Genomic DNA, 72,089 nt, shown 5'->3' on the forward strand with positions numbered 1-72,089 from the left:
AGATATTTGAATTGCAGTGAATTGTATAGTGCAGGGCTCTGATTGTCTCCCACATGTTGCTCTGTAAGCCCCGCGTTTGATCTGCTGCAGCGGTTGTCTGTCAGCGTCATCAGATCACTGATTGGTCGATGCGTCTGTCAGTCAGCAAGCTGAGTTCCCGGATTGGTTCAGAGGGCGGTCCGTTCGTTGCTGGTGTCCCGATTGGCTGAAACGGGTTTCTGTCAGAAAATCCAACCTGATTGGGTGGTTTGCTGTTAGTTAAAGTTCGGAGGTCATTGATTTGTGGACAATGCTGTCAGTCAGCGGGCGGCGTTACTGATTGGCAGAGATGGTCATAGAATCAAACAGTGCAGGAGAGGCCCTTCGGCCGATCGAGTCCGCACTGACACATTAGAAACGTGATGTGGAGATGCCGGTGTTGGACTGGGGTAAACACAGTAAGAAGTTTAACAACACCAGGTTAAAGTCCAACAGGTTTATTTGGTAGCAAAAGCCAGACAAGCTTTCGGAGCTGCAAGCCCCTTCTTCAGGTGAGTGGGAATTTTGTTCACAAACAAAGCATATAAAGACACAAACTCAATTTACATGAATAATGGTTGGAATGCGAATACTTACAACTAATCAAGTCTTTAAGAAACAAAACAACGTGAGTGGAGAGAGCACCAAGAAAGGCTAAAAAGGTGTGCATTGTCTCCAGACAAGACAGCCAGTGAAACTCTGCGGGGGTTACAAATAGTGTGACATGAACCCAATATCCCGGTTGAGGCCGTCCTCGTGCGTGCGGAACTTGGCTATCAGTTTCTGCTCAGCGACTCTGCGCCATCGTGTGTCGCGAAGGCCGCCTTGGAGTACGCTTACCTGAATATCAGAGGCCGAATGCCCGTGACCGCTGAAGTGCTCCCCAACAGGAAGAGAACAGTCTTGCCTGGTGATTGTCGAGCGGTGTTCATTCATCCGTTGTCGCAGAGTCGGCATAGTTTCCCCAATGTACCATGCCTCGGGACATCCTTTCTTGCAGCGTATCAGGTAGACAATGTTGGCTGAGTTAGAAACATTATAAACATCAGAAACACCCCAACTCCCACTTAATCCCATCTGCAGCACTTGGCACACTGCTATGAATGTTTCTCATCCAGATACTTATTAAATGGTGTGAAGCAACCCGTCTCTACCACTAACCCAGGCAGTGGATTCCAAACTATCACCACCCTCGGGGTAAAGAAGTTTTTCCGCACATCCCCACTAAACCTCCTGCCTCTCACCTTGAACCTGTGTCCCTAGGTGACTGACCTTCGACTAAGGGGCACAGTTTCTCCTTATCCACTCTGTCCATGGCCCCCATAATCATGCACACCTCGATCAGGTCGCCCTGCAGTCTTCTTTGCTCCAACAAAAACAATCTAAATCCAACCAACCTCTCTTCATAACTGAAATGTTCCATCAGGCAGCATCCTGGTGAATCTCCTCTGCACACCCTCTCGTACAATCACATCCTTCCAATAATGTGACAAACAAAACTGCACACAGTACTCTCGCTGTGGCTTCACCAAAGTTCTATTCACTCCAACTTGACTTCCCTGCTTTTATAATCCAAGCCTTGATTGATAAATGTAAGTTTCTCATATGACTTTTCACCGCCGTACTAACATTCCCTTCCACTTTCAAAGATCTGTGGACAAACACATAAAGGTCCCTATGTTCCACAGAACTTCCTAGTGATTGCCTCCTTGTCAAATTACTCCTTCCAAAGCGTATCACCTCATACTTTTCAAGGTGAAGTTCCATCTGCCACTCATCTGCCCATTTGACCATTCCATCTATATTTTCGAGCGCAAGAAATTCCGCCTCACTGTTAACCACCCGTCCAATCTTTGTGCCATTTCATAAACTTACCAATCCTACCCCCTGTGTAGTGTTCAATGTCATTTATAAATAATGAATAATAGTTTGGCCAACACAAATCCCTGTGTTACGCCACTGGACATTTGCCTCCAGTCACTAAATCTGCCTTCTGTCCTCGCATTCTGTCTCCTACAGCTGAGCAAATATTGAATCCACTTTAACAAATTGCCCTCCATCCCATGTGAATTGATCTTCTTTCGAAGTATCCCATGTAGGATCTTGTCAAAGACTTTGCTGAAATCCATTTCAACTCGCTGATCTATCTGCAGGCAGCCCCTTCCTCTCTCTGCCCAGATTTCTTCCGGTGTCTCCACTTGTCTCTCCAATTCTGTCTCATTTGATTCTTCTTCATCTCACACAGGTCATCCAATTAGTGTCGGTGACCAAACCAGTCTATGATTGCCGAAGGTGGTCAGTTAGCAATCAAGTCTCTGATTGGCTGAGGTGGTCAAGGAGTGATCCAGTCTCTGATCTGCTGATGCAGTCACTTAGCAGTCCAGTCTGATTGGCTGCGGCAGTCAGTTAGCAATCCAGTCTCTGATTGGCTGAGGCAGTGAGTTAGCAATCCAGTCACTGATTGGCTGAGGCAGCCAATTAGCAATCCAGGCCCTGATTGGCTGAGGTGGTGAGTTAGCAATTTGTCTCTGATTGGCTGAGGCAGCCTGTTAGTGATCCGGGTCTCTGTTTGGCTGAGGTGGCAATTTAGTGATCCCTGTCTCTGATTGGCTATCAGTCAATTTTGTTTCCTCATTAACTGAATAATTGATGTAACTGGGTATTTCACCGCGATTCTGATTTGCTCCCTGAATTTGGATTGAGTCACCATGTAAATAAATGTGTTTGTGCAGCAATTTATATCCTGCAGCAGAAATCCGACCTGTTGAAACGTAAATTCAGGAGCAGTGACAGATGTTATTCCTTTCCCTTTTGTATAGAGAAAAAATAAGACAGACACTGACCAGAGGAGAATGAAAGCTCCGGATATGCTGAAGAGTAAAATCATTGACTTCCTTCTGCTCTCCATCTCGGGGTCTCTGCTATTCCCCCCCTTACTCTGAGCCCTCAGTCCCTTCCGGACTCGGCTGGTTACTAAAATGTGTCTGACTGTCAGAGCGTTAATCAACAGGATTAAACCAAATGGGAGGAATGGGGTTAAAACCTGATCAAACGAGGCAAATGCAACCCATCCAAGATCAGTCCAATAAGTTGGCATTGTAACACAGATCCACTGGCCATTCCTTATTATCACCATAGGTTCGTATGTGAAGTACAAGGGAATGTTTTTCACAGATAGCAGGATGGTGGTTGTGGCCAGAACAACAGCCGCAGTTTTCCCTGTGCAATATTTAACTTTCAGTTTCTGGCAGCAAATGGCCACAAATCGATCAATGGAGAAAGTGACGGTGAACCAGACTGAACAGTCTCTGGCTGCATACGATAGGGCAGATATAACACTACACACAGGGGTGAGATTCAGAAAATTAAAGAGGGGAAAATAATATTCATTGATGTTGCGGAGAATGGGTTGAGTGATGATGAACAGTCGATCCGCCACTGCCATGGCCACCAGATAGCGAGTGGTGCAATTGGAAAGGCCACACGTTCCTCGACTCAGGATCACAATCCCCAGTAAATTAACTGTCAGATAAAAAGGGATAAGAGCCGGAAAGTTAGTGAGTAATGATTCTCTATATCTGAACCAATAGTAAGTAGAGGATTTCAGCATCAATCCAATAGACAGGAGTTCCTGGGGTGGCGGTGCTGTTGGAAGAGTTATTTTGAGGTAAACATTGCATACTGGAAAGTAGCGAACATAACAACGCAGGTTAAGCAGGGGCTGGGGGAACTGGAAGCTATGAATTACACATCTCTCACTTTGATAGAGGCAGTCTGCAAATTATAATCATTCAAATGTTTCTGAGGGAATGGATTTCTGGTCTGATCTGCTTCAAAGGATTAACTCAGACTGGACGTGTTTCCCAATTAGATCCAATCTCGACAAAATATACCGGAGATTGACAATAGAGTCTGCCATCCTTCCCTGCACCCAATTATCAGAGCCACCCCGGACTAGACACGTCCCTGGACTGGACAGCTGATGGAGTTGGATGTCAATTCAGGATTATTCTATTTATCTTCCCTTTTCCAAATTTCGTTCCCATCCCGCATCTCCCCCTTGCTTTTCTGTTTCTATTTTCCAGATTCCTTCCTCAGTCTGTCTCCGTTTCCATGTTTCTATCCCTCTCTCGATATCTCCACTTTTCTTCCCTTATTGATCTCTCGCCACCCTCTTCCAATCGCTTTGCAATTTATTTCCCCGACCTCTCGGTATTTCTTCCATTCTGTCTATTTCCATTCCACACTCACATTCCAGCTTTCTCCCCTTATTTGTAGAAATCTCTCCAACATGCCGCGCTCTCTGCTGCTTTCTCCCCACATCGATTTCCGGCCTCTCGCTCCCTCTTTCCCTCTCTTTCACCTCATATTGGTCCAGCATCTCCCTCACTCTCGCTGTCTTCCCCTATATCTCGCTATCACTCTCCAACATTTCTCTCTATCTCTCGTTTTCTCCCCAAATCTGTCTTTCTTACTTGCTTTCCCCAAATTTCTGTTTTTTCTCCCAGCAGCATCTCTCCCTCTCTCTCTCTCCTACTTTCTATGTGCGGGTGTTAACTACAGCAGGATACAATGGACAACAATGAGAGCATTTCGGAGAGGATGGAGCGGGGGCAATTCATTCTGCGAGCCTCACAACTGGTGCAATATTCCCCCCAGCCCCTGAGCACCATATGTCTTCTGAATTTGGATACGTATTCCTCCAGTGACAGTAAGAGATAAACACTCCTCTTTAACGTGACAACAACTGTGTCAAATAATTTGGTAGGCTTCTTAAAAATGAATCTCCCAGTATTTATTCATTTCTATACGCATTTATACATTGATTGATTTCTATAAATCAGGAATCCCAAAGGGCTGTGACTGCAACTTTTCTCCAGAGACTGGGAGCTGGGCACTGACCCCAAACTAAACATCGCCAGATACCGTGTCTCTTCCCAGCCCCTCATAGCAATGTGATTTGTGAACAAAGAACAAAGAACAAAGAACAATACAGCACAGGAACAGGCCCTTCGGCCCTCCAAGCCCGCGCCGCTCCCCGGTCCAGGATTGAATCCTGAATCCAGGATCCCCGCCCAATTTTCCAGCCTATCTACATACCAATATCCTATCCACCGAGCTGTCCCTCACAGCTACGATGCTTTGTTCATCACAACCTATTAACTCACCCCCACCCCCCCCATTCCAGACCATGTGATCTCCAGGGAGAGGCGAAAACCCAGAGTGAAAACCCCAGGGCCAATATGGGGGAAAAAAATCTGGGAAATTCCTCTCCGAACCCCTGAGGTGATCGAAACGAGTCCAGGAGATCACACTGGCCCTGATCAGAAAATGCTTCCCAACCCTATTCATTTCCACTTCTGCTTTACGAACAGCATCTGAATTCCCTGCCCCCGAGACAAGTTCCCAACTATCCGCTGTCTCGCTCTGTACTGGCACCAGCAAGATGATCATAGAATGAAGCCTTGAAACGAGAAACAAGGAACAATTAGCCCGCGCCGCTCCCTGGTCCAAACTAGACCACTCTTTTGTATCCCTCCATTCCCACTCCGTTCATATAGCTGTCTAGATAAGCCTTAAACGTTCCCAGTGTGTCCGCCTCCACCACCTTGCCCGGCAACACATTCCAGGCCCCCACGACCCTCTGTGTAAAATATGTCCTTCTGATATCTGTGTTAAACCTCCCCCCCTTTAAGCAATGATTCCGGGGGGAAGTTATTGATGTGTGGCAGATTTACTTCAGCACCGTCAGGGGAGGGCCACATGGTATATTTTAGGTAGATGAATCTGTTTATTTTTGCCTAGTGCATTGGGAAATGTTTAATTTGAAATTTTCTGATTGAATTGCTGGTTTACCTTTGCTGAATTTAGTGTTGCTCCCTTGGTCAGCACCTTCCCTATAGCTCACTGTAACAGTTTTCTCTGTCTGGTGAGTTTAATTTTCCTGGGCATTTGCTCAGTTTCCAATTCCTGGATACTTTATGTTGATTAGGTTATGGGAAAATCACTTGGATCGTTCCTGCCTCATGTGAAAGAGACATTCATTGGACATTTAATGATTCTGAATAAGACCCAGCAATGGAGTCAAGGTCGGGCAATGATTCACTTGTTGTTGTGCAGTTCAGTTAATTGTTTCAGGAGCTCTTTCTGGATAATACTTCCATTCAAAGAACAAAGAACAAAGAACAATACAGCACAGGAACAGCCCTAACATCTGTTCCTGAAAAGACTCCCACATGCCAGATGTGGATTTACCCTCAAACAGCCTCTCCCAATTAACAGCTGCCAAATTCTGCCTAATCCCACTAAAGTTAGTCTTCCCCCAATCCAACACCTTACCCTTGGGACACCACTCATCCTTTTCCATCACTATCCTAAAGCTAACAGAATTGTGGTCACTATTTGCTACATGCTCCCCTACCAAAACTTTGAAGACCTGACCGGGCTCATTCCCCAGTACCAGGTCCAGTATAGCCCCCTCTCTAGTCGGGCTATCTACATACTGTTCCAAAGAACCTTCCTGTACGCATTTTACAAATGCCTCCCCATTCAGACTCCCAGCCCTACGCGATTTCCAGTCTATACCAGGGAAATTGAAGTCTCCCACTACAACAACCCTAGTTTTCCTGCACCTATCCATTATCTCCTGACATATCCGTTCTTCCACTTCCCTTGGGCTGTTGGGGGGCCTGTAGTATACCCCCAACATAGTGACTGCGCCCTTCCTGTTTCTGAGCTCCACCCACAGTGACTCGTCACACGACCCCTCTGAATTGTCCTCCCTCTGCACCGCTGTAATATGCTCTCTAACTAATACTGCTACTCCCCCACCTCTTTTGGCCCCTCCTCTGTCTCGCCTAAAACACTTGTACCCCGGAATATTCAGCTGCCAGTCCTGTCCCTCTTTCAACCAAGTCTCTGTCACCGCAACCACATTGTTTGTTGAAAGGTTGCAAAATGAAAGATATTTTGCCGTGTTTGTGAGACTTGGCAACATTGTCCGGTGCAGCATTTTTAGTGTCTATCCATTATTGCCTTTGAAAAGGTGATGTTACGCTCTCATACTGAACCGCAGCTCTACATGCCTTTTTTCATTCATTTGTGGGTCATGGGTGTCACTGGCCAGCCAGCATTTATTGCCCGTTCCTAGTTGCCTTGTTCTGAGGGCAGTTGAGAGTCAACCACATTGCTGTGGCTCCGGAGTCAAGTAGGCCTGACCAGGTAAGGACGGCAGATTTTCTGCCCTAAAGGACATTGTTGAACCAGATATGTTTTACTGACAATCAACAATGGCTTCATGGTCATTAGTAGATTCTTAATTCCAGCTGTTTTTCCTCTATTGAATTCAAATTCCACCAGCACATTCCCAGAACATTGGCTGAGTTTCTGGATTAACAGCCTGACGCTAATACCACTAGGCTATTGTCTTCCCATGTGATGCAGATATAGCTACAGTGCTGTTTGAGACTGAGTTACAGGATTGTGACTCAGCGACAAGAACGAGAAGGCACTCAAGATCCCATTGAGGATGTTGCCTCATTCAGAGTGAAAATGCAGATGCTGGGATATTCCCAGACATCTGTTTACTTTCCTTGGTGATACCCGCCTCTTCTATTACCTCTGGCAGCACGTTCCAGACACTCAAGACCCTCAGTGCAAAAACTACCCCCCTGGATCACTTTGTATCTTTTCTCTCTCAGCATAAACCTACACCCTCCAATTTTAGACTCCCCTAACTTTGGGAAACGATGTTCACTATCGCGCTGATATATGTCCCTCATTATTTTAATGACCTCTCTAAGTTCACAGAAGTGTCCTGCGCTCGAGGCAAAAAAGTCAAGCCTATCCAGCCTCTCCTTATAAGTGAAACTATCAAGTCCCGGCAGCCTCCTAGTGAATCGTTTTCATCATTCTTTCTACTTTAACACCATAACAGGGTGACCGGAACTGAACATTGTATTCGAAGTATATCCTTACCAAAGTCTAGATGTCCCAATTCCTATATTCAATGTTCTGACCAATGAAACCAAGCATGCCAAATGCCTGCTTTACCACCCTGTGCATCAGTGACTCCACTTTCAAGGAGCTATGAACCTGTACCCAAGATTCCTTTGTCCGATAACTTTCTCCATCGCCTTACAATTAACTGAGTATCTCATGCCCCTTTTCAATCTATCAAAATGCCTTCACCTTCGCATTTATCTCAGTAAAACTCCTGTTACCATTCATCAGCCCACTGGCCCCATTGATCAAGATCCTGTTGCAATCCCAGAAAACCTAATTCATTGTCCACTCTGCCGCCAATCTTGGTGTCATTTGCATACTTTCTAACCATGCGTCCTAAATTTTGATCCAAAACATTGATATAAATAATGAATAACAGTGGACCCAGTACTGGTCCCCACGACACACCACTGGTTACAGGCCGACAGTTCGATAAACAACCATCTACACGCACCCTCCGTCTTCTGTCATCAAGCCAATTTTGTATCCAAATTGCCAGCTCAACCGGGATCCAGTGAGATTTAATCTTATGCAACAGCCTATCATACGGTGCCTTGTCAAAGTTTTTTTTTAAAGGACCCCATTTGGCCCATCAACCCTGTACCGACAACAATCCCTTCCATGTCCTATCCCCGTAACCCCATGTATTTAACACGCTAATCCCCGGACACAAATGTCAAGTTACCATCACGTTTCAACGTAACCCGCACATCTTTGGAGTTTGGGAGGAAATAGCAGCATCGGGAGGAAACCCACGCAGACAAGGAGAGAAGGTACAAACTCCACACGGAGAGTGAACCAAGGGCAGAATTGAATCCAGGTCCGTGGCGCTGCGAGGGAGCAGGGCTAACCATTGTGCCACCGTGCTACCCCATATATAGGTAACATATAAATCGTGCCCGAAGGATTTTTTCAGCATTTGCTGTGATCCTTGGGAAGAGTATCAGTAATTACTGTGACACTTAGGGCGAGTGTCAGTACTTCCGGTGAGCTTTGGGGAGAGTGTCAGTCCTTATGGTAACCATTGGGGAGAGTGTCAGAACTTACTGTGACCCGTGGGGAAAGTGACAGTGCTTACTGTGAGCCTTCGGGTGTGTGTCAGTATTTACACTGATCACTGGGGAATGTTTCAATATTCACAGTGACCATTGGGGAGTGTGTCGGTATTTACAGTGATCAGTGGGGTGCGTGTCAGTATTTACAGTGATCATTGGGGAGTGTGTCAGTATTTACAGAGAACATTGGGGAGTGTGTCAGTATTTACACTGATCATTGGGGAGTGTGTCTGTATTTACAGTGATCATTGGGGAGTGTGTCTGTATTTACTGTGACCATTGAGGAGTGTGTCAGTATTTATAGTGCTCATTGGGGAGTGTGTCAGTATTTACAGAGAACATTGTGGGGTGTGTCGGTATTTACAGTGATCATTGGGGAGTGTGTCAGTATTTACAGTGATCATTGGGGAGTGTGTCTGTATTTACAGTGATCATTGGGGAGTGTGTCTGTATTTACTGTGACCATTGGGGAGTGTGTCAGTATTTACAGTGATCATTGGGGAGTGTGTCAGTATTTACAGTGATCATTGGGGAGTGTGTCAGTATTTACATTGATCATTGGGGAGTGTGTCTGTATTTACTGTGACCTTTGGGGAGTGTGTCAGTATTTGCAGTGATCACTGGGGAGTGTGTCTGTATTTACAGTGATCATTGAGGAGTGTGTCAGTATTTAGAGTGATCATTGGGGAGTGTGTCGGTATTTGCAGTGATAACTGGGGAGTGTGTCTGTATTTACAGTGATCATTGAGGAGTGTGTCAGTATTTAGAGTGATCATTGGGGAGTGTGTCGGTATTTATAGTGATCATGGGGGAGTGTGTTGGTATTTATAGTGATCATGGGGGAGTGTGTCTGTATTTACAGTGATTATTGGGGAGTGTGTCTGTATTTACAGTGGTCATTGGAGAGTGTGTCAGTATTTACAGTGATCATTGGGGAGTGTGTCTGTATTTACTGTGACCATTGGGGAGTGTGTCAGTATTTACACTGATCATTGGGGTGTGTGCCAGTATTTACAGTGATCACTGGGGAGTGGTTGATTATTTACAGTAATCATTGGGGAGTGCTTCAGAATTTACACTGATCATTGGGGAGTGTATATATATTAAAGTGATTATTGGAGAGTGTGTCTATATTTACTGTGACCATTGGGGAGTGGGTCAGTATTTACACTGATCATTGGGGTGTGTGCCAGTATTTACAGTGATCACTGGGGAGTGGTTGATTATTTACAGTAATCATTGGGGAGTGCTTCAGTATTTACAGTGATCATTGGGGAGTGTGTCTGTATTTACAGTGATTATTGGAGAGTGTGTCTGTATTTACAGTGATCATTGGGGAGTGTGTCAGTATTTACAGTGTTCATTGGGGAGTGTGTCTGTATTTACAGTGTTCATTGGGGAGTGTGTCTGTATATACAGTGATCATTAGCGAGTGTGTCTGTATTTACAGTGATCATTGGGGAGTGTGTCAGTATTTACAGTGGTCATTGGGGAGTGTGTCAGTATTTACAGTGTTCATTGGGGAGTGTGTCAGTATTTACAGTGATCATTGGGGAGTGTGTCTGTATTTACAGTGATTATTGGAGAGTGTGTCTGTATTTACAGTGATCATTGGGGAGTGTATCTGTATTTACAGCGATCATTGGGGAGTGTGTCTGTATTTCCAGTGATCATTGACGAGTGTATCTATATTTACAGTGATCATTGGGGAGTGTGCCTGTGTTTACAGTGATCATTGGGGAGTGTACCTGTATTTACAGTGATCATTGGGGAGTGTGTCCGTATTAACAGTGGTCATTGGGGACGATGACAGTATTTACAGTGATCATTGGGGAGTGTGTCAGTATTTACAGTGAACATTGGGGAGTGTGAATGTATTTACAGTGATCCTTGGGAGTGTGACTGTATTTACACTGACCCTTGGCGAGTGTGTCTGGTATTTACAGTGGTCATTTGGGAGTGTGTCTGTATTTACAGTGATCATTGGGGAGTGTGTCTGTAATTACAGTGATCATTGCAGTGTGTGTCTGTATTTACAGTGATCATTGGGGAGTGTGTCAGTATTTAAAGTGAACATTCGGGAGTGTGTCAGGATTTACAGTGAACATTGGGGAGTGTGAATGTATTTACAGTGATCCTTGGGAGTGTGCCTGTATTTACACTGACCCTTGGCGAGTGTGTCTGGTATTTACAGTGGTCATTTGGGAGTGTGTCTGTATTTACAGTGATCATTGGGGAGTGTGTCTGTAATTACAGTGATCATTGCAGTGTGTGTCTGTATTTACAGTGGTCATTTGGGAGTGTGTCTGTATTTACAGTGATCATTGAGGAATGTGTCTGTATTTACAGTGATCATTGGGGAGTGTGTCTGTATTTACAGTGATCATTGGGGAGTGTGTCTGTATTTACAGTGATCATTGGGGAGTGTGTGAATATTTACAGTGATCATTGGGGCGTGTGTCTGTATTTACAGTGGTCATTGAGGAATGTGTCTGTATTTACATTGATCAATGGGGAGTGTGTCAGTATGTACAGTGATCATTGGGGAGTGTGTCAGTATTTACAGTGATCCTTGGGGAGTGTGTCAGTATTTACAATGATCATTGGGGAGTGTGTCTGTGTTTACAATGATCATTGGGGAGTGTGTCAGTATTTGCAGTGATCATTGGGGAGAGTGTCATTATTTGCAGAGATCATTGGCGATTCTGTCTATATTTACAGTGATAATTGGGGAGTGTGTCAGTATTTACAGTGATCATTGAGGAGTGTGTCAGTATTTACAGTGGTCATTGAGGAATGTGTCTGTATTTACATTGATCAATGGGGAGTGTCTCAGTATTTACAGTGATCATTGGGGAGTGTGTCAGTATTTACAGTGATCCTTGGGGAGTGTGTCAGTATTTACAGTGATCATTGGGGAGTATGTCTGTGTTTACAATGATCATTGGGGAGTGTGTCAGTATTTGCAGTGATCATTGGGGAGAGTGTCATTATTTGCAGAGATCATTGGCGATTCTGTCTATATTTACAGTGATAATTGGGGAGTGTGTCAGTATTTACAGTGATCATTGAGGAGTGTGTCAGTATTTACAGTGATCATTGTGGAGTGTGTCTGTATTTACACTGATGATTGTTGATTGTGTACGTACTTGCAGTTATCATCGGTGAGCCCCTCTCTCTCTCTCTCTGTCTCTCTCTTGTTGGTCTTTCCCTCAATATTTCGCATTGGCTCCCCATCATGCAATGTCTCTCTGAATATCTGTCCCTCACCCAATCACACATCATGATAAACTATATGCTTCACATCAAGACATTGGTCCCAGACACCTCCATTTCCACACATCGTGCTGGACAGCAAAAGAAAGTATAACTCTACCTGTCCGGCTATCGCCAAAAACACGTGCAGGGCAGGAAATGCTCTGGTTAGAAATATAGTAATGCTAAGTCTGCACTATCCACTTCAAACGCTCCCAGTCAGGTACAGCACGAGTTTAGATACAGTTTGAAACTCCGTCTACACTCTCCCCATCAAGCACTCCAAGGATAGGTACAACACGGGGTTATATACAGAGTAAAACTTCCACCACGTGTTCCCATCAAATACTCTCATAAGACCATAAGACCATAAGACATAGGAGCGGAAGTAAGGCCATTCGGCCCATCGAGTCCACTCCACCATTCAATCATGGTTGATTTCAACTCCATTTACCCGCTCTCTCCCCATAGCCCTTAATTCCTCGAGAAATCAAGAATTTATCAATTTCTGTCTTGAAGACGCTCAACGTCTCGGCCTCCACAGCCCTCTGTGGCAATGAATTCCACAGACCCACCACTCTCTGGCTGAAGAAATTTCTCCTCATCTCTGTTCTAAAGTGACTCCCTTTTATTCTAAGGCTGTGCCCCCGCGTCCTAGTCTCCCCTGTTAATGGAAACAACTTCCCTACGTCCATCCTATCTAAGCCGTTCATTATCTTGTAAGTTTCTATCAGATCTCCCCTCAACCTCCTAAACTCCAATGAATATAATCCCACGATCCTCAGACGTTCATCGTATGTCAGGCCTACCATTCCTGGGATCATCCGTGTGAATCTCCGCTGGACCCGCTCCAGTGCCAGTATGTCCTTCCTGAGGTGTGGGGCCCAAAATTGCTCACAGTACTCCAAATGGGGCCTAACCAGTTCAGGTACAGCACAGGGTTAGGTACACAGTAAAGCTCCCTCTATACTGCCCCCATCAAGCACTCCAAGGACAGGTACAACATAGGATTAGATACAGAGTAAAGCTCCCACTACGTGTCCCCATGAAATACTCTCAGTTCAGGTACAGCACAGGGTTAGATACAGAGTAAAGCTCCCTCTACACTGTCCCCATCAACATTCCAAGGACAGCTACAGCATGGGGTTAGATATAGAGTAAAGGTCCCTCTACAATGTCTCCATCAGGCATGCACAGGACAGGAATAGCACGGGTTCAGACACAGAGCAAAGCTCTCCTTACATTCTCCCCATCAAACACTCCCAGGCCAAGCACTACACAGGGTTAGATACGGGGTAATGCTCCCTCCTCACTGTCCCTATCGAACACTCCAAGGACAGGTACAGCATGGGGTTAGATACAGAGTAAATCTCTCTCTCCACTGTCCCCATCAAACACACCCAGGACAGTTACAGCTCGGGGTTAGATAAAGAGTAAAGCTCCCTCTACACTTTACCCAATCAAATTCTTACACTTGTGATCTTTTTTGGCAATTTTCCTTCATAGTCATTGCCTACAGCACAGTCTGAGAGTTAATAATACGTGTGTGTGAGTGTGATTTTGTGCATCGTTTTGTCTGTGCGTGGGAGGTCACAGAATGTAACAGAAGCTTCCATTCCTTGCCTCGTGCTGTCCTGTATTCTCCTTGACATCCAAAGCGTGCCTCCTTTTAAAAGCTTTAATGATTAATACCGACTGTATCCACATGTTTGTCGGTGAGGAAATAGCAAAACCACAGACCATTGGTAGGTTTTTTCAGACTTTACAAATCCGAATGTAGTTTATTTTGTCATGCCTCACTATTGTTTCACTCAGTACACTGTGTGCCTTAATGCTGCAAATGATTTTACAATATCTATTCTGATCAAATTGGCAACATTTCACTGGGTCAATATTCCCAACAATTTCTAAATATTTCCACAAAGCAATCTCTCAGTTTCAACATGAGTTTCCTTGTTTGCTTCGCTCTGGTCTGTGTGGATTCTCTGATAGGTTCCTCGTCCTTACCTTACACATGAGCAGCTGTCCACGTCTCTTGTCCCTGTCCTGCTCCCAAACACGGCTTCCCGTTGAAATAAGGCAAGTGATACAGGAGCGGTTCAGTGGCTGCAGAAGATGAATCCTGACCCTGATCCAGCTGTGTCAGTTTGCTGGGTAAACCCTACTCTCCAGTGACAGTTTAAACAGGGATTTTGTTGTTAGAAGTCAAAGTGTTAATCAGTCACTCTCTGTTCTCTGCCACCATGTTTGCCTGTGTCTGTGTGTTTTTTGTGTTCATGTTTTGACAAGTGCCAATTTACCGTAATGCTGCAGCATAAATACTTGTTTATGAATCTCAAACTGCCTGTGTCCATTGCAAATCCACAATCATTTTAAATTGGTGAATCTTTCCCCATCTCTCTGTGCCTCTCGCTTTGTTACATATTTGCTCAATATTTCCATCTCCGTCCCAGGGTTGTACATTAATTTGATGCCCCAGAGAAAATATAATGGTCAGTGATTTCCTGGGCTTTTACAAACATTCTGAGTGAGGGAGGGAGAGACAGGCACAGCAAGGAAAGTTTATTTATTATTCACATGTAAGCTTACATTCACACTGTAAAAGTTCCCTAGTCGCCACACTCCAGCGCCTGTTCGGGTACCGTGAGGGAGAACTTAACGTGGCCAATGCACCTCACAACGAGGTTGAGCAAGAGTAACAAATAGGGACAGACACACCAAAAGTATGACAGAGAGAGACAGAAGGATATTTATCGAGATATGCAGGGAAGAGAAGGATGCCATTTTTTCAATCCAGTTACACCATTCAGTGACCTGAAGGCTGACCTGTGAGATAATTCCACATAACAACCTTTGGCCCAATATCTCTTGATACCTTTGGAGAACAAAAATCTCCCATTGAAATTGGAGCAACTAATCAAGTATTAATTCGCAAATGTGAGAGGGTTTACAGACTCGCATGTTCAAATCCACTGTTTATGTCTTGTCCAAACTGTCAGACTCAGAGAAACATTGCGCTTGTTTGAGGACAATTATTTGATTAGATATGATAAACACTGCAACATGAAGGATCCAAGCTGATTGAGTGTTAATTTTGAAAACGTCCCTCATGACAACCTGTTCAAGAAGGTGAAGACGCACAGGATCAGAAGTAAGCTGGCAAGATGGACACAGAACTGGCTCGGTCACAGAAGACAGAGGGTAGTAGTGGAAGGATGCATTTCTGAATAGAGGCCTGTGAGAGGTGGCGTTCCACAGGGATCAGTGCTGGGACCTTTGCTATGTGTAATCTATATGTAATGATTTGGAGGAACATGTAACTGGTTTGATTAGTAATTTTGCAGACGACACAAAGGTTGGTGGAATTGCGATGAGGACATTCAGAGGATCAGCAGGTTATAGATCACTTGCAAACTTGGGCGGAGAAATGGCAGATGGAGTTTAATCCGGAAAAATGTATGGTAACGCATTTTGGAGAGTCTAATGCAGATGCGAAGTGTACAGTAAATGGCAGAATCCTTAAGAGTATTGAGAGGCAGGGGGATCTGTGTGTAAAGATCCACAGGTCACTGAAAGTGGTAACACAGGTGGAGAAGGCAGTCAAGAAGGCATACGGCATGCTTGTCTTCATTGGCGGGCATTGAGTTTAAAAATTGGCAAGCCATGTTGCAGCTTTATAGAACCTTAGTTAGGCCACACTTGGAATATAGTGTTCAATTCTGGTCGCCAAACTACCAGAAGGATGTGGAGGCTTTGGAGAGGGCACAGAAAATATGACTAAGGATGTTGCCTGATATGGAAGAAGGCATTAGCTATGAGGAGAAATTAGAGAAAATTGATGTGTTCTCAGTGGAACAACGGAGGTTGAGGTGCGATCTGAAAGAAGTCTACAAGATTGTGAGGGGCATGGAGGGAATAGATAGTCAGAAGCGTTTTCCTAGGGTGGAAGATTCAATTACTTGGGGGCAGAGGTTTAAGGTCCGAGTGGCAATTATAAATGAGATGTACGAGGCAAGCTTTTTTTTACACAGAGGGTGGTGGGTGCCTGGAACTCGCTGCTGGAGGAGGTTGTGGAAGCAGATACGATAGTGACACTTAAGGGGCATCTTGACAAATAAATGAATAGGATGGGAATCGAGGGATTTGGCCCGAGAAGAGTAGGGGGCTTTAGTTCAGTCGGACAGAATGGTCAATGCAGGCTTGGAGGGCCGAAGGGCCTGTTCCCGTGCTGTAAATTTCTCTGTTCTTTTTTCTTTGTTTTCTGATGACAACCGCATGATAGGAAAGAGGATGGAGATTTGTCGACTTCAGGAGGATATCGTCAGTCTGGTGAAATAGTGCAGCACTCTCACCCATTCTCTGAGTCTCTCTCAGTCTCTCTCTCTCTCTATCTAAATATCTCATTCTCTCTCTCTCTCTCTCATGCACAGATTGTGGGTGTGTTCCTCAATTTCATAAATTCTGAACGCCATGCAACCCCGTAAAAAACTTGCAGCGAGTCTCCACAACGTGGGGAGCGGAGCGAGAAAGGAATTGTGTTACTGATCTCACTGTGGACTAAACATTGATTCTGTCTGTCTTCAAAACTGTTCCCATGCCTGTTGACACATAATTGCTTTAGATTAAATTAAAACTGACCTGCACATTTACCCAGTTGCTTTCTGTTAACTCCCCTGGATTCCACAAACACCAGCCTTCAAAATTACCAGCTCTCCCTTCCTCGCCACCGCTCTCCCTCCCTCGCCCTGTCTCTCCCTCCATCGCCCCTGCTGTCCATCCCTCACCGCATCTCTCCCTCCCTCGCACCGCCTCCCCCTCCCACACTCTTTCAATCCATTTGTTGACCCGTCGCTCGCTCCCTCTACCCATCTCTCCCTCAGTCGCGCTGTCTCTCTGTCTCCTGCCCCGTCTCTCCCTCCCTCGCCCTGTGTCTCCCTCCAGCGCCCCTTCTCTCCCTCCCTCTCCCTCTCTCGCTCCCTCTCTCCCTCCTTCGCCCCCTCCCTCCCTCGTCTTCCCTCACCCTCCGGCGCCCCCTCTCTCCCTCCCTTGCCCCCTCTCTCCCTCCCTCACCCCTCTCTCCCTCCCATGCCTCTCCGTCTCTCGCCCCCTCTCTCCTTCACCCCCGTCCCTCATCTCCTCTAAGCCTCCCTCGCCCCTTCTCTCCCTCCCTCACCCCTTCTCTCCCCTTGCCCCTTCTCTCCCTCCCTTGCCCCTTCTCTCATTCTCTCGCCCCTTCTCTCCCACCCTCATTCCTCCCCTGCTTCTCTCGCTCCGCCTGTCTCCCTCGCTCCATCCCTCCCTCCATCACCCCGTCTCTCCCCACCTCACCCTGTTTCTCCCTCGCCCCATCTCTCTCTCTCTTCACCCTGTCTCTCCACCTCTCTGACGCTTATCCATTCATTATCCTAGCCTCCCACCCTGTCTAGTTTCATCCCATTTCATAGATCGCCTTCCTCCCTCCCTCTCTCCCTCCTTATCTCCCTCTATTTCTCTCACACAAACACTCCACATCTCAACACGTTCTTTTCCCATTATAAGGTTTCAGATTTGGGGCCAGTATTAGTTGGAGACTTGTCACAATTAAATCTTTTTTATTAGTGCGCTAAGAGATGATGTGTTTGTATGTGCTGCAGTGTCTGAATTGCCTGAGATGCCCCATTGTTTCAAAATGTTTTGTCAGTTTGAGGAGCTGCATTGGATTGAGGGATGGAAATTTTTTTTGGAAATGAAGTAGTTCCAGATATTTGATTCGTTGAATTTTGCAATTTATGCTCAGCCATAACACACTCATATCACAAAATTGAATGCCTACAGTTACAGACCGCACAGAGAGAGAAACACGGTAATAATTGAAACTCAATTACTGAAATGTCACCGTCGAGTGACAGATATCACTGGAACAACCTGAGACCTCGAGATGACACTGATGGTGTTTGAGTGGACAGCGTCTTTCCTCTTATTATTAGTTGATAAATGTGATCAACAGAATCCAGTGTTTGGAAAGAGGTAACTCAATCTAAAAAAAATCCGTCACTGAATGCAATGTCGTAACCTGTTTGTTCATGTTTTTAAAAAAAAATCACACCATGTTCCTATCTCAATGCCCCTGAGGTGATTCTGCAGTGTATCAATTAAAAGCTTTGAGAATATGTAACCTCAGAGTGTAAAGACACAGAGACCGCCAGCAGCACGAAGGGGCTCATCGCCTCACCCTGATCATGTTGGATCCAACTGACGTGGCCGAGAAAGTATTCTACCCAATCATTGCCATTGTTGGTCTTCCTGGTAAGTGACTGGAACCATTGAAGTTGTGTAAATGTGTGTCTGAGCCGCTCTCTGATTGTAAACGCTGACTGAAATTGGTCCATGCTGATCTTGTGTTCACTGTTACACAGACACCAGGTGAATGATTAAATTCATTTCAATCAAATGTCTTATATATCTCTATATTTGTAAACCTTTTCATGAATAGAAATATGTCTGTTACAAACTGATGGGCAGACTGATGCATTTAGTGTAATCGTGCAAATTGTTAGATTAGACTTCCGCGAAGGCAATCTCGCTGAAATAACATTTAGTAAAAGTAGGAATAAAATCAGACTTTGTGTGTGGATCACGAACTGCAGTGGAATATCTGACAACCGTGAACAAGTATTGCAGGATGTTTCTGCCAGTGTAGAATTATACTGATTGTGGTTCTTTCAGCAGCGTCAGGTATCTGATCTAAGTATCCATCTATTTCAGGAAATATCTGTCCATGTAAAATTGTGTCCATGTAAACCCCATGTGTGGGACAAGAACTGGAATGAAATTCATAGCTCTGTCTTCTATTGAAAAGGGAACAAGTGTCAGCTAATTCCTGACATTTAAACAACCCAACCACAACCGGGCAGAATTTTCCGCTTTTTCCAAAAACAATTGTGATTTGTCCACATTTCTATAATCTAGACATGAACTCCAATATTTTTTTCCTGATTATTATTGTTCTTTTTAAACTGTGTTGCTGCTTCAAACTAGTTGTGAATCTGATCCCTGAATGCTTAAATTCCTCGAAATAATTCAGACACTCTTGACTTCTATGGAGTGGTTGGAAAACATCATGTTCTGATGAGTGTGTTTCGTGGAATTAATTTCAATCCCAATTTACATGTTTATAATTCATTATTATTGAGTTATTGTATTTAGTTTCTTCCATTATGATAATTCTCATTCTCAGTTTGGATTATTTCATAAATTTTGAAATTATAATTTTGCTTCCGGAGTCAATATTGTTGATGTAAATGGTGATCCACAGTAAACCCAGTGCTGATCATTGTGGAAACCCCTTCCCACCTTCGAGTGTTGTCCAAACCTATGTGTTTTAACTTCTGTCACGATTAAGGAGAGTGATCCTTCCAAAAGTGCTGTATTTGTGGGAAAACTGTTCTTGATCATGACTGTTTTTTCAGTGCAGTTTCAGACTCGAATCTCCCTACTCTGTGCAATGCAGAGGTCCCAATCGTGAATCTCATTGAAAACCCAGGGGGCGGGTTCCATTCACACTGGAGTCTGACAGTTCTGGAACTCTGCGCATCTGCAGTGGTCTCGATCTGTCAGTCTCCCCATTTGCTGGCCAGCTCGATCACTGGCCAGCCCAGGACCCCCGCAGTGATCCCCTCCAGCCCCCCCCCCCCCCCGCGGCCCGATCTCGGCCCCCACAACAATTCCTGGGCCAGCCCTGACCCCCTTCCCCCCATCCCATAGCCCCCCATTGTTCAACCCATCCCACCCCCCAGTCGTGGCGATCCCTCTACGTCCTCACGCCGGGAGACCCCCCCCCCCACCCCCCAGGGTCCGGAGGCAGACGTCCCCGCCGGCAAACCACCATGCCCCCCATCCCCCTCCTCCCCCCCGCAGCCTGCCCCGATCGCTGGACTCCCTCCAGCCAGAACAATCGCAATGCACAGTGGCAGTGGGACCCCCCCCCCCATCTCCACCGATCACCCCTAGGCCCTACGCACAATATGCCTCGTCCCCTTGCCACTGCCCGAAGGTTCTCCCATGGTCACTTTGCCCCTTGGGCAGTGCCAGGGGACACAGACTGCCACTGCCAACGTGCCCATGCCCAGGGGGCACCACCCACTGCCGCCTAATCCCTTGCGGGGCCCCGATTACCCTCCCTTCCTCCTGGCGGGGTCTCCCGCTAGTTCCCCGAATGTGGGGAGCTACTCTAAACTGCGCTGGAATAAAGTACTCCTGGCAAGGTTGGGAGATTCTATTGAGCCCGGAAAGTACCCGATAATCACATGCAAAACACATTTAAACCACATTTTAAAAAGATTCAAATAGACTTATCGTTCTTCCCGTCGGTTTTCAGCGTGATTTGGACTGTGATTGTTCCCCGCTCTGGGAGAGGTGCATGTGTTCCCGGTGGATGCGCAAATCCCGGAAAAAGGCCGACGATGCGATTCACCCGACCGGATCAACCAGAAAAGTTGTGGGTCATGATGGGAGAATCGGGCCCAAAGACAACAAGTCGGCCTTAAATACATAAACACAATTCATTTCATTCTGTAGCTACCTCAGCAACAGTAAATACTTGCAATGCCTCAACCAAATACTCACTATATTTTCGTTGACTTCAGTTTGACTACCACTTGCAATTAAAACCTGGCCCGGATTTTGTTGTCACATGGATTGAGTTCTTTGTTCTCATTTACTTCGAGATATTGTCTCTTCTTGTGAGCTTGATTTCCGGGTTCTTCACACTGCCTTTCTCAACAAGCACTTTGTGTTAGCAGAGTTAAAATTGCAAATGTTACTTGGTAACCAGCCAATAAATTGATCAGAACCCCAACTGCATTGTTCGATTAGGTCAATCAAATCCAAGCAGAATAGTATAATTGGTCAATTCAGGCCTCATCATCTCTGGACACCTTAAGCACATATTGTTTACATTCCAGTGCCCAGCTAAGGAACATTGGCTCCCAAAAGTCTATACAGACCTCATCCCTGCCAAGGACACCCTTTTGAATCTGACACCTCTGTCCTTTGACAAATTCCAGGCCACTGGCCACAAGAAAATCCCAGCATAGTGAAAATAAACGCAACTTAAACCAAAAAAATCAGGTTTGTTTGATTGAAGATCTTTCAGCATATTAGAAGGTAAAACTCGATTCAGCCACAGGAGCAATTAGAGTGAGTCCCATTAATTCCTATTCCCTGTGTTCTGTTTTCGGAGCAACTTGTTGTCCATTCTATTGCTTGTCTTCTAACTCCATTTGCTCTGTCATTACTCATGATTCTGTGAAGTGTTAACTTACTGAAGACATTTAGAAACTCAAGGTGTCTGACATGAATCGTACTAATCTCATCTATTATTCCTTATAATTGCCCAAATAGTTCAAAAAAATCTGTAGAGAATGATCTTAATTTTCGATAATCTGCTGAATACTCATTATCATAGTCTGTGTTACTTGATTTGTTTTTTACTCTTTTGAAGTTGGTTCAATTATTTATGTTCACACTGTTGAGGTTGTGACTGGACCATTGTTCCTAAGAATCTTGTTTATTTTCTGTTTAAGACACAACAATAACGTACACCGTCTATTACTTTCCAATCCTGTGGTTCACATCTGATGATCAGGTGGTTAAGAAGGCATACATGATCGTTGTCTTGATTAGCAGAGGTACACAAGACAGGAGCAGGCATGTTACGATGGAACCAGATCAAACGTTCATTTGGCCTCAGCTAGAGTATTGTGTGGATTTTTGCTGGCCACACCAGAAGGATCACATGATTGCCCTGTAAGGGACCCAAATGAGATTCACCAGGCTGTTGCCTGGGCTGGAGTGATTCTGCAGTGAAAAGAGGCTGGGTCGGTTCGGGTTGCTTCCCTCAGAATAGGGAATGCTGAATGTGAATGTCACTGTGGTGTACAAAATAATGAGGGACAAAGATAGGATAGTTTGGAAGAAACTTTTCCCCTTAGGAGAGGGATCGATATCCAGGATTTAAGGAACAGTGGATTTAGAAGGGATTTGAGGGGAAAATAAATGTTCCATTGTCGTGCCAGAAATCCTGCTGGCCTTCCTGTCCGTATCCTGCATAATCTTGTACACCTCGATCAGGTCGCCCCTCAATCTTCGCTGCTCCAACAAAATCGATCCAAGTCGACACAATCTCTCTTCATAACTGAAATTTCCCATCGTAGGCAGCATCTTGGTAAATCTCCTCTGCACCCCGTAGAAACTAGAAGCAGGTGTAGGAGCGTACTCCACCATTGATTTGGACCATGACTGATAATCAAATTCAATACCTTGATCTCCCCTCCCGCCCTCCCCCATATGCCTTGATCCCTTTGGGCCCTCGAGAAATATCTAATTTCTTCCTGAAATCAGACAACGTTTTGGCCTCAACTGCATTTGGAGGTAGTGACTTACACTCATTCACCAAACCTCAACTCAGTTCTAAAAGGATTACCCCTCATCCTCAAAATATGACCCCTAGTTTAGGACTCCTCCACAGTAGGGAATATTCTTTATGCATCTACTCTAATTAACCCTGTCATAATTTTGTAATATTCTGTGAGATCCCCTCTCATTCTTTTAATCTCCTGTTAATACAATCTGAATCAATTTGGTGGTCACTTTTTTCTAATGTGTTGGTGTGGACTCCATGAGCAGAAGCTCTCCGTCTATGCTGTATAATTCTATGATTCTATACCTCTCCCTCATGGTTCTCCTCATTTTCTCTCACTCTCTCCTTTCCTCCATGTCATCCAATCAGGCAGAAAAAACGAAAGGAGGAAAGAGAGTGATCTTCAAAGGGATTCTTCTAAAACTGTATTAAAATGCCAGCCCTCCTCCATCCTGCTCATTCCCTGCCTCAATCCCCCTCAATGTCCAGATGCTGTTTAACTCTCTCTTTCAGTTAGGGAAGGGGCTGCTGATTCCTTCCTGACATTATTTAAATCCTCCCAGGATGTTTCTCCACACGTCAGACTATCAGACAGGGTTTGAGTGGAGCTGCAGCCAGTGATTACACGCTGCGGATCCTCACATCTTGCCTCTCTTTCTCAAATCATCTCCCTCATCACCACCTCTGTTTTAAACTTCTACTCCCCTGTGTCTGTTTCACCCCCTCCTTCCTTTCACTTCATCTGCCAGTATTTCTCTCAATCATTGTAACGTTGTATGTTATTATTAAGGTCTTAATCCCTGCACCCACCCCCACCACCTCTTACTCCATCCATCACTTCTCTCTGTCGATATTTCTGTTTACTTCCCTCTTGATCATGTGATGTATGTTGAAAGGATTGATGCAATATTTCTGAACCACATTGCCAAAAACCACAAATCATATTACTGTGAGGGGTGGGAAGAGACACAGCATCTGAGGGTCTCCAGAGTGGGGTAAGCGCCCATCTTCCGGTCTCTGGAGAATAGCCTCAGTCAGAGCCCTCTGGAATTCCTTACTTACGCAAATACATCGATAAATGAACAAATGAAATTAAATTAAATAATAAATAAATAAATAGATCAATAATGATTGGGAGACTCATTTACAGAAAAGTTCTACCAAAGGAATGGACACAGTTGTTCCCAGTTTAAAGAAGGGAGTTTACTCTTTCTGTTACTGAGGCGAAATGTATCCAAACTCAGTATACACGTGGTGTTGATTGGCTGGTGGGGAGGATTACACCAGGTGGGAGGCTGAGGGAATGAAATGTGTCTCCTTGTCCTCTGCAGAGATAACCACTTTACTGCACATGGGATCTGGCTCTGATTACAAGTCACGCAAGAAAACTGGAGAGAGAAAGAGGGAGAGATGTTGGAGGGAGATCAACAGAATTCGGGAGAAGGAGAGGGAGAAACCGAGAAATGCTGTAAGAGTGGAAGAGAGATAACGGTAGAAACAGTAAAAGAGAATTGTTGGAGAGAGAAAGGCAAATGAAGGGAGAAAGCTGGAATAAAAGTGAAGAATGGAAAAAGATTGGAGGGACAGAAATCTGGAGATGGGGAAGAAAAGTGAGGAGAGAGAGAAAGAGATTGGCAAGAGACAGAAGGAAGAAAAGGGGAAAACGTAGATAGAGGCAGAGAGGACAGATAGAGGAAAGAGAGACAGATAGAAAAAGGAATCTGGGAACGAGAATCAGAAAACATGGGTCGGGGAGGAACCTAATGGGGATGAAATTTGGAAAAGGAAAAATAAATAGAATAATCCTGAGGTGAAATCCAACTCCATCAGCTGTTCAGTCGAGGGAAGTGTTCAATCCGGGATGGGCTTTGACAAATGGTGGCAGGAAGGAATGGCGGATTCTATTGCCAACTCTGGTATAATTCTGTCCAGTTTGGGTATAATTTGGAAACCTGCCCTGTCTGCGTTAATTCTTTAAAACAGATCACCTGGGAAATCCAAACGCTCATGAATACTTGAATGATCAGAACTTGCAGTTTTCCTCCATCAAACTGAGAGATGTGTAATTCGCACCAATCTACCCCTGCTTAACCACCGGTGTTACATTGGTTACTTTCCAATCTGCAATGTTAATCTCTAACACAACTCCTCCAACAACACCCCGTCACCCCGGGAACCCCTCCCCATTGGATTGATGCTGAAATCCTCTCCTTACTGTCTGTTCCGACATGGAGAATGTTTACTCACTAAATTCCCGACTCTTATCCCTTTTTCTCTGTTAGTTAATTTACTGGGAATTGTGATCCTGAGTCGGGGAAAGTGTGGCCTCTCCAACTGCACCACTCGCTACCTGGTGGCCATGGCAGTGGCGGATCTACTATTCATCATCATTAGCCCCATTCTCAACTACATCAATAATTATTATTTCCCACAGAATTTTCTGGACCTCACCTCTGTGTGTCGTGTTAAACATGTCCTGTTGACAGCAGTCAGAGACTGTTCTGTCTGGTTCACCGTCACTTTCTCCTTTGATCGATTTGTGGCCATTCGCTGCCAGAAACTGAAAACTAAATATTGCACCGGGAAAACTGCGGCAGTGGTTCTGGCAACAATCGGCATCCTGCTCGCCGCAAAAAACATCCCCATCTACTTTATAAATGAACCTGACTGGATAATCGACAATGTCCAGTGGTTCTGTCTGACAAAGGCAAGCTATTGGACTGATCCCTGGTGGGTTGGATATTCCTGGTTTGATCAGGTTTTAACCCCATTGCTCCCATTCGGTTTAACCCTGTTGATTAACGGTCTGACAGTCAGACACATTTTAGTGACAAGTCGTGTCCGGAAGGGACTAAGGGCTCAGAATAAGGGAGAAAATCGCAGAGACCCCGAGATGGAGAGCAGAAGGAAGTCAATGATTTTACTCTTCAGCATATCCGGAGCTTTCATTCTCCTCTGGTCTGTGACTGTTATATTTTTTATCTATGCGACAGTGAAAGGATTAATTTCCATCACTGTTCATGAAGTTACATTTCAAAATGCCGGATTAATGCTGCAGGATTTAAATTGCTGCACAAACACATTTATTTACGTAGTGACTCAATCCAAATTCAGGGAGCAGATCAGAATCGCGGTGAAATATCCGGTTACATCAATTATTCAATTAATGAAGAAACCCAACTGACTGTCAGCCAATCAGATACCCGGATCACTAACTGGCCGCCTGAGCCAATCAGAGACTGGGATCACGAACTGACCGCCTCAGCGAATCAGAAAGTGAATTGCAAACTGACCATCTCAGCCAATCAGAAAGGAAATTACCAACAGATCGCTTCAGCCAATCAGAAAGGAGTTTGCCTACTTGTCGCCTCAGCCAATCAAAGTCTGGATTGCTCACTCACCACCTCAACCAATCAGAGACAGGGTGGCAAAAATGACAGCCACAGCCAATCAGAAACTGGATTGCTAAACAGCCACGTCAGCTAATTAGAGGCCAACCGACTGCCCGTATCGGCCAATCAGCAACGCCGCAAACTGAATGACAGCCAGGTGCGCTAATGACTGTTCTCCGCACGTTGACTGACAGCGAGCCCACCAATCAGAGACTGATGTTGCTGACTGACGGCCATGTCAGCCAATCAGAACACAAGCAGCTAACGGTCCACCCCAGAACAAATCCAGGAGCTCAGCTCGCTGAGAGACAGACATTTCGACCAATCAGGGAGCTGGCGTGTGTGTGTGTCGATCAGTGTGTATGACTGTGTGTGTATCAATGTATATCTATTACTGTGTGTGTCAGTATGTGTGCCAGTGTGCATCTGGGTGTGTGTATATCACTGTGTATCTGTGTGTGTGTATGTTTGTGTTTCTGTGTGAATCGGTGTGTGCTTCTCTGAGTGTGTATCTGTGTATGTGTATCTGCGTGTATATCGTGTGTGTGTATCAGTGTGAATCTATGTGTGCGTATACATCAGTCTGTATATGTGTGTGCGTATATCACTGTGTATATCTGTGTGTGTATGTGTTCATGTGCGTATCTGTACATCAGTGTGCGTGTGTATATCAGTGTGTGTGTTTATGTGTGTATCTGTATATCAGTGTGCGTGTGCATATCAGTGTGTGTCAGTGTGTGTGCATTATTGTGTGTTTAGCTCTGTGCATATCAGTGTGTGTACATCTGTGTGTATCTCAGTGTGTGTGTGTATCAGTATGTATCAGTGTGGACCTGTGTGTGTGTCTCTATGCGTATATCAGTGTGTATCTATATGTGTGCATCTGTGTGCATGTGGATAACTTTGAGTATCTGTGTGTGTATGTAGCAGTGTCTATCTGAGTGTGTGTATGTCAAATGTGGCTGTGTGTGTACATGTGTGTCTATCTGTGTGTATATCAGTGTGTATATGTGTGAGTGTACATGTGTCAGTGTGTATATGTCTGTGTGTGTATATCAGTAGAAATCTGTGTGCATATCAGTGTGTTTGTGTGTGTTGGTGTCTGTCAGGAACTGTCGATCCTTTCTGAAACTTTTCATCCTCTCTCTGAAACTTTCCACCTTTGCTTTGAAACTTTCCATCCTCTTTCTGAAACTTCCCATCCTCTCTTTGAAGCTTTCCATCCTCTCTCCAAAACATTCTATCCTCTCTCCAAAACATTCCATCCTCTCTCGGAAACTTTCCATCCTCTCTCGGAAACTTTCCATCCTCTCTCCAAAACATTCCACCCTCTCTCGGAAACTTTCCATCCTCTCTCGGAAACTTTCCATCCTCTCTCAGAAACTTTCCATCCTCTCTCGGAAACTTTCCATCCTCTCTCGGAAACTTTCCATCCTCTCTCAGAAACTTTCTATCCTCTCTCGGAAACTTTCCATCCTCTCTCGGAAACTTTCCATCCTCTCTCGGAAACTTTCCATCCTCTCTCGGAAACTTTCCATCCTCTCTGGGAAACTTTCCATCCTCTCTCGGAAACGTTCCATCCTCTCTCAGAAACTTTCCATCCTCTCTCTCTGACTTTCTATCCTCTCTCACTAACTTGATCAAAATTTTCAACGAAGTGACAAAGATGATTTATGATGGTAGAGCAGTGGATGTTGAGTACATGGACTTCATTCAGGCCTTTGAGAAGGTCCCTCATTGCAGACTGGTGCAGATGGTGAAGTTGCGTGGGATCAGAGGTGAACTGGCAAGATGGACACAGAACTGGCTGGGTCATAGAAGATGGAGGGTAGCAGTGGAAGGGTGTGTCTCTGAATGGAGGGCTGTGACAAGTGGCATTCCTCAGGGATCAGTGCTGGGACCTTTGCTGTTTGTAATATATATAAATGATTTGGAGGAAAATGTAACTGGTTTGATTAGTAAGTTTGCAGACAACAGGTGTATTAGCAGATAGCGATGAGGACCATCAGAGGATACAGTACGATATAGATCGGTTGGAGACTTGAGGAGAGAGATGGCAGATGGAGTTTAATCTGGACAAATGTGAGGTAATGCATTTTGGAAGGTCTAATACAGAGAGAAAATATGCAGTAAATGGCAGAATCCTTCAGAGTATTGATAGGCCAATGGATCTGTGTGTAAAGGTACACAGGTCACTGAAAGTGGAAATGCCAGTGGAGTAGATAGTCATGAAGGCATATGGCATGCTTGCCTTCATCAGCCGGGGCATTGAGTTTAAAAATTGGCAAGTAATGTTGCAGCTTTATAGCAACTTAGTTCAGCCGCACTTGGAATATAGTGTTCAATTCTGGTCGCCACACTACCAGAAGGATGTGGGGGCTTTGGAGAGGGTACAGAAAAGATTTATCAGGATTTTTCCTGGCATGGAGAGCATTAGCTATGAGGAGAGGTTGGAGAAACCTGGTTTGTTCTCACTTGAATGACAGAGGTTGAGGGGCGACCTGATAGAAGTCCACAAGATTATGAGGGGCATGACAGAGTGGATCGTCATAAGCTTTTTTCCCAGGGTGGAAAGAGTCAATTACGAGGGGGCATAGGTTTAGGGTGTGAGGGGTAAGGTTTAAAGATGTTTGAGGCAGGTTTTTCACACAGAGCGTGTTGGGTGCCTGGAACTCGCTGCCGGGGGAGGCAGTGGAAACAGATTCGATAGTGACTCTTAAGGGACGTCTTGACAAATACATGAATAGGATGGGAATATGGTTGCACGGAAGGATAGGGTTCTTTAGTTCAGTCAGGCACCATGGTTGGTGCAGGCTTGGAGGGCCGAAGGGGCAGTTCCTGTGCTGTGATTTTTTTGTTCTTTGATCTCTCTGAAACTTTCCATCCTCTCTCTGAAGCTTTCCATCCTCTCTCTGAAACGTTCTCGCTGCCTTTATTTTCCTCCATCTCCTTATATTTTTTCTCTCTTTTTCTGCCTTTTTTTCCCACTTTTTTATTTTCTCTCCTCTTTTTGACTTTAATTCCATTTCATCATCTATATTTAAATGTACCTCGACTTTCTCTCGCACAATTGAGTTATCCTTCTTTTCCTCTATTTTTTCTTTCTCTCACTGAATATCTGCCATCCTCTATGTATTTTCAGATCCCTCTTTATCCCCAAATGTCTTTTTCTTTCTCAATCTCACTTTCCCTCTCTCCCTCTTTCTCTATCATTCGCTCTTTCCCTATCTCTCTCTTTCCGTATCTCCCTTTCTCTTTCCATATGTGCCTCTCTTTCCCTCTCTCTCCCTCTTTCCCGATCTCCCTCTCTCGTTCTTGATTTCCCTCTCGCTTTCCCTATTTCCCTCTCTATTTCCCTCTCACTTTTTCTATCTCCCTCTACCTTTCCCAATCACTCTCTCTCTTTCACTATCGCTCTCTCTTTTTCCTGTATCTATTAACCTTATCGTTCTCCAACATTCATTCACCCTTTACCTATTCATCACGTTCCCCCCAACTTCCCCTCTCCAACCCCCCGCTGACTCAAACGCCTTTTTACTCAAATTCTGTTTTCCTGAAACTTTTTTTTCCCAAAACTATCTTCTTTTTTCTCCCCTCTGTTCCCCTCTAATTTGCTCCACACCCCCACACCAGCTGAATCACCCTAAATCCATCACTGTTCCCTTCAATGTGTCTCTATTTCATACAGCGCCCCCCCCCCCCCCCCCCCGCAAATCGAACCCCTCTCTAATTCTCAACAACCCACTCCCTGATTCCCTTTGAGACTCTCCAAATCGACCTGTCCCCTAAATCCCTTGAGGTTCCCCTCCAATCCATCTAACTCCCCCCAAATCCCTCTCTAAGCCCCCAAAATCGCTTTTAAATCAGTCACCCTGAATCCCAAATCCCCCGTAATCCATCTAAATTCTCTTCCTAAATTGCTCCAAATCCACCACCTTAAATCCCTCTCTAATTCACACCCTGAATTCATTTAATTCCCACTCGCAGTCCCTGTGCGCCGCCCCCCCACCCCCGCCCCCACCACCCCTCCAGCCAAATTCCTCTCTCAGGCTTCCTAAAACCAAGTATTTCCCGTGCTGAATCCTCCAATCCGTCCTGCTCCGTTCACTCTCCTCTCCTATATTGCACCCGAGCCTGCCCCACAGTGTCTCTGTCTGCCACCCTCCTTGACACCCTCTGAGCGCCCCCCCCCCCCCCCCCCCACTCCCCACTGTGTCCCCCACCGAAGCCCGCCGCCGCATCTGGCCAAAGCCCGGCCAAATCCAGCCCTAAAGCCCCCAATTCCCTTTCTAAGTCTACCGACATAAATCCTTTACCTTCCAACCATAACTTCCATCCTCCACCCTCAATTCCCACCTCCCTGTTGAATCGATCTCGAAGACACCCCAAATCCTTTTCCACTCTCCCACCTTAAATGCCTCCTAAGACCCCCATTGCAATATTGCTCTAAGCCCCACCTGCCGAATCCCTCAACTTCTCACCACCCCCTCCAAATTCATCTGTATCCCCGCCCCACACTATCCCATCATATCCCTCCAATCCCAAGTTGCCCGCTCCCCCTTAAATCCTCGAAATTCCCATGGTTCACCTCCCTAAGCCGTCCTCTAAATCCCTCTCTCAACCCCTCCCTATCATCCCATGCCCTCAATCCCAAATCGCTCTAAACCCGCAAAATCCCTCCCAACCCTGCCCCACGCTGTATCCCTCATAACCCCCCTTACCCAAATGCTCTGTAAATGCCACCTGCCAAGCCCTAGCCCCACCCCTAAAACCCTCTGAGTTCTGCATAGAGCTGGGAACCAATTCCCCCAGGAACCTCTCTAAGCCCCTTCTGGTTGACTCTCTACGATGCTTGAAATTCTCCCCAATCCTTCCCAAGAACACCTAAATCCCTCTCTAAATCCCCTCCCTCTAAGCGCCCCCCCCCACACATCGCTCTCTCAGCCCGCCACCCTAAAGCTAAGCCCCATTTACCCAATCCCTCTAATTCACCTCCTGAATTCCACACCTTCACTTTACAAACGTCTGAGCACCCCCCATAACTCCCTTTAGGCCTCCCGCTTCCCCAAATCTCAGTAAGCTCCCCACCCCCCGCCATCATCCCGCCCTCTAAACATGCTGAAATCCCACTAAGAACCCAAAATCCCTCCCAAAGCTCCCTATGCCCCACTGAATGCCTGAGAACCCTCCAACCTCTTTCTCTCTACGTCATCCCAAGCCCTCCAAATCCACCTAAGTCCCTCTAAGTCCTCCCCAATTTCTCTCCAAGTCACCACCCCAGCCCCCTAAATCCCTCAAATCCCTCAACTCCCACCTGCCTGTCGAATCGATCTCTAAAACCCCAGAATCCTTTTCTATCCCCCAACATAAATGACTCCTAAGAAACCCCCATTCCAATATCTCTCTAAGTCCACCTGCCAAGTCGCTCTCGTTCTGACCACCTGCTCCAAGTCCATTCATATCCCCGCCCCGCCTCATCCCATCATATCCCTCCAGTCTCAAGTTTCCCCCTCCCCCTCAAATACTCTAACTTCTGCTAGTTCACTCGCTAAGCCACTCTCTAAATCCCTCTCTCAACCCCTCCCGATCATCCCATGCCCTCAATCCCAACCAGCTCCAAACCTCCAAAATCCCTCCCCAAGCCTGCCCCATGCTGCATCGCTCATATGCCCCTCACCCAAATGCTCCATAAGTGCCACCTGCCAGACCCTAGCTCTCCCCCAAATCCCTCTAAGTTCCCCACAGAGTTGGGACACCAATTCTCCCAGGAACCTCTCTAAGCCCCTCCTGATTGCCTCTCTACGATGCTTGAAATTCTCCGCCAATCTTTCTCAAGGCTACCTAAATCCCTCTATAAATCACCTCCCTCTAAGCAATCCCTCATCCCTCTCTCAGCCCCCACCTTAAATCTAAAGCCCATCTACCGAATCCCTCTAATTCTCCTCCTGAATTCCACTCCCCCACCTTACAAACAGCTAAGCACCTCCACCCCCATAACTCCCTCTTGTCCTCCACCTCCCCCGAATCTCAGTTAACCCCCCAATCATCCTGCCCCCTGAATCCTAAGCACGCCAAAATCCCACGAAAACCCTAAAAACCCTATTCCCCCGCTGAATCCCTGATAACCCTCCGAACCTTTCTCTCCCGACGTCACCCCAAACCCTCCAAAACACCTAGCTCCCTCTAAGACCTCCCAAATCTCTCTCCAAGTCACCTACTGCTGCCCATATATCCCTTAAAGTCTCGTCCAAATCCCTAAGTGCCCCTCAAATGGCTTCTAAGACCTCTGTCGAATCCCTCTACACATCCCCCCCTCCCCCCCGCCCCGCCATTCTGGTCACGTATGTGACCGCTCTAAGTCTCTCCAATCCCCCCAACCGCTGAATCCACCTGCAAGCCACCTTAAATATTCAATCTGAATCACTCTTAAAGTCCTGCGCCAAATCCCTCTCAGAGCCCCCCTCTGAATCCCGCTAAACGTCCACTGAATCCAACCTCCCTCGAAGTCCCACCGCTAGATTACGATTCAAGTGTTCCCACCTCATTCCTTTAAGTCCCCCTTGCATCCTAAGACACCTAAATCCCACAACTCCCTAAGCCCCCCCTATATTCCTCTTAAATTCACCAAACCCTTTATGTCCCGCCACTGCTCAGTCCCTCTCTAAAATCCCCCATAAATACCCAGCCCCCAAGTTCCCTCCAAGTCCCCCTCCAAATCTCTACGATCCCTTTCAATCTCTCTCTAACCCTCCCAAGTCCTTCCTAAGGACCCATTAAATCCATCTCTAAATCCCCCGAAATCCCACTAAATTACTCCTAATCCATCATGAACCCCCATCAATCCCACAAAATATCCACTGCTGAAGCCCCCTAACCCCCCCACAAATCTCAAATTTCCCTTAAATTCTGCTCTAAGTCACAGCCCAATCCCTTTAAGCGCTCCCTTTCCGAATCCAAGTCCATCCACCCGAAATCTCTCTCAGGCTCACCTCCTGAATCTCTGTAATTTCCCTGAATTCCTCTTCCCCACTTTAAATCCCTCTAATGCTCCCACATCCTCTATGTCCCCACCACCGAAGCCCTCACTAAATGCCAAGACCCACATGCCTGATCCCTCTAAATCTCTCCACCGAATCCCTCTGTAAGAACGCCGAATCCCTGTAAATTCACCCAAGTCCCGCATTCCCCACAATCCCACTAAATCTCATTCTCCCCTGAGGTCCCTCTAAGGCTTGTCCACTTAGGGGTGAAAACTCTGCCCATTTATAAAAATTAACATTCCCCTGATACTAAGCAATCTGTAGAAGAATATCCCACCTCCCCCCCTCCTGTACAACAAACACCCTATTTGATTTTCTCCCCATTCCCCCTCAACCGAATATCTCTGGGTCTGAATAACCCCCTGCATTGCAAACTGCCATCACTTTAAGCAACTTACTCTCACCCACCCCCAACTCCGTTGTGTCTCTGGGCCTTCAAAGAACAAAGAAAATTACAGCACAGGAAGAGGCCCTTCGGCCCTCCAAGCCTGCACCGACAATGCTGCCCCACTTAACTAAAACTCCCTACCCTTCCGGGGACCATATCCTTCTATTCCCATCGTATTCATGTACTTGTCAAGACGCCCCTTAAAAGTCACTTCCGTATCCGCTTCCACTACCTCTCCCGGCAATGAGTTCCAGACACCCACTACTCTCTGTTTAAAAAATCTGCCTCGTACATCTCCTTTAAACCTTGACCCTCGCACCTTAAACCTATGCCCCCTAGTAATTTGCTCTTCCACCCTGGGAAAACGCTTCTGACTATCCACTCTGTCCATGCCTCTCATAATCTTGTAGACTTCTATCAGGTCTCCCCTCAACCTCGGTCGCTCCAGTGAGAACAAACCAAGTTTCTCCAACCTCTCCTCATAGCAAATGCCCTCCATACCAGGCAACATCCTGGTAAATCTTTTCTGTACCCTCATCAAAGCCTCCACATCCTCCACAGGGGTTCACTCCCTGTGAAAAGCAAAACTGTGATCAGATAGAGAGAGAAATAGAATTGGAGATAGAAAAAATGCTACTGTGATTCAGACAGTGATTCAGAGAGGGAGACAGGGAAGCAGAGATTGGTGAAGGGTGGGGTCGGCTAACAAATTGAGATAGTGGATGCTGTTGTGAGCCAAATGAAATGATCCACAGAGTCAGAGAGATGCGCACACAGACTGAAATACAAAGTGAGAGGTGGAGAGAAATAGAAAGGGGGGCTTTGAAATCACAGCGTGACCAAGGTTCAGAGAGTGAAAGAGAGAGTGTGATCAAAAGGGAAAGATGCTGACATTTTGAGGCTGAGGTATGAAGTATGTGGAGAGGTAGGGTTTTAAGAAATACGTGGAGAAATAGTTCTGAGGATGGGGGAATTGCATCGACAGAGCTTCAGGGAGAGGGATTGAAATCTGGGATTATATTGGAGTCGGGATGACACGGAATATTCCTTCCCCTGATGCACAAACCCTTGACCATCTGTATAAAAAACCCACAATTCTATTTGAGTATAAAATGAATGACCAAGACTCATGGACTTTTATTAATATTTTTCGCTCTGGTTATAGCTCTTGTCTGAGGATTCCTTGCAGCAAAACTTTTCACTCTTTACGTCGTCAAAGCTCCCAAAGAAATTCTCCTTAAGAGGGAGAAAGAGGAAAAACAGTGAAAAATGACTAAAACCAAAAATAAAATGATTGAAAACAATAAAAGCCAGGAAATAAGTAACGGCAGGTGACAGAAGTGTTAGTGAGGGATCACGTTGGGACCAGTGACCATAATTCTATTAGTTTTAAGACAGCTATGGAGAATGAAAGATCTGGCCCAAAAGTTAAAATTCTAAATTGGAGCAAGGCCAATTTGGATGGTATCAGGCAGGAACTTTCAGCAGTTAATTGGGGGAGTCTTTGGGAAGGCAAAGGGGCGTCTGGTAAGTGGGAGGCTTTCAAAAGTGTGTTAACCAGGGTTCCGGGTAAGCACATTCCTCTTAGAGTGAAGGGCAAGGTTGTTGGAAGTAGGGAACCTTGGATGCCTCGGGCCCTGGTCAAGAAGAAGAAGGAGACACATGACATGGATAGGCAGCTGGGATCAAGTGGATCCCTTGAAGAGTATAGAGGCTTTCGGAGTAGAGTTACGAGATAAATCAGGAGGGCAAAAAGGGGACGCGAGATTGCTTGGGCAGATAATGCAAAGGAGATTCCAAAGAACTTCCAGAAATAAAGAAAGGGCAAGAAAGTAACGAGGGAAGGAATAGGGCCTCTTAAGGATCAACAAGGTCATCTATGTGCAGATCCACAAGAGATGGGTGAGATCGTAAATTAATATTTCTCATCAGAATTCACTGTTGAGAAAAGCATGGATGTTAGGGAACTTGGGGAAATAAATAGTGATGTCTTGAGGAGTGTACATATAACAGAGAAGGAGGTGATGGAAGTCTTAAAGTGCATCAGAGCAGATAAATCCCCAGGACCTGATGAAGTTTTTTTCCAGGAGATTGTGGGAGGTTACGGAGGAGATTGCGGATCCCCTTGCAGAGAAACTTGTATAATCGATAGTCACAGGTGAGGTACCTGAAGATTGGAGGGTGGCAAATGTTTTGCCTTTGTTGAAGAGGGGGTGCAGGGAAAAGCCTGTGGACTATTGGCTGGTGAGCCTCACACCTGTAGTGGGTAAGTTATAAGAAAGTATTTTGAGAGACAGGATCTGCTGGCATTTAGAGGCGCAAGGACTGATAAGGGCCAGTCAGTGTGGCTTTCTGAGTGGAAAATCATGTCTCACAGATTTGATTGAGTTTATTGATAGAGGAACCAAGAATGTAGATGAGGGCAGTGCAATTGATGTTGTCTACATGGACTTTAGCAAGGTCTTTGACAAGGTACCACATGATAGGTTGTTGCATGAGGCAAAGTCTCACGGAATCCAGGGTGAGGTAGCCAAGTGGATACAAAATTGGCTTGATGAATTAAGACAGAGGGTGGTTGTAGAGAGTTGTTCTACGAACTGGAGGCCTGATACCATCGGAGTGCCTCAGGGATCGGTGCTGGGTCCACTGTTATTTGTCATTTCTATTAATGATTTGGATGTTAGCAAGTTTGCAGATGACACCAAGATTGGTGACATAGTGGACAGTGAAGACGGTTATCTAGGGTTGCAGTGGGATCTTGATCAATTGGGCCAGTGGGCTGATGAATGGCAGATGGAGTTTAATTTAGATAAATGCGACGTGATGCATTTAAGTAGATTGAACCAGAACAGGACTTACTCAGTTACTGGTAGAGTGTTGGGACAAGTTATAGAACAAAGAGATCTAGGGGTACAGGTTCATAACTCCTTGAAAATGGAGTCACAGGTGGACAGAGTGGTGAAGAAGGCATTCGGCATGCTTGGTTTCATTGGTCAGAACATTGAATACAGAAGTTGGGACGTCTTGTTGATGTTGTACAAGACTTTGGTAAGGCCACATTTGGAATACTGTGTACAGTTCTGGTCACCCTATTTTAGAAAGAATATTATTAAATTAGAAAGAGTGCAGAATAGATTTACTGGATTGCGACCGGGACTTCATTGTTTGAGTTATAAAGAGAGGCTAGATAGACTGGGATTTCTTAATCTGGAGCGTAGGAGGCTTAGGGGCGATCTTCTGGAGGTCTTTAAAATAATGAGGGGTGTGAATCAGCTAGATATTCAATATCTTTTTCCCAAATGTAGGGGAGTCTAAAACTAGAAGGCGTATGTTTAAGGTGAGAGGGAGAGATACAAAAGATCCAGAAGGGCAATTTTTTCACACAGAGGTTGGTGAGTGTCTGGAACGAGCTGCCAGAGGTAGTAGTAGAGGCGGGTGCACTTTTGTCTTTTAAAAAGCGTTTACATGGGTTAGATGGGTACATAGGGATATGGGCCAAATGTGGACAATTGGGACATAAGAACATAAGAACATAAGAAATAGGAGCAGGGAGTAGGCCATCTAGCCCCTCGAGCCTGCCCCGCCATTCAATAAGATCATGGCTGATCTGAAGTGGATCAGTTCCACTTACCCGCCTGATCCCTATAACCCCTAATTCCCTTACCGATCAGGAATCCACCTATCCGTGATTTAAACATATTCAACGAGGTAGCCTCCACCACTTCAGTGGGCAGAGAATTCCAGAGATTCACCACCCTCTGAGAGAAGAAGTTCCTCCTCAACTCTGTCCTAAACTGACCCCCCTTTATTTTGAGGCTGTGCCCTCTAGTTCTCGTTTCCTTTCTAAGTGGAAAGAATCTCTCCATCTCTACCCTATCCAGCCCCTTCATTATAGAACCATAGAAAATTACAGCTCAGAAACAGGCCTTTTGGCCCTTCTTGTCTGTGCCAAACCATTTTTTGCATAGTCCCACTGACCTGCACTTGGACCATATCCCTCCACACCCCTCTCATCCATGAACCCGTCCAAGTTTTTCCGGCAGCTCATTCCACACTCCCACCACTCTCTGCGTGAAGAAGCCCCCCCTAATATTCCCTTTAAACTTTTCTCCTTTCACCCTTAACCCATGCCCTCTGGTTTTTTTCTCCCCTAGCCTCAGCGGAAAAAGCCTGCTTGCATTCACTCTATCTATACCCATCAAAATCTTATACACCTCTATCAAATCTCCCCTCAATCTTCTCCGCTCCAGGGAATAAAGTCCCAACCTATTCAATCTTTCTCTGTAACTCAGCTTCTCAAGTCCCGGCAACATCCTTATGAACCTTCTCTGCACTCTTTCAACCTTATTTACATCCTTCCTGTAACTAGGTGACCAAAACTGTACACAATACTCCAAATTCGGCCTCACCAATGCCTTAGATAACCTTACCATAACACTCCAACTTTTATACTTGATACTCTGATTTATAAAGGCCAATGTACCAAAGGCACTCTTTACGACCCTATCCACCTGTGACGTCACTTTTAGGGAATTCTGTACCTGTATTCCCAGATCCCTCTGTTCAACTGCACTCTTCAGAGTCCTACCATTTACCCTGTACGTTCTACTTTGGTTTGTCCTTCCAATGTGCAATATCTCACTCTTGGCTGCGTTAAATTCCATTTGCCATTTTTCAGCCCATTTCTCTAGTTGGTCCAAATCCCTCTGCAAGCTTTGAAAACCTTCCTCACTGTCCACTACACCTCCAATCTTTGTATCATCAGCAAACTTGCTGATCCAATTTACCACATTATCATCCAGATCATTGATATAGATGACAAACAACAATGGACCCAACACCGATCCCTGCAGCACACCACTAGTCACAGGCCTCCACTCAGAGAAGCAATCCTCCACAACCACTCTCTGGCTTCTTCCATTGAGCCAGTGTCTAATCCAATTTACTACCTCCCCATGTATACCTAGCGACTGAACCTTCCTAACTAACTTCTCATGAGGGACCTTGTCAAAGGCCTTGCTGAAATCCAGGTAGACAACATCCATCGCCTTCCCTTCATCCACTTTCCTGGTAACCTCCTCGAAAAACTCTAATAGATTGGTCAAACATGACCTACCACGCACAAATCCCTGTCTATCCAAATATTTGTAGATCCTATCCCTTATCACACCTTCCAATAACTTGCCCACCACCGACGTCAAACTTACTGGCCTATAATTTCCCGGATTTCTTTTGGAACCTTTTTTAAACAACGGAACAACATGAGCCACCCTCCAATCATCCGGCACCTCTCCCGTGAATACTGACATTTTAAATATGTCTGCCAGGGCCCCTGCAAGTTCAACACTAGCTTCCCTCAAGGTCCGTGGGAATACCCTGTCTGGTCCTGCGGATTTATCTTATCTTATCTTATAGGTCTCTATAAGATTCCCCCCTCAGCCTTCTAAATTCCAACGAATACAAACCCAATCTGCTCAGTCTCTCCTCATAATCAACACTAGTTTAGGGGTCAAAAAAGGGGTGGCATGGACAAGTTGGGCCGAAGGGCCTGTTTCAATACTGTAAACCTCTATAATTCTATGACTCTAAGATCCCAGGACTTGCTGAAATTCACATTTTCACTCGCGTGGGGGAAAAACTCATTTTTACATAGAACATAGAACAGTACAGCACAGAACAGGCCCTTCGGCCCACGATGTTGTGCCGAGCTTTATCTGAAACCAAGATCATGCTATCCCACTCCCTATCATCCTGGTGTGCTCCATGTGCCTATCCAATAACCGCTTAAATGTTCCTAAAGTGTCTGACTCCACTATCACTGCAGGCAGTCCATTCCACACTCCAACTACTCTCTGCGTAAAAAACATCCTATCCATTATTAATAACTGACAAAATGGGAACAGGTTTCAAATAAAATGAACTTGCAAATGTCTCATCTCTGTCCCGAAATTTGATTGATTTAACACATCAAAGCATTTTGGTGGAGACGGGGCTTTACACCCGAGACAGGCCAGTAGATAAAAACTGGATACAGAAATGAATCTCCTACTTCTATCAGTCACCTCTCCCACCCCCACCCCACCCTTCTGTTTCTCCCACTTGTCTCTTACGCACTCCCCCAGATCCATACGTGCACAATCCCTCATCTCTGCTCCTTTAAATCGATAATCTGTTCTGATCTCTGCTCTGTTTCTCTATCTCAGCATGAATCTGGATTGAAATGCTAAGTTTCTGTCTGGTCATTTAAAATAAAACTCAAAAGCAAAAGAAAGAAATGGGAGTGAGAGGGGCAGCAGGAAATCCACAAACCCACCCTGAAGAGGCTGATGCACATTTTATTAAAACATTGAATTCAGCCATTTAAAACATTTTCGGGAATTAGGCAAATACAAAAGTGCTCCTCATATTAGTCCTTGAAGTGAGGCCTAGTTAGAGAGTGTGCATTAAACTTCAGGGACAAAGAACAGGTTTCCCTGCCCGCAGTGAAGCAGAACAATCTCTGCTCAACATCCACAAACACCACCGTCCTGTATAATGCACAAACAAGAAAGAAACATAAGCAAGGAGTAAGGAGGATTAAAGGGGTCACGAAAAGCAATTGGCCAGCAGGATTCAGGAACATCCCAAGGCTTTTTATACATATATAAAGAGCCAGAGGTAGCAAGGGAGAGGGTTGGACCACTCCAGGACAGGAGGGAATCGATGCGTGGAGCCCGAGGAAATGGATAAGGTATTAAACTAGCACTTTGCGTCAGTATTCACCAAGGACAAGGACTTTGTCGATGATGAGTCTGGAAAGGGTGTGTAGATTGTTTGAGTCATGTTGAGATCAAAAAGGAGAAGGTATGGGGGTTCTTAAGAAACATTAAAGTAGACAAGTCCCCAGAGCCTGATGGGATATACCCCAGAATGCTGAGAGAGGCAAGGGAAGAAATTGCAGGGGTCTTGAGAGAAATCTTTGTATCCTCACTGGCTACAGGAGATGTCCCAGAGGATTGGAGTTCCTTTTATCCATCGCTCCAGGGTTGGTCCTGTTTTTGCATTTGATATTCCACTTCGCGTACAGTCACAGCTCTCTCTCTGTTTCTCTCCTTCTCTCTGCCTGTTTCTCTCTCCTATCAGAACTGATCCAGCCCCCTCTGTGTCCATTTTCTCTCCCCCCCCCCCCCCACCAGATCTATATATATCCAATCACCCACCTCTGCCCTTGTCTCTCCTGCTCTCCATAATCTGTCCTGATCTATGCTCTATTTCTCTATCTTGGAATGAATTTGAATTAAAATGCACTGACAGTTTTCTGTCTGACGCTTTATAATAATGACATGTTGTGGGGCGATGACTTTTTTTTCTGTGATTTATATTGAGAAGTGGAGAGAGAGATTCTTTCTGCATAGCAGACCTCACGCACACTGCAATGTGGTAACAGCCAGATTTTTAAAAAAACAATATCTTTAGAACTATAATGACTTCACTCAGGCCACTTAAGGTTGGCCTGTTGAAGTATGAACTGTCTGATTAAGGATTCAACTGATAAACCAATCAGGGAACTTTTGCCTTGTACTTAACTGGAAATGTCAGTTCGTCGACACCCCCAGGAGACAGACTGCCAACGACGAGCACTCTGCAGTTGTCAGAGTAGTCTCTTAGGGAAGGATTCCTGTCTCTAACAACTGAGCAGGGTGATGGGGCTGGGTGCTGGTGTTGCTCTGGCCTGGGACTTGGGGCCTATGTTTATGGCCCTTTTTTCCATTGCTTTCTCTGCCTGGAGAGCTTCCTATTCCCAGTGCTGGTGTTGGTTGGAACTGTTTGTTGCTTTGATATCTGGCAACAGTTTTCAGGCAAGCAATCTCAATGAAGCAGAGTCAAAGCCACCCCTAGGCCTCAGGAAAGTCCTTCTCCTGGGCTTCCCTTTGATTCCTGTCTGAGAGTCAAAGAGTGTTTCCATCTGTCTTGTTTGGGATTCGTGCAAGAACTTTCGTTCCAGCTGGAATGTGTGTGAGAGGTGATGTTCCAGTTGAGAATCATGTGGCCCAGGAAGGTGCAATCCCAGAAGACCCAACCCAGGCAGGAGTTCCCAGGAAAATGTGATTCAGGACGTTTTAACTCCGGAAGGTGCAAATTGGGAAAGTGTGATCCGAGTACGCATACCCTCAGAAGTTCTGGCCCAGCGGGAAGGAAACTTGGATGTGTTCAGATGAACTATTTGCGATTCCGGAAGGCGTAACCCTGAAAAGCCCCATACTGTTGCAAGATTACCTACAATGGACTCCATTGTTACTTGCAATGGACTGTATTGTTGCTTGCAATGGACTCTATTGTTAATCATATGGACTCTTGTTGTCTATCGATGTATTATTATGCCTTAATGTGTATTAGTTTGTTGATGTATAACTTCCCCCTTCTCTTTTTTGGCATTGTTTGTGGCACAGGTGGCGTGTCCACCGCCCCCGCCCCGCCCTCCCGGACAGAGTAACCACTGGAAGAGGCGTAGCGTCCGGTGAAGGAGAGCTCCAAAAGGTGAAGTCCCGGACAGAGTAACACCGGAGGGTCCCCAACCTCTGAGGGAAAGTTCGGAAGGGGACCTACCATCTCCGGTCAAAAATTTGTAAGGGAGGCCCGGATAGAGTAGCTCGGGGGTGACTTCCTCTCCACCTTCTCCCTCCGGCCGGTGTAACCCCCGGACATAAGTACCTCTGGAGTATCCCCCCACCCGCCCGGCAGGGGAAAACCCGGGAGGCGACGCCATGGAGGGCTGCTGATAATCTATAATGCTTAGTCCCAGCGTAACAGAGTTGTTTATTATATTAATGGTTGTTTCATAATCTATCATTGTGGATTGTCTGTAGCGCCGATGGCGTATTGTGACGGAAATGTTTGTTGTTGTGCTGTGCAGTGAACCCGGAGGGTCAGCCTCGGAGAGAGAGCAAGAACCCTCAGAAGGGGAAAATATGGAGGGAATGCACTGGTAATTCGAAGATCATTTAAAACGAATCCTTTCTTAATGCAAGGTAGTAGACGTTCGTTGTTGGTTAAATGGACAACATTAGCCGTCGGTACTGTTCATGTTGCGAATCGCTGGTTTATTGTTGTTGTGAACTGCTTGTTATTTTGTCATGTTATTTGTACATGACATGTTTGGTATTGATACTGATGTAATGTAATTCTGTATTTGTACCTGTTTTGATAATGAAAAAAGTGGATCATCAATTGAATCCAATCAGTGAGTCTTTGCTTTCTACTTAACCCGGAGTGTCAGTTCGTCTGACGCCCTGGAGATGGACTGCAAATAACTGGCACTCTGAGCACTGCGGACATCAGAGTAGTCTCTTGGGGAAGGACCGCTGTCTCTAACAACTGAGCAGGTTGTTGGGGCTGGATGCTACTGTTGCTGTGGCCTGGGGCTTACGGCATGGGGCCGATGTTTCTGATTCTGTTTTCCATTGCACTCTCTGCCTGGAGTGCCTCTCTCTCAAGAAGAAGTGAGGGTTTCAGTTCCCAGTGCTGGTGTTAGTTGGAGCTGTTTGTTGTTTTGATCTCTGGCAACAGTTTCCAGGCCAACAGTCTCCATGAAGCAGAATCAAAGCCACCCCTGGACCTCAGTAAATTCCTCCTCCTGGGCCTTTCGTTGATCCCTGTCTGAGGGTCAAAGTGCGTTTTCATCTTTCTTGTTTAGGACTCATGCAAGAAGCTTTGTCCCGCTGGGACTTGTGTGAGAGGCGATGACCCAGTTGAGTCTCGTGTGTCCTAGATGGTGTAACCCAGGAAAGGTGCTGTCAGGAAAATGTGATTCAGGAAGATTTAACCCCGGAAGGTGCAACTTATTAAGGTGTGACCCTAATAGGCATAACATCGGAAACTGGCCCAGCGGGTTGGAACCGTGGAAGTATTCAGATTAATGATTGTGATCTCGGAAGGCGTAATCCTGAAAGTGAAAAGCCCTGAAAGGTGAAGCCTTCGGAATGTTGCAAGGTAATTTACAATTGGCTCGATTGTTACTAGCATGGAGTCTATTGCTGCTTACAGTGGACCTTATTGCTAACCATAATGGAGGGATTATCTATTAATGTATTATGTGGGCTTGCTGTTGTCTCAGTTTATTGGTTTATCACTTCCCTTTCTCTTTTTTTGCGATGCTTGTGGCCCGAGGGGCGCCCCCCCAACCCCCCTCCCAACCCCCCTGCCCCCAGATGGAGTAACCCCCAGTGGGGGGCATAACCTCCGGTAAGGGAGAGTTCCGGAAGGAGAAGCCCCGGACAGAGTAACACCGGACGGTCCACATTCTCCGGGGGGAAATCCAGGAGAGGACGAGGACTGAGTACCCCGGGGAGCCTCCCCCATCTCTCACCGCCCTGGCCAAAAATCCGGAAGGATTGCCAGGGAAGAGCAGCTCAGGGGTGGCTCTCTTTGCACTTCCCACCCCTCCAGCCCAAAATCCGTAAGGTGTAGCTCCCGGACATTATTACCTCTGGGGCTTGCCTCTCCCCCAACCCCCCCCCCCACCACACGCCCCGCCTAACCCCCTACGCCCCGCCTACCTCCCCCCACGCCCCGCCTACCTCCCCCCCACGCCCCGCCTACCTCCCCCTCGCCCCGCCTACCTCCCCCTCTCGCCCCGCCAACCTCCCCCCTCGCCCCGCCAACCTCCCCCCTCGCCCCGCCTACCTCCCCCCTCGCCCCACCTACCTCCCCCCTCGCCCCGCCTACCTCCCCCTCGCCCCGCCTACCTCCCCCTCGCCCCGCCTACCTCCCCCTCGCCCCGCCTACCTCCCCCCTCGCCCCGCTTACCTCCCCCATCGCCCCGCCTGCCTCCCCACTCGCCCCGCCTGCCTCCCCACTCGCCCCGCCTACCTCCCCCCTCGCCCCGCCTACCTCCCCCCTCGCCCCGCCTACCTCCCCCCTCGCCCCGCCTACCTCCCCCTCGCCCCGCCTACCTCACCCCCTCGCCCCGCCTACCTCACCCCCTCGCCCCGCCTACCTCCCCCCTAGCCCCGCCTACCTCCCCCCTCGCCCCGTCTACCTCCCCCCCTCGCCCCGCCTACCTCCCCCTCGCCCCGCCTACCTCCCCCCTCGCCCCGCCTACCTCACCCCCTCGCCCCGCCTACCTCACCCCCTCGCCCCGCCTACCTCCGTAAGGTGTAGCTCCCGGACATTATTACCTCTGGGGCTTGCCTCTCCCCCAAACCCCCCCCCCCCACCACACGCCCCGCCTAACCCCCTACGCCCCGCCAACCTCCCCCCTCGCCCCGCCTACCTCCCCCCTCGCCCCGCCTACCTCCCCCCTCGCCCCGCCTACCTCCCCCCTCGCCCCGCCTACCTCCCCCTCGCCCCGCCTACCTCCCCCCTCGCCCCGCTTACCTCCCCCCTCGCCCCGCCTGCCTCCCCACTCGCCCCGCCTGCCTCCCCACTCGCCCCGCCTACCTCCCCCCTCGCCCCGCCTACCTCCCCCCTCGCCCCGCCTACCTCCCCCCTCGCCCCGCCTACCTCCCCCTCGCCCCGCCTACCTCACCCCCTCGCCCCGCCTACCTCACCCCCTCGCCCCGCCTACCTCCCCCCTAGCCCCGCCTGCCTCCCCACTCGCCCCGCCTGCCTCCCCACTCGCCCCGCCTACCTCCCCCCTCGCCCCGCCTACCTCCCCCCTCGCCCCGCCTACCTCCCCCCTCGCCCCGCCTACCTCCCCCCTCGCCCCGCCTACCTCCCCCCTCGCCCCGCCTACCTCCCCCCTAGCCCCGTCTACCTCCCCCCCTCGCCCCGCCTACCTCCCCCCCTCCTCCCACCGCCGCAGGAGAAAAACCTTGGGAGGCGATTCCCGAGATGATTACAGATAATCTATAATGTTTCTTTCCAGCTGAATAGAGTTCTTGCTTTATTATTATGTGAATGGCTGTTTTATGGTCTATCATTGTGAGTTGCCTACGGCTCGGACCGTGTACCATCTCAGACAAATTAACCCCCAGATAATCGGGCAGGCAAAACTCCGGGAGGTGAGAAAATCCAGAGGGTGAAACTCTGGAGGGTTGCGGATGACACACCATGGCTATTGTATTTTGATGTAGAAATCTGTTGTTATACTGTGGCGTGATCACTGGGGGGTCAGCCTCGGAGAGAGAGCAGGGTCCTCAGAAGGGGAAAATATGGAGGACATTGCCTTGGGAATTCGAAATTTTTCTTAGTGCAAGGGAGTTGTTGTTCGTTGTTGATTCAACGATGGTGTGAGACATTGTTACCTTATATATAGCGACTGACTGGTTTATGTTTGTTGCGAGCTGCTTGTTATTCTGATGTTATTTGTACTACTGTTTTTACATTACATGTTGGTGTTGATACTGATGTGATGTATTTTTACATTTGTAACTCTACCTGTTTTGGTGATAAAAAGAGTGCATTCAATTGATGAGCCAATTAGGGAGTCTTTGCCTTGGACTGAAAGCGGAGTGTCAGTTCGCCTGACACCCTGGAGTTAGACTGCTAACTACTGGCACTCTGTGAACTGCAGTTATCAGAGTAGTCTCTTGGGGAAGGACTTCTGTCTCCAACAACTGAGCAGGGTGTTGTGACTGGGTACTGTTGTTGCCGTGGCCTGGGGCTTAGAGCCGAGGGCCTATATTTCTGGCTCTGTTTTCCATTTCATTCTCTGTCTGGAATGCCCATCTCTTCAGAAGAGGAGAGGGTTTCTGTTCCCAGTGCTAGTGGTAGTTGGAGCTATTTGTTGCTTTGATCGCTGACAACAGTTTCCAGGCCAGCAGCCTCCATGAAGCAGAGTCAAAGCAACGCCTAGGCCTCAGTAAAATCCTCTTCTTGGACCTTCCTTTGATTCCTGTCTGAGCGTAGAAATGGGTTTTCATCTGTGTTGCTGAGAACTTTGTCCCGCTGGGACTTGTTTGAGAGACTCGTGTGTCCTAGATGATGTACCCAGGAAAATGTAAGTCACGAAAGTTCAACCCCAGAAAGAGCAACTCAGTATGGCGTGACCCGAGTAGATGTAACCTCAGACGATGTGGCCCAGCTCCTTGGAACCTTGGAAGTATTCAGATTAATATTTGCAATCCTGAAAGGTGTAAACTTGAAAGGGAAAAGCACTGAAAGGTGAAGTTTCGGTGGACAGAACAATGCCAGGAGGCATTTGAGAATTTAAGAGCAAGGATTAACTACCACACCTTCTTTAGCCATGCCAGACTTGCTGAAATGCTTCAAAGTCGCCATCGACGCCAGCGATGTAGGGGTTGGAGCTGTGTTGTTACAGGAAGGCTCAAAATCAGCCAGACAAAATATTCCACCACTAAAAATGAATTATTGAGCTTAGGAATGACCTTACAACATTTTAATATTTACGTTATGGACAATGGTGCATGCCGATTACAACCCTTTGGCATTTCTGGAAAGCTTTAGGGATAAAAACATCCAATTATTTCATTGAAGTCTCATGTTACAAACATTTAACATAAAAATTGTGCACGTTGTGGTTCATGAAAGTGTTATTGCGGATGCTTTATCGTGAGCTTTCTATTAAAAATAAAGCCATATTTTGCTGAAGAGGTTTCATTTTGCTTCAGGGGGCAGGTGTTGCCAAGTTCAGTTTGTGGAGTTGGAATTTGATGTTTGTAAAGATGTAAAAAAAATTGTAAAAATGCTAGAGGGAAAAAAAATATGTGGCCCCTTTAAAAGCTGGTGTTCTGTGTCAGTGCTTGGATGTTTAAATTGCAAAGTACATACAGACTCCAAGATGCAACATTTGTATCGAAAGCCAAGCAGTTGTCTTGAAAAGACCCGTTTTGTTTGAATTCCCCAATCAATTCAAAGCAGGCATTTGCATACCAGGAACGAATTACTTTTATAGAACATAGAACAGTACAGCACAGAACTGCCCACGATGTTGTGCCGAGCTTTATCTGAAACCAAGATCAAGCTATCCCACTCCCTATCATCCTGGTGTGCTCCATGTGCCTATCCAATAACCGCTTAAATGTTCCTAAAGTGCCTGACTCCACTTTCACTGCAGGCAGTCCATTCCACACCCCAACCACTCTCTCCGTAAAGAACCTACCTCTGATATCCTTCCTATATCTCCCACCATGAACCCTATAGTTATGCCCCTTTGTAATAGCTCCATCCACCCGAGGAAATAGTCTTTGAACGTTCACTCTATCTATCCCCTTCATCATTTTATAAACCTCTATTAAGTCTCCCCTCAGCCTCCTCCGCTCCAGAGGGAACAGCCCTAGCTCCCTCAACCTTTCCTCATAAGACCTACCCTCCAAACCAGGCAGCATCCTGGTAAATCTCCTCTGCACTCTTTCCAGTGCTTCCACATCCTTCTTATAGTGAGGTGACCAGAACTGCACACAATATTCCAAATGTGGTCTCACCAAGGTCCTGTACAGTTGCAGCATAACCCCACGGCTCTTAAACTCCAACCCCCTGTTAATAAAAGCTAACATACTATAGGCCTTCTTCACAGCTCTATCCACTTGAGTGGCAACGTTTAGAGATCTGTGGATATGGACCCCAAGATCTCTCTGTTCCTCCACAGTCTTCAGAACCCTACCTTTGACCCTGTAATCCACATTTAAATTAGTCCTACCAAAATGAATCACCTCACATTTATCAGCGTTAAACTCCATTTGCCATTTTTCAGCCCAGCTTTGCATCCTATCTATGTCTCTTTGCAGCCTACAACAGTCCTCCACCTCATCCACTACTCCACCAATCTTGGTGTCATCAGCAAATTTACTGATCCACCCTTCAGCCCCCTCCTCTAAGTCATTAATAAAAATCACAAAGAGCAGAGGACCAAGCACTGATCCCTGCGGCACTCCGCTAGCAACCTGCCTCCAATCCGAAAATTTTCCATCCACCACCACCCTCTGTCTTCGATCAGACAGTAAGAAGTTTAACAACACCAGGTTAAAGTCCAACAGGTTTATTTGGTAGCAAAAGCCACACAAGCTTTCGAAGCTCTAAGCCCCTTCTTCAGGTGTGAAGAAGGGGCTTAGAGCTTCGAAAGCTTGTGTGGCTTTTGCTACCAAATAAACCTGTTGGACTTTAACCTGGTGTTGTTAAACTTCTTACTGTGTTTACCCCAGTCCAACGCCGGCATCTCCACATCATGACTTCGATCAGACAGCCAGTTACCTATCCAATCGGCCAACTTTCCCTCTATCCCACACCTCCTCACTTTCATCATAAGCCGACCATGGGGGACCTTATCAAAGGCCTTACTAAAATCCATGTATATGACATCAACTGCCCTACCTTCATCAACACACTTAGTTACCTCCTCAAAAAACTCAATCAAATTTGTGAGGCACGACTTGCCCTTCACGAATCCGTGCTGACTATCCCGGATTAATCCGCATCTTTCTAAATGGTCGTAAATCCCATCCCTAAGGACCTTTTCACATCAACGACAGGTGAACAATCATAAACACGCTGAAACATGCCCTTTGGTGGGCCTGAAACTTGCTGGTATTACAGTGCTGAACATTTTGCATGACGAAGTGTTGTAGACTGGAACATTTTATGGTTCATGACTGCGTGCTGAGGAATCGTGGTGGTCGGGCAGGCACTAGAGAGGCGCATTGGGGAAAATGCACTATCTAGGGCTGTTAAGTAAAGTATACCGACAGGATTGGAATCTATGTAGAACCTCATATGCAGTGCATGTGGCATTCAAGGTTTCTTGTAAATATCGGAACTATTATAAATTTATTGAACCAACACAGAATGGACCATGAGGTGTGTACAGACGTTGAATTCTACTGCATCTGTAATAGTGCATTTGACATGTTTTATAATCAATGATCATGAACGTTATGAAATGAATAGTTCTTTTTTGAAAGTAAATATATGCAATTGTGCAAAGTTAAATGTATAAATATGCTGGAGGAAAATGTCCTGCCTCAAATGCATGTACATTAGTTGAAGCAATACAATCATATTGTTAAAATAATAAAATCACTAAATGTTAATGCTCTATGAGTAAGGATAATTCTCTGAGTGGTAACCAAGGTAAATTGTTTATTTTTATATTTGTCTTTAATGGATATCATATTTTGTTTTTCAGGTTGGATGCAAAATAGAACGTGTTCCATTATATTTATCTGCTTTTTGTTTTTGAACATGTTGCATTTCCAAAGCTGTCCACTGAAGTAATTCTAGGTCATGTTTTTAAAGAAAGATTACAATTATTAGGCCAACGGAGCAAATTGCTGAATTGTTTTTAAAAAGTGGCTGATGCATGAAGTTTATGCGTGAGCAACCGCCTGCTCAACTACACCTCTGACCTCGGAGTTTCCACTCGTGCAGCTTCCTTGTACCCTGAACATTCAAGCCATTCTTGCGGAACAAACGAGTTATTAATACTGCCAAAGTAACAGGCGCAGGTAATAACTCATTCATTATGATTGTTACCGAGCAACTGCACATTCACATAATGGCAATCTTTTTTGTTTATGCAGATGTGTGCATTCAGAATGGGAGCCCTTATCACAAAGAGTGGGCATTCGATCACGCTTTCCGCTTCTCGAAATACAGCTATAGTGGGAAATGTAATCAACTTCTCTGTGTGAAATACGTTCGCAGTTTCTCAAGAGCTTAAATGGGCCATCTTATGGAAAATGGCTTTGGTCACTAATGTGCAGAGCTAACTGCGAGTTGCCACACGGAATGCCAAAGGGATTTTAAAGGATGCCGTTTTGAACACGTAAAGAACTAAGATCAGCTTTAGTTTCACTGACATAGATCTTTGTGGAGAAGGGCGCACAGTTCAGTCTGGACTTCTTTGGAAAATCGGAGCCTCCGCCTGCCTTTTCATTTGTTTGTGCCTCGGTGATTGAATTTCTTTATGCAGAAGCTTTAACGTGGGTAATACTTTAAACTCCAACGTCTTTTATTCTTGCAGGGAGCCAGCGTTGATTCTCCTCTCAACTATGCACCCCTTCACCTGGCTCCGAATGCTGCAGAGCCTCTCTGTACTGGAGATGGTCTCATAAGACACCTATGGTCAAACAGAGCATTGCCAATGGTTAGCTGACTGCCGCAGAGATTGAGGCAACAACGACGCCTTGTCCCGAGCAGCTTTGAGGATGAGTATGGCCTCAACTGACTCCTCCCCTTTCAGACCTCCCTACCAGGCAGAGTGCTCTTGCAGCAAGCGTACAGAGAGTTACTGGAGGCTTTTCCTAAACATTTGCTGAGCTAGTAATATTGTTCCGAACTGGATGACGGGAGTGATCAGTGGAAAGCGGCTAGGCGGTGGACAGTTTGCACATTTCGCTTAACGACCCTTCCCCACCCACCGTTCCCCATGCCTTGCTCCAGGACTTAAAACCTCTGAGAGAGGAGCTTATAAATCACACTAAATTGAAGGCAGACTCCAATTCTGTTATGGGGAGGACACTAAAAGAAGCCTTCATCTTTCAAACCAGGTCGTCGAATGGGCCAGAAAATAGAGAATGCTGTTAAAACATCGTAATATAAAGTGCGTTTGGCTTTAAAGGAGAAGTAAATAGAGCTAATATGAGGATGAAATTATAATTATTTACAGAATATAAGTTTGAAGCTGAAGGATTGTGTCCAGTTCGAATCATCACACATTGACCAGAAGTGTACTAACTTTACAAAGTTGCAGAGATGAAGTATTTGATTTTTCCAGTGATCTAGAAGTTCAGTGATTCCAAAGTGGAAAGATAATGGCAGATTTAATCAAGAAGTTCAAATTCATAATGGTTTTCTGACAACTAATTAAGGCAAAGCTGGTTGATGTCTGGCAGGCGGTCACATAGTGGCATTATCAAACGATAAGTGATCCAATGGTACATGAACAACAGTTCACATACCATCAGAGCAAGTGCTGACATTTTAATTCAATTAAAAATGGCACTAAAAGTCAAACGTTGTAAATGCCAATCTGTTTCACTAATGCCCTTCAGCAAGAACAACCTTCTTGTCTCCTGTGGTCAGCATTTGCATTGGAACAGGAGTAATATGGCTGAGTCAGAAAAGTATCAAACTGCATCAAATCCAAAAAAATATCCAAAATGAATAAGCATATCAACATCGGCACTGGACACGATAATGGCAAACTCAATTCTACAACCATGCAACGTTCACCTTACTAACAGTGGGATAGTTGCTACACATACGAGTCAAGCAAATGCCTGACATAATCACACCAATCGTGATTTGCTAGGCATCATCATCAGCATCCTCCCGGCAAGCAGACCTAGGGTAAATGGCGGAGTAGTGGTACCCAGTTGGCAGGTTGTTACACAGGCAATTGCCCCGGCAGCCCTAAATATTGATACTGGAACCCAAGAAGACAAGGTGGTCAAGGAATCCGACTGCTGATTCTCATGCATATCTTGCACGCAAGTGCACCACTCTCCACACCCATCTCCGCCCGCTCACGTACGGCTCCCTTCAGTGCTCAGCCAATGAATCGCTACTTCGCCTTTTGGACATTCAGATTCTTGTAGGAAACACAGATAAAGACAAAGTCGCACAATGCACCCTGGATGTGTATTTCAATGTCCAATACTGCGATTACCTCGGTAGCACGACAGCAGATGGAGTGGAGAGAAACAGGTGCTGCAGTGGGGTATCTTTGGTGAAATAGCTAACAAGAGGAAAACACATACCTGATAACAGCCTCACCCAGCTGCCTGCTGCTGATCTATCGAACCATGAGAGTATCAGAAGTCTTATAGAGCTGAATTCCCATCTCCACAGTCAGGATGGCCTGATATGTGCTGCTTGGCACAACCGCCATGCTCAACGGGCTAGATATACAACGGGCCTTGAAACTGAAACTGGGAAACAATGAGCATCAGCAGACAGACGTGTACTCAGACAAAACTTGCAATATCATGGTTCGGCACATTGACGCTCTACCATTACCAAGAATGAGGTCAAAGGGCGGCAACGTGGAATTGTTGCCTCACAGCACGAGGAAACTGGGTTCGCTGCCTGGTTTGGCTGATTGAGCCTTCAATTTCCACCTTCTCCCCATGTCTGTGTGGGTTTCATCCCAGTTCTCTGGTTTCATCCCACAGTCGAAGGATTAGCAAATTGCGTGGATGAACTGGGCCAGTTGCACACGGTAAATGCGAAAGGGCATGGAGTGGTCCTTGGTAAAATGCTCTTTCGGAGAATTGGTAAAGAATCGAAGGGCCAAATACATTCGTTCTGCACTTCAGGGATGACATGCTTCTAAGAATACGCATAGAATCATTGAATCATAGAATAATGGAATCGCTACAGTGCACAATGAGGCCACGATTCTGCAGCGACTCTCAGAGAGAATATCTCTCACAGGTCCTCTCCTCCACACTCTCCCTTTAACCCACGCATTTACCAATGGCTAATCAATTTAACCTACACATATTGGTACGCTAAGGGGAAAATGAGGATAGCCAATCCACCTAACCTGCAGATCCTTGGAGAGTGGGAGGAAACCGGAGCTTCTGGAAGAAGTACACACGCAGACAAGGGGAGAACGGGCAAACGCCACACAGGGAATGACAAGAGGCCGGAATCCAATCCAGGTCCCTGGCGTTTTGAGGCAGCAGTGCTGAAGTAGCAGCCGTGAGACAGCAGGTTAGGCATACCTCAAAATGATATGTGAAGATGATGAAAATACTGCACAGGATTAATTGTGTGCCAAGTAGCATTAGCATTAGCAGTAAATGTAAGTAAATAGCAGTAAATAGATCCAACGATGTGCGGGTTAGGTTGATTGGCCAGGTTAAAAATTGCCCCTTAGAGTCCTGAGATGAGTCGGTTAGAGGGATTAGTGGGTAAATATGTGGGGGTAGGGCCTGGATGGGATTGTGATCGGTGCAGACTCGATGGGCCGAATGGCCTCCTTCTGCACTGTAGGGTTTCTATGATTTCTAAATCAAAGGCAGAGCTAAACAATTCGACACTGAGAGGATGTGTAATGCTTTATGGAGCTGTGAATTGTTATGGAGAATCAAACAACGTGCTAGGGGAGGAGGATACAACATTTTCACATGGTCAGTGTCCGAGAAGCACAACAGATCAGCTTTTAAAAAAAGTTAATGTTGGAATATTTACAATAATCTTGAACGAGAATAACTGTTTGCTGAGCTGCCTCAGCCTTCACCACATGTCTCCGCGGCATCAAAGCTATTCAGCCAACCCGGTTCTTTCCACATCACATCAAGAAAATGGTGAAAGAATTGGACAATGCAAAGCCCTGCCAATAATCCGAAAATAACACTGCAAATTTGTGTTCCATAACTAGCAACCCCCCGAACCAACCGGTCCCAGTAAATCTTAATCATACTTTCATCTAGCCCGTGCTCTGGTAGGCCTTTTGATCAATACTATTCCTGATCCAAATCGTCTAAACGCAACCCCACCAGTCCACTCTGTTCTATCACAAAGTAGGGCGAATGAGTCATTAATAGGGATATGAAACTGCTCTTGCCTGGCAAAAAAAAAAGACAGCTGAGTGACAATCAGTTTGGGGTCTGCCAGAGATTGTAATATCCTGTTCTCATTACAACATTCGTGCAAAGAAAAACAAAGAGCTGAGCACCAGGTACGAGATCAGAGTCGCTGTGCTTAACATCAAGGCAACATTTCACCGATTGTGGTATCCAGGAACACCAGAAAAACTGAAGTTAATTGGGTGAGGGGGCAAGAATTCCACTGGTTAATAGTACCTAGAACAAAAAAATTGTGCTCTTGCCTTTGGCGGTCATTTCCAGGATCTCACCACAGGAATTCTTCATGCTACAGTCCTAGACCCAGCCAGCTCCAACTGATTCATCAATGATTTTGCTTCCAGCATAAGGTCAGAAGTGATAGTGTCCATGAATAATTGTGCATTTGTCACCACCTTTCACGATTCGTCAGACAATATCCAAATGCGTACACGTCCGAACAATCGAGGGGCTTGGGATGATAATTGTTCAGTTAAGATCTGATAAGACCATAAGATATAGGAACACAGATTGACCATTCGGCCATCGACTCTACTTCGCCATTCAATCTTGGATGATACGTTTCTCAAACCCATTCTCATGTCTTTTCCCGCAACCTTCCATCCCCTCACAAGAACCTGTCTATCTCTGTCTTAAGTAGACTCAATGACCTGGCTTCCACATCCCTCTGTGGCAATGAATTCCACAGTTTGACCAACTTCTGGCCGACGAAATTCCTCCTCATCTCGGTTCTAAAGGATCGTCCCTTAACTCTGAGGCTGTGTCCTCGGATACTGGTCTCTCCTACTAATGGAAACATATTTTCCATGTCCACTCTATCCAGGCCTCTCAGTATTCTGTAATTTTCAATGAGATCCTCCCTCATACTTCTAAACTCCATCGAATACAGAGCCAGACTCCTCAAACTCTCTTCATAGGCAAAGCTTTTCATTCCTGGAATCATTCTTGCGAACCTCCTCTGGACCCTCTCCAGGGCCCGCACATCCTTCCTTAGATAAGGGGCCCAAAGTTGTTCACAAAATTCCAAATGTGGTCTGATCAGATCCTTACACAGCTTCAGCAGTAAATCACTTCTTTTGTATTGTAGTCCTCTCGAAATGAATGCTAACATTGCATTTGCGTTTCGAACTACCAACTCAGCCAACAAGTTTAGCTTAAGAAAATCATGAACTAGAACACCCACGTACATTTGCACTTCCGATTTCCAAAATTCTATCCCCATTTAGAAAATAGTCTACGCGTCTGTTCTTCCTCCCAAAGAGCATTACCACACACTTTCCCACATTGTATTCCATCTGCCACTTTTCGCCCATTCTCCTAACCTGTCCAAGTACTTCTGCAGCCTCTGCACCTCCGCAATACTACTTGTCCCTCCATCTCTCTTTGTATCACCTGCAAACTTAGCCACAATACGTTTAGTTCCTTCATCTAGATCATTGATGTATAAAGGGATAAGTTGTGTTTCCAACACCAACCCCTGCTGAACCCCACCCGTCACCAGCTGCCATCCTGAAAATTATCCTTTTATCCCACTCTCTGCCGTCTGCGAGTCAGCCAATCTTTTATCCATGCTCGTACCTTGTCCCTTAAACTATGGGCACTTATATTACTCAGCAGCCCCCTGTGTGGCACCTTGCCAAATGCCTTCTGGAAATTCAAATAGATAACATCCAGTGGCTCACATTTGTCTAACCTCCTCATTAACTCCTCAAAGAATTCCATCAAATTTGGCAGGCATAATGTTCCCTTGGTGAAACCATGCTGACTTCGCCCTATGTTACCATACACTTCCAAGTATTCCGAAATCACATGCTTAATAATGACGTCTAAAATCTGACTAAGGAACGAGGTCAGGCTAACTGGCCTGTCATTTCCCGCTGTTTATCTCCCTCTCTTCTTAAACAGGAAGCATTAAACCAGCGATTTCCCAGTCCAGTCTCTGGGACTCTCCCTGACTCCAAAGATTCTTGAAAGAACACTACCAATGCCTCCAATATCTCTTTAGCTACCTCCTTCAGAAATCTTGCGTGTAGTCCATCCAGTCCGGGGCTTATCCACCTTTAGACCCTTTCAGTTTCCCTAGCACCTTGTCCTTAGTAATGACCACAATACTCACCTCTGTCCCCTAGTTCTCTTAAATTTTAGGTATATTACTGGTGTTTTACACCGTGAAGACTGACACAAGGTATCTATTCAGTTCCTCTGCCATTTCTTTTTCCCCATTACTGCTACTCGAGCGTCATTTTCCAGCAGTCCAATATCCACTCGTGTCTCTCTCTTAATCGTTATATGTATTCTTAAGAATTCTTGCAATCATATTTTATGTTGCTGGCTAGCTTACCCTCATACTTCATCTTCTCCCACCTTATTTCTGCTTTAGTTGTCCTCTGTTGGTATTTAAAGCCTTCCAAATCTCTTGGTTTCCAAATAATCCTTGGCACATTATATGCTTTTTTTCCTTGCTCCTGTGCTGTCCCTGACTCCCCTCGTCAGCCATGGTTGCCTTGTCCTCCCCTTAGTATGCTTCTTCTTCTTTGGGAAGAAATGTTTTGCTGTGTCTCCCGAATTACTCACAGAAACGTCTGCCATTGCTGATTCCTGCTAGACTCCTCTCCCAATCAACTCTGGCTAGCTCCTCCCTCATACCTTTGAGTTGCCTTTACTCAAATGCAAAACCGTGACTTGTGATTCCATCTGACTCTATTTTCTCCCTCTCAGACTGCAGAGTGAATTCTATAATATTATGGTCACTGCCTCCTGAGTGTTCCTTCACCATAAGCTCCATTATCAAGTCTGCCCCATTTCAGATTACCAGAATCTCAGCTGACAAGGACCAAACTGCTCACATCTCCAACAAGATAAAGGCCAGCCATCGCCTCCTGAAATTCAATGGGATTAGCAGTGCTGAATCCCAAAATATCAACATTCTTGTGGTTATCAATGATCAAAACCTAAACTGGGTTAGCAATGCCAAAGGGTGCCTGCAAGTGTCTACAGTGGCTATAAATCCTGCCTCGAGTAACTCAGCTCTTCACTTCTCGAAATCCACCGACCATGTACGAGTTGCCGGTTGGGGTTTGATTACACGTTCTCAATTTTGCACGATGTTTGCAGCTACAACAGTTGTGAAAGAGTTCGACACAATGCAGTACACAGCAGTCTACATGATTAGCACCCTAATTATTTCCTCCAGCAGCCGCTCATTGCACCAATGACGCTCAGTGGCCGAAGTTTGCGCCTTTTCGGAGATTGACCAGAATGGCCGAAGCCTCAATACCAGCACCTTTACAAACTAGAGGAGTGGTATCAGAAACAATCGAAATGCACGACTTAAACCTTCCGATTCAAACCGCTTGCCAAATTGACTTGGAAATCTATCACCATCCATTCCCTCTCTCCTGATGAAAATAATTGAACGCATGCTCCAATCTCTGTCGGTGTGCATATACAACACAGTTCACCACCTCCTCGACAACTAAAAGGGAAATGCAACAAATGCTGGCTCAGTCGCAGGAATAAACTAAATAAAAATAGTGGCTGCAATTTAGCGAATGAAACGACGATGATTTAGCAATTGAAAATTAGGTGAAACGAAGAAAATTATGTCAAGCATCTTGTTTCTGTGATCTAAAATTCACTTGCTGAAAACACGATAAAATCATATTTTTTCCAACGGGAATTTTTTATGCACTTGATGAGGAGAAATGCTTGAATGTGGGGAATGAGGAGAGGAATTAATTAAATTGACTGTGAGAGCTCTTACAAAGTGACTGGACCGACACAATCGGCCGAATAGCAATTTTCGGTGCTTCAACAATTTGTGATTCAATAAACAAATGGCAGGGAGTGAAGATCTGAGTGTACGACAGAGAGAGAGAGAGAGAGTGGTGTATATGCACTGGGAATCAGCACCATAAACACACTGGATGAATTAGTCAGAGAGCTGGACACGAGGTAAGAGTGCAGTGTTCTAATGGGGAATTCCTGTGGGTGGAGGGGGCTGCAGATCCTCAAAGTTCGCCCTCCGAAGATGGCGGCATATGACGGTCAGGTGTGTCAATGTTAAATGAAATGGCCTCTGATATATGGTGCAATACCAGAAAGAAATTAACAACCATATATATGTGAACAACGTCTGGGAAGTCACTTTCAAACGGAACTAGATATTTATAACGTGGTTAACATCTTGAAGAAAAAGCATCGGAAAAGTTTGTGTGTGAGATCATGCAGACCTTGATGATAGAGCGAAAATGGTTTCAAATCAGATCACCGTCAAATAGAGCCGAAGATTGTGGAAGTTGTGAATATTACTGTTTGCTCTCAGATCGGCCAGATGATGGAATGGAGTTAATGGAACCTACGAGGGAGCAAGCTATCCTCGATCTGGTCCTGTGTAATGACAGTAAGAAGTTTACAACACCAGGTTAAAGTCCAACAGGTTTATTTGGTAGCAAAAGCCACACAAGCTTTCGGAGCTCCAAGCCCCTTCTTCAGGTGAGTGGGAATTCTGTTCACAAACAGAGCATATAAAGACACAGACTCAATTTACATGACTAATGGTTGATATGCGAATACTTACAGCTAATCAAGTCTTTAAGATACAAACAACGTGAGTGGAGAGAGCATCAAGACAGGCTAAAAAGATGTGTATTGTCTCCAGACAAGACAGCCAGTGAAACTCTGCTGGCATTCGGCCTCTGATATTCGGGTAAGCTTTCTCCAAGGCGGCCTTCACGACAGACGATGGTGCAGAGTCGCTGAGCAGAAACTGATAGCCAAGTTCCGCACACACGAGGACGGCCTCAACCAGGATATTGGGTTCATGTCACACTATTTGTAACCCCCACATCTTGCCTGGACCTGCAGAGTTTCACTGGCTGTCTTGTCTGGAGACAATACACATCTTTTTAGCCTGTCGTGATGCTCTCTCCACTCACGTTGTTTGTATCTTAAAGACTTGATTAGCTGTAAGTATTCGCATTCCAACCATTATTCATGTAAATTGAGTCTGTGTCTTTATATGCCCTGTTTGTGAACAGAATTCCCACTCACCTGAAGAAGGGGCTTGGAGCTCCGAAAGCTTGTGTGGCTTTTGCTACCAAATAAACCTGTTGGACTTTAACCTGGTGTTGTTAAACTTCTTACTGTGTTTACCCCAGGCCAACGCCGGCATCTCCACATCCTGTGTAATGAGACAGGAACAATTAATGATCTTACATTTAGGGATCCTCTCGGAAGAAGCGATCTCAGTATGGTTAAATTTAAAACACAGATGGAGCGTGAGAAGGTAAAATCCAATACCAGTGTCTTGTGCTTAAGGAAAGGAGACTGCAAAGGGATGAGGGAGGCGTTGGCTCAGGTAGGCTTGGAGCAAAAACTTTACGGTGGGACAATTGAGGAACAGTGGAGGACTTTCAAAGCGATCTTTCACAGTGCTCAGCAACTTATATACCAGTGATAAGGAAGGACTGTAGAAAAATGGATAATCAGTCATGGATATCTGAGGAAATAAAGGAGGGTATCAAATTGAAAGAAAATGCATACAAAGTGGCAAAGATTAGTGGGAAACTAGAGGATTGGGAAATCTTTAAAGGTCAGCAGAAAGCCACGAAAAAAGCTATAAAGAAAAGTAAGATGATTATGAGCGTAAACTAACTCAGAATATAAAAACAGATAGCAAAGGTTTCTACAAATATATAAAACGAAAAAGAGTGGCTAAAGTAAACATTGGTCCTTTAGAGGATGAGAATGCGGATGTAATAACTTGAAATGAGAAAATGGCTGAGGCATTGAACAGGTATTTTGTGTCAGTCTTCACAGTGGAAGATACAAATAACATGCCAAAAATTGATGACAGGAAGGCTATGGCAGGTGAGGACCTAGAAACTATCATTATCATGAAAGAGGTAGTGTTGGGCAAGTTAATGGGGCCAAAGGTAAAGTCTCCTGGCCCTGATGGAATGCATCCCAGGGTACTAAAAGAGATGGCAGGGGAATAGCAAATGCACTCGTGGTAATTTCCCAAAATTCGCTGGATTTTGAGGTGCTCCCCGCAGATTGGAAAGCAGCAAATGTGATGCCACTGTTTAAAAAATGAGGAAGACAAAAGGCGGGTAACTATAGGCCAGTTAGCTTAACTTCTGTAGTAGGGCAAATGCTTGAATTTATCATCAAAGGAGAAATAGCGAGACATCTTGATTTAGACACAGCATGGGTTCATGAAGGGCAGGTCATGTTTGACTAATTTGGTGAAATTCTTTGAGAACATTACATGTGCAGTGGACAGTGGGGAACCTGTGGATGTGATGTATTTGGATTTCCAGAAAGCATTTGACAAGGTGCAGCACCAAAGACTGCTACATAAAACAAAGGTGCACAATGTTATGGGTAATGTATTAGCATGGATAGAGGATTGGCTAACTAACAGAAAGCAAAGAATGTGGGTAAATGGGTGTTTTTCTGGTTGCCAATCAGTGGCTAGTGGTGTGCCTCAGAGATCAGTGTTGGGACCACAATTGTTTACGAGTTACATAGATGATTTGGAGTTGGGGACCAAGTGTCATGTGCCAAAATTCGCAGATGACACTAAGATGAGTGGCAGAGCAAAGTGTGCAGAGCACTCTGAAAGTCTGTAACGGTATATAGATAGTCTAAGTGAGTGTGCGAGGGTCTGGCAGATGGAGTACAATGTTGGTAAATGTGAGGTCATCCATTTTGGTAGGAATAACAGCAAAATGGACTATTATTGAAATGGTAAATAATTGCAGCATGCTGCTGTGCAGAGATACATGGGTGTCCTTGTGCAAGAGTCACGAGGAGTTGGTTTGCAGGTGTAGCAGGTAATTAAGAAGGCAAATGGAATTTTGTCCTTCATTGCGAGAGGGATGGAGTTTAAAAACAGCGAGGTTATGTTGCAGCTGTAAAAGATGCTGGTGAGGCCACACCTGGAGTACAGTTTTGCTCTCCTTACTTGAGAAAGGATATACTGGCACTGGAAGGGGTGCAGAGGAGATTCACGAGATTGATTCCAGACTTGAGAGGGTTGGCTTTTGAGGAGAAACTGAGTAGACTGGGGTTATACCCACGGGCATGTAGAGGAATGAGGGGGGATCTTATACAAACATATAAGATTATGAAGGGAGTAGATAAGATAGAAGCACGGAAGTTGATTCCACTGGCGAGTGAAACTAGAACTAGGGGACATGGCCTCAAAATGAGGGGGAGCAGATTAAGGACTGAGTTGAGGAGGAACGTCTTCACACAAAGGGTTATGAATCTGTGGAATTCCCTGCCCAGTGAAACAGTTGAGGTTCCTCATTGAATGTTTCTAAAGCAAGGATAGATACATTTTTGAACAGTAAAGCAATTAAAGGTTATGGTGAGTGGGCGGGTAATTGGAACTCAGTCCATGAAAAGACCAGCCATGACCTTATTGAATGGCGGAGCAGGTTCGAGGGGCCAGATGGCCTACTCCTGCTCCAAGTCCGTATGTTCTTATGTTCTTAATAGATAGGAGCAAATGTTTGTGACAATAACTGAAGACAAGAGCTTTCATGTCCATATTAATTAACTACGAAGGGGAATAATACATCGATCACCTGGAGTCAATTTCTGGATATGGAGAACAGCAGTAGTAAACAGGGCGGATTAAATGACAAAAACAATAGTGCAGTTTCAAATATTTTCGTAAGTTAATGAGTGGATATAGAGACTTACCCGGGACACCAACAATGGCTAGAATGGGATAATAAAAGTGTTGAATCACCGAGAGTGAGTAATAAATCCTGGTTGCCAAACTTATCGGCGGATACTCTGCAAACATAAGGTCCAGCCAGTAGAATAAATCCTTCTGCATTCTTTTACGATTTCTGTCTATTGTTTTCGGATGTCGATCCATAGCTGAGACATTTAAATCTATCGTTTTCAGGTTCTGGCTGATCATTGTAGCATTCCATTCGATTGTTCTCAGATTCGGATCCATTGTGACAAAGGTTCAACAAAGAACAAAGAACAAAGAACAGTACAGCACAGGAAACAGGCCCGTCGGCCCTCCAAGCCTGTGCCGCTCCTTGGTCCAACTAGACCAATCGTTTGTATCCCTCCATTCCCAGACTGCTCATGTGACTATCCAGGTAAGTCTTAAACGATGTCAGCGTGCCTGCCTCCACCACCCTACTTGGCAGCGCATTCCAGGCCCCCACCACCCTCTGTGTAAAAAACATCCCTCTAATATCTGAGTTATACTTCGCCCCTCTCACATTGAGCCCGTGACCCCGCGTGAACGTCACTTCTGATCTGGGAAAAAGCTTCCCACCGTTCACCCTATCTATCCCCTTCATAATCTTGTACACCTCGATTAGATCTCCCCTCATTCTCCATCTTTCCAGGGACAAACAACCTATTGTTTGCAGAGTCTGATCTCTCCTGTTTTCCTCTCTCGAGCCGCTGAGCAGTAGCAATGTCAGAGTTGGTGGCCCGTCCCAAAATATATGGTAACACTGTGAAATGAAGCGATTACAAACAAACAAAGCAAACGCTCCAGAGACAACCGAAGATCCAAAGAGACTTACGTTAATTGCAGTGACTGAACAAACATTTCACTTAGTCCCTTTCAAATTCGCACTTTTACATTACAAAAATGTAGAACATTTCCCGCCTCTGGATGGGATGTAGAACAAGAACAATACAGCACAGGAACAGGCCCTTCGGCCCTCCAAGCCCAAAATGTATGCAGCTGCTGAGGAAAAGGGATGGTGGACACAGCGGATACATTGACAGTAGCATCTGTATTGCCCTTGGATCTCGGTGTAGTGCCAAAGCATTGGCTCTTTAAAAGATACTGTTTTTTAAAAAAACAGGGGGAGGATTATGGAACTGCGAGTAGTCACCAAAATATCAATCTTGATGGAATTTCTAGGGACTCCTATGAGGGAGATTAATGTTTGCTGTTTGGGGGCGGGGGTCGGAGTGTGCGTGTGTGTGGAGGGGGGCGGGGGGGGGCGCTGGCGTGGGAGAGGGGGGTGGAAAGCGATGTTATTGATATATGGTAGTAGAAAATCATATGCCATGACATCGTTGTAAAATAATATTTCTTTCACTTCCAGTGCATTACATATATTTTTGACATCTTTGAAACACATATCCAAAAATATTAGCTCACCCAAAAAATGTCTTCTGCTTCTACTTGCCGCAGCGAGAGCAGCAGGCGAGTGTGCAAATAGGAAATTGTAAATACTCACCTAGTATTGGAACAAGTAAGCAAACTTCATAAGAGAGTTAAGGATAGCAGTTCAACCATGACTGATTGAAAAACAATGCTACGACCCAGGCCAGAAACTCCATGGTGTTTTGTGAAGTTAGCCTAGACACAAAGTTTTACATTTGATTTTTGCACTTGTGAGTATACGGTGTTTCTCTCCAGGTCTGATTCAAGTGACCCGCTCATAAACTTTCTATCAAACAAAGTATATTTAAGAAAATAGTTATAGAACAAAAACAATTGGTGTAACTTTTTTTGCCAATTGCTAGAGTTAACTATGACACAGTGTAACTCTAACAGGTATCCCTCTCTCTTGTTGCAATTTGAAACAACGTCCCACAGACATACACACGTCTTCAGGATGAGATTGCACATCTACAAGTATGCTCACATGATGAAGAAACATGTATGGACATAATTACAAGCCAGCAGTTTTCAAATTAAACAAATATGTTTTTGAAAAGTATAATTTATTAACAGGAACAACAAAGTTAATACAGGAGAACTCAATCCAGGCCACTATTCCTTGGCACCATGTTGAGGAGGCGGAGTTGCAAAGCCAGCCTATTGTTCGGAAGTCACACACAGATCTGGTGAAAACCCTCTTTGCAAGAAAGGTGGAAGTAAGTTTGCAAACAGTATTGCAGAGAAAGATTGCACAAAAGTAGGTTTGCAGAGAATGGTCATGAATGCTAAAGGAGCGCAGAGACTCGTTGCACAGAAGATAAACATAGGAAATTAACTGAAAATAAAAGGTTGGCCAAAACATAAACGAAATAAAGACTTGTGATAAACAATTCTCTTGATGTGAAAGAACATTTTGCAGTTTCAATCCAAGGCCAAGCAGAGCTGCACACAAGTTGAGAAGTGCTTGACCAGTTGGTTATTCTGCTCCGAGAGCCGAAGCTTTACTCGGTCTAACCCCAAGGCTAGAAACTTAATTCAGTTGTGTATCAATATCTGAAGTCTCCTTGGGTCGGATAAGCAGTCAGTCATGTGTTCACTTTCCCTCGCACCAGAGCGTTTAGAACAGTTAATTCTAAACGTAGAAAATGTCTTAACTGTTTCGATGTGAAATAGATCAATTAGAGTTCCGTTTACCATCGTATTTAATCCACAACGGGAGAAGTTGCAGAATTAGTTGAAGGAAAACTTAGCTTTTTTAACTTAAATCTGCCATATATTTCTGTTGGGAAGAAAGTCAAGCTATTTCAGTTTGAAAGAGGAACTTGCTCTCAAAAGATGAAGACAAGGGCATTTGACAGCAATCCAATTTAGATTTTCCAAAACAACCTACGAAGCTGAGAAAAAAAACTGTTAAGATTTGTTTGCTATGTGGTTCAGTCACAAATATAGGAAATTGAAAAGCAGTTTAAAGAATAAATGAAATTAAAAAGAGATTGAATTTAAGCAAAATTGAAAAGATAGAACAAGTGTTTTTTTTCCTAAATTGCGCAATATTATGTAGTTGCATATCTCTGCATGCTGCCCGCATCTTCAGTTCCTCCAGAACAGGCAACCATTTCAGCAGACAGATGATTTGCTGTTAAACTGCTCAGCAACGTATTTGTCTCTGGTAATGTAGGAATCCGAGTAACGTGACATAAGTTTTATTTTTGGAGTTGTGAGAACTCAACGGCACCAGTTATTTGTGGGAAAAAAGAAATCTTACTCTGGAGGCAATTTCGAATACGTGTGGTAATGCTTTGCGATGAGAATGCGTTTGCGATTTTGAATCAACAACTGGGCGGTGTCTCTGAAATCAGGCGTTTGAACACGTTTCGTTACAATGAGGATCCTGTTCATTTAATGTTAGTAATGGAACTGTGAGTTCGAAGTGTTTTGTCTCTTCAATAAACTATAGCTGAAAACTAATGGTGAAACACATGAGCTGTGAGAATCCGCGAGTTTCGTTGGTTTACATTCACAAATTATGTTCACTGATTTGTGTTACCGTTGTTTTGGGATCATCCTTCTGAGAATTACCCTTTTCCTGAGTTTTTATTACAGACATATTGAAAGTTTAAAAACAGAACCTCAGGAAGTCCTGACGGAATTTATTTTAGTTGTCAGTTTTAAAGAGTTATTTCTGACAGAATTGGCACAACCAGAAAGGAAAATCCTGAGATTATATGCTGAGGAAAAAGTTCAAAAAGCAAGATGGTTTACTAAAAATGAGTTCCAGTTCGCGTTCTTCTCAAATTAAAATAAAAGAAAGGTAGTGAATGAAGGTGCCCATCTGAGAACGTACAAGCCACCCCTCTGTAAACTAGCAGGGAACTAACTCCTATCAGTTATCATCTGAAGATTTATTTATATTTAAATGAATTGGAATTAGAAAATCTTAATTTCTGAATTACCAGATATGTTCTGACCAGTTAATCCAGTTTTCTTTATGCTGGGATGTTAAAGCCAGAAAATTACTTGCTTAGGGAATCGAGTGCATACTCAGCGACCAATGAGTATCCGACTATTAAAAGCTACTAAGTCTTGAGACAGGGAATTGGAATTGATTATTTTGTTGCAATTCTTACGTGTTTCTATTTTAGAAAAATAAATAATTGGGAAAACATTAAAGGGATTTTAAGAAAGCGCTAAAAAATGTCCAGTATATGTGAATTCTATGGATATAAGAACAAAGTTTATTTTGATGAGACGATGGAGTAAATATTAATTTTTTTTTAAAACAGCAAACCTCGCAACAATTTTCTTAGTATCTGAGACAATTCTACTGGATAAAAAGAGCAATATAATTAGTAAGTTACCGTTTGATTGATGTAATCGAAAATAAAGAACAAACAGCCAAAACGTGTTTATGTTTGGATTCAAGTCAGGATGTTTAATTTACGTTTGAAACTAATTATGATGATACTTCATTGGAGTGTCTCTCCAGACAAAGAGTGTGAAAGAAAACAGTAACTAGCCTTTGAAAGGAGCACTACTGTCAATCCAAAACTTAAAATGAAACTGGTGATATTTAAATTAAAATAACATTTTGGAGAATTATGTTGCACTCCTGCATTCACAGCACTCACTGATCGTGTAGAAGGTAAGGAACCTGAGGATATTTGTGAAAAATGTGTTGAAGGTGACAGGGCAGGTTAAAATGTAAGTAAAAGGCACATGGATTGATGTGATTTGTACATCGTGGCCTGGAATATAAAACCAAGGAAGTTCAGGGAAAAAATATCATAATCCACTGTTTTGGCCTCAACTGGAATATTGCATTCAATCCTCGTCACCGGGTTTAGGAAGGATGTGGAACTTTAGAGAGGGTGCAGAAAAGGTTAATTAGAATGGATCCAGGGATGAGGGGCTTTATTGTTCTCATTCAGTGCGAGAATATTCAGAGAAGATTGGGTAAACGATTCTAAAGCATGAGTGGTTTTGAAAGTGTATAAATTAAACCGTTCCCATTGGGTCTGAAGGAAGGACCAGAGATGACTAAATTAAGTTGATTGGCGAAATAACCTACAGCAATAAAAATAAAATAATAATAACATACAACAGCTGGTTAGGATCGGCAAACAGGAGTATGGAGGCAGATTTGAAATCAGATTTGGGTAACCACCAGATGATAAAATGCAGCAGGGCTAAGGGGAAAGCGCAGGGGATTTTGCTTAGCTGGGTTGCTGTTCTCGAGAGCTGGCACAGACACAATAGGCAAACAGGCATTCGATACCATAAACAATCTGGGAATCAAATGCAGAGTATAAGATTGTATAAGGAAACACGAAATCAAGTCTAGTGAATAGGACACAATTTAAATATCTTTAGGAAAACTCAAATTGGTAATCTTGTCATCACCTGACACGTTGGAACTGTATAGGCGGAGAGAAGCTAAAATCTAGAGTCAGAGACCACATTGGCAGCCAGGATAGCCTAAATTTTGAGAGAAAATACATCTGTGAAAACAAATCAAGATAATGGAGAAAATAACATTGAGCAACTCATAAGATGAACATGAGAGAGGTAATTGCAAAAAGGCATTTTGGTTGAAACAACTTGAAGGCCATGAAAAACAAAAATAATTAATAGGAATAAGGCACAAGGTAGGTACTGGTAAAGGAAGAATGGAAATGGGTAGAAGCCTTTCCCACATGAGATTACTCAACCAACGCTGTGGCTCAAATAATGTTGTAGGATATGATTCTCCAGTACGGCATATATTTGTAGATAAATTCAGATAGGATAATCATTTCATGGGGCTATTTCTCAAGGCACTATTTAAATGGTTAGGGTTGAAATAAAAATCTCAGTTTCCCTACCACCTCTAAGGTTCAGGTACAGTCAAAAGAATGAATCGTAGTGAACAAAGGAATGTCTGTCTAGAGTTCTCCAGGACAACGTTCTGAGCAGACAGGGAGGTGTTGGTAGGTTAAAGGAACCATGGTGCACGAAATCTGTGCGGGACCTAGTCGCAAAGAAAAGGAAAGCGTACAAAAGGATCAGAGAGCTTGGCGAAGATAGGGATCTAGATGAGTATACGGCTTGTAGGAAGGGACTAAAGAAGGAAATTAGGAGAGCCAGAAGGGGTCACGAGAAGGCCTTGGCAGGTAGGATTAAGGAGAACCTTAAGGTGTTCTATAAATATGTGAAAAGTAAAAGGATGAGACGTGAAGGAATAGGGCTGATAAATAGTGAAGGCGGGAAAGTCTGTACGGAACCCGTAGAAATGGCAGAGGTGCTTAATGAGTGTTTTGCCGCGGTTTTCACAGAGGAGAAGGACCTGGGGGATGTACTGCGGGCTTGCGGTGGACTGAAAAGATTGAGTATGTGGACTTTAACAAAGAGGTTGTGCTGGAATCTTTGAATGGCATCAAGATAGATAAGTCGCCGGGTCCGGATGGGATGTACCCCAGGTTACTGTGGGAGGCGAGGGAAGAGATTGCAGAGCCTCTGGCGATGATCTTTGTGTCGTCGATGGAGACGGGAGAGGTGCCGGAGGATTCGAGGATTGCGGATGTGGTTCCTATTTTCAAGAAGGACAATAGGGATAGCCCAGGAAATTACCGACCGGTGAGTCTAACCTCAGTGGTTGGTAAGCTGATGGAGAAGAACCTGAGGGACAGGATTTATGAGCATTTAGAGAGGTTTAGTATGCTCAAGAATATTCAGCTCGGCTTTGACAAAGGCAGATCGTGCCTTACGAGCCTGGTGGAGTTCTTCAAAAATGTGACGAAACACATTGACGAAGGGAAAGTGGTAGATGTGGTTTATATGGATTTTAGCAAGGTGTTCGATAAGGTCCCCCATGCAAGGCTTCTAGAAAAAGTGAGAGGGCATGGGATCCAAGGTGCTGCTGCCCTGTGGATCCAGAACTGGCTTGCCCAAAGGAGGCAGAGAGTGTGTATAGATGGGTCTTTTTCTAAATGGAGGTCAGTCACCAGTGGTGTGCCCCAGGGATCTGTTCTGGGACCCTTGTTGTTTGTCATTTTCATAAATGACCTGGATGAGGAAGTGGAGGGATGGGTTGGTAAGTTTGCCGATGACACGAAGTTTGGTGGGGTTGTGGATAGTCTGGAGGGATGTCAGAAGTTACAGAGGGACATAGATAGGATGCAAGACTGGGCGGAGAAGTGGCAGATGGACTTCAACCCAAATAAATGCGTAGCGGTCCATGTTGGCAGGTCAAATGGGATGAAGGAGTACAATATTAAGGGAAAGACTCTTAGTACGGTAGAGGATCAGAAGGACTTGGGGTCCAGGTCCATAGGACTCTGAAATCGGCCCCGGAGGTGGAGGAGGTGGTTAAGAAGGTGTATGGTGTGCTGGCCTTCATCAATCGAGGGATTGAGTTTAGGAGTCCGGGGATAATGATGCAGCTATATAAGACCCTCGTCAGACACCACTTGGAGTACTGTGCTCAGTTTTGGTCGCCTCATTATAGGAAGGATGTGGAAATGATTGAAAGGGTGCAGAGAAGATTTACAAGGATGTTGCCTGGATTGAGTGGCATGCCTTATGAGGATAGGCTGAGGGAGCTCGATCGTTTCTCCTTGGAGAGACGTAGGATGAGAGGAGACCTAATTGAGGTATATAAGATGTTGAGAGGCATAGATCGGGTGGACTGTCAGAGGCTTTTTCCCAGGGTGGAAATGGCTGCTACAAGAGGACACAGGTTTAAGATGCTGGAGGGTAGGTACAGGGGAAATGTTAGGGGGAGGTTTTTCACACAGAGGGTGGTGGGCGATTGGAATCGGCTGCCGTCAGTGGTGGTGGAGGCAAACTCAATAGGGACTTTTAAGAGACTCCTGGATGAGTACATGGGACTTAATAGGATGGAGGGTTATAGGTAGGCCTAAAAGGTAGGGATATGTTCGGCACAACTTGTGGGCCCGAAGGGCCTGTTTGTGCTGTCGTTTGTCTATGTTTCTATGTTTCTAAATCACTCGGTGAGGCCATCCAGGATGCAGGGGAGTTTGGGGAGATTTAGTATCGAAAATCTTAATGGGATTTCGGGAAACACATAGCAGGATGGTTGGATGTGATGAGCGGAAGTGCTATAACACTGCAAGGGGATGGATCAATTGGTGGAATAGAGAACGGACTGTAAAGAGAGAGAGTGAGACATTTCGCAAGTGAATTGTGCTAGCAGCTGTATGGATTAAGACAGCACTCAACACAACTAAAGCGCATGACTAATTGATCTTGTTTTGCAGAACTAACATAGAACGACTGCTGATTCCTGGTGATTTTTTGCTTATTTTACAAGATGAATTTATCATACTACCCCTTAAGGAGCTGATCATCCTGGCCATGGTAACGGAGAGCAAAATCACAATTCAGAATCACGGGAGGGTTCTGATACACGACTATCAATGCCGAATGCAACACATCAGAAGGAATGTTAAATGTGAAGGTAGGAGAACAATTGACTTAAAAATGCAATCAAATATTGCTGCAACTGAATTGTCAGTGAATTGTCCGCCACAATGGGCGATGGGGCGGGGAATGGGACATCTGGTTCAGGTTTTTTCGGAAAGGAAATCACCTTTTGCTTCAAATTCACAGGTTGCGAAGTTGGATGTGCATTTTTCTGTTAAAATGAGAGAGAGGTTTACATAAATTTCTTAACAGCCTCTACCCAGAGTTCAAACACCCATCGGAAATAAATTGTTTTGAACTTATGTAGCTCTAATGATGTTAAATTGGGCAAATTGTAATAAAAGATGGGTGTGGCAATTACACCTAAAGACACAGGATGTCATTATTACACCAGCACCGAAACAATAGCATCAATCCAGCCAGAGGTAGTCAAGGACTCATCGCCACCTGTGCCAAATTACCCATTCTCCGACTATGTGTCCAGGAACAATGAATTGGCTCACATTATTCAGATTTTGTATGATAATATAAACCACTGGCTGGTTCCCATTGTAGGAAACCTCAAATTGATTCAACCACATCGCAATGCTCTTCACCCTATTCTTTGGCACGATATCTGGCCTTGGTGATTCAGCTGGTGACTGAAACTGCCTTATCGAACAGCGGGACGCAGACAACAGTTGCACTCCCAGACCCGGGGAAGCAAGAACTCATCAAATTGCAACTTGACAAGTGATTCACCTGCAGTATTCAATGTCGGGACAGCAATAGTTAATTCGATTAATTTAGTTACCGTTGGCGACAAAATCCAGACTATAAGCCTGCATCGTAAAAAATACATTCTGGCTATGAGACTATTGCTTTAAGAAAAATCAGCTGAGTGCACACCAATAGCAGACACAGAACTTGTCCAGAATTCAGAACTTGTCCAGTAAACTAGAGAATCATTAAGACACCATGAATGAACTGATTGGGATAAGGAATAATATTTTGAATGCTGCAAGTAGGAACGATGTCAGCGGCAAATATGGATAACGGGTGGCTGAACAGACGTAGGAGAATCAGAGGCAAATTAAAGAGTGAATTGTCCCATCGTGTGTTATAAATGAACAACAATTTAACATTTATAAAGGTACAAAACATGGTTTGACCTTATGCCAGTTCAGGTGCTTAACATGTGGTCTATATAAGTAATGTTGAATGTATTATGGAGAGCCATGTGTTAATGGGTATTCTATCAGTCGTCTATGTTACAAATATGTTAAAATCTGGCACCGTTTTTGCTTTGATTTGATTTCTTATTGTCACATGTATTAACATAAAGTGAAAAGTATTGTTTCTTGCGCGCTATCCAGACAAAGCATAGAGTCAATAGAGAAGGAAACGACAGAGTGCAGAATGTAGTGTTACAGTTATAGCTAGGGTGTCGAGAAAGATCAACTTAATGCAAGGGAAGTCCATTCAAAAGTCTGATGGCAGCAGGGAAGAAGCTGTTCTTGACTCGGTTGGTACGTGACCTCAGATTTTGTATCTTTTTCCCGATGGAAGCAGGTGGACGAGAGAATGTCCGGGGTGCGTGGGGTCCTTAATTATGCTGGCTGCTTTTCCGAGGCGGTGGCAAGTTTTAGATAGAGTCAATGGATGGGAGGCTGGTTTGTGTGATGGATTGGGTTACATTCATGACCTTACGTACTTCCGTGCGGTCTTGGGCAGAGCAGCAGCCATACTAAGCTGTGATACAACCAGAAAGAATGCTTTCTATGGTACATCTGTAAAAGTTGGTGAGAGTCGTAGCTGACATGCCAAATTTCCTTAGTATTCTGAGAAGATAGAGGCATTGGAGGCATTCTTAGCGATCGTGTCAGCATGGGGGGGACCAGGACAGGCTGTTGGTGATCTGGACACCTAAAAACTTGAAGCTCTCGACACTTTCTACTTCGTCCCCGTTGATGTTGACAGGGGCATGTTCTCCTTTACGCTTCC

Source organism: Mustelus asterias, chromosome 25 (assembly GCF_964213995.1).
Source record: "Mustelus asterias chromosome 25, sMusAst1.hap1.1, whole genome shotgun sequence".
In the NCBI taxonomy this organism is placed as follows: Eukaryota; Metazoa; Chordata; class Chondrichthyes; order Carcharhiniformes; family Triakidae; genus Mustelus; species Mustelus asterias.